This window comes from Pistacia vera, unplaced genomic scaffold (genome assembly GCF_008641045.1).
Source record: "Pistacia vera cultivar Batoury unplaced genomic scaffold, PisVer_v2 Contig193, whole genome shotgun sequence".
NCBI classification, from domain to species: domain Eukaryota; kingdom Viridiplantae; phylum Streptophyta; class Magnoliopsida; order Sapindales; family Anacardiaceae; genus Pistacia; species Pistacia vera.
In genome coordinates, this window is record NW_022195994.1 from 226,694 (window position 1) to 298,782 (window position 72,089).

A 72,089-nucleotide genomic window follows, 5' to 3' on the forward strand; every position below is an offset into this window, starting at 1 on the left:
AAGTGGCTATTGTGTTTACATGGGACCAAACTTGATCCAGTAGAGTTCTAAAAAACAAAAGGTTGTAGCTCTTTCTTCTACAGAGGCTGAGTATAGAGCTTTAGCCCATACAGCCACAGAAATTGCATGGCTTCAGAGTTTGTTCACTGAGTTGGGTTTACAAATTAATGGCACTCTTGTTATTTGGTGTGACAATGTGAGTGTTAGGGCCTTGGCAGCTAATCCGGTGTTTCATGCATGAACCAAACACATAGAGATTGATGCTCACTATATTAGAGAGCAAGTTCTTGCTAAAAAAATGCACATACAGTATGTCCCTTCCAAGCTTCAAATAGCTGACCTCTTAACAAAAGCACTATCAGTTGCTCAATTTACAAAACTCAGAAAAAGGTTGAATGTTGTAAGCCAAGAAAACATATAACTGAAACAAATTTTTTTTACAGATGCAATTTGTCTACTGTTTATGTTACTGCTACAGTTTATAGGGTGCAGCTTTTATGCTATAGCTTACAGTTTTCATGCTGAAGAATTTGGGTTGCAGCATTGTTAAAACTGAGCATTTGTTAAAATTTGCAGTTTTGTGAGATTGCAGGATTGTTTGTGTGAAATATAGTTTACAGATTTGTGTAGTTGGTGAAGTTTTGTGTGACAATTTATGTATTTGTGTTGAATGTAGTTGGTGAAGTTTGTGTTGAGTAGCTGTAGATTTATGAGTTTGCAGATTTGTGAAGCTTAGTTGGAAAAGTTTGTGTTGTGGTTGGATCAGTTTGTGTTGCTGGAAGAAATCTGATAAGAAAAATGCAGAAAAAATGCAGTTTGTGTTGCTGGAAGAAATCTGAAATCTGATAAGAAAAATGCAGAAAAAATGCAGTTTGTGGGTGTTTGGTTGATTTGTAGGTTTTGTCAACTTGAAAGGTTGAAGTTACAGATGCAGCAGTTGTTGTTTGGTTGAGTTGCAGATTCGTTATTGAAAGTTGCAGAATTAGTAGGAGAGAAAACCTAATGAAGAAAGAAGTCAGTTAAAGTTGTTGTTTACTGAGAAAGGCTGAAAATTGAAAATGATCAAAGTTAGAGGAGTTGTTTGAGTTCGTTGTTATTGTTTGCTTCATCAGCTCATTGCAGATTCGTTTTGTAATGGTTAAAAGCTGTTGTCCTGTTCGCTTCATCGTTTGCTGTTGTTGTTCGTTTCATCAGTTGTTGTTTGCTGCATCAGCTGTTGTTTGCTGCATCAGTGTTGTTCGCTGCATCAGCTCGTGGTAGATTCGTTTTGTAATGGCTAAAAGTTGTTGTCCTGTTCGCTTCATCAGTTCACTGTTGTTGTTCGTTTCATCAGTTGTTGTTCGTTGCATCAGTTGTTGTTCACTGCATCAGCTATTGTTCGCTTCATCAGCTCGTTGCAGATTCATTTTGAAATGTTTAAAGGCTGTTGTCCTGTTCACTTCATCAGTTCGCTATTGTTCGCTTCATCAGTTCGCTATTGTTGTTCGCTTAATTAGCTCGCTAACTTCATTAGCTGTTGTTTGCTTAATTAGCTCGCTAACTTCATCAGCTCGTTGCAGATTCGCTAACTTCAGTTGCAATTTCTGTTTGAAGCTAAATTGAAGGGAAGGAAGCACAGAAATATAACCCAATTTAAGAGGGAATGTCAATATACGGGCAAAACAAACTGGTAACATGCTCAAAGCACACTCAGTCCAACTCAAGAGGGAATGTTAGAATAAAAAGGACTAAAATGCCAACTATCAAAAGATGTGGGGTTTCTTTGTAATATTACTGAAACGATGTCGTTTCAGTAATCTTCAGTCTTTCTCTTCAACTGAATTGTGTTACTCCCTTTAGTCTTAAGTCTTCATCAGTTCTCTCTTCTCTTTGTAAACTCTCTCTTGTAAGCTCACTGTATAAAAAGGGGCTTTTGATTGTAACACAAATCAATCAATGAAATGCATAGATTCAGTTTTAATTAGTTTTTCTCTCGATTATTCTCTGAGTTTCACAAACAACAGTCATTTGAGAGAGTAAACAGTGAACTACATGTCGTCTTTATTATGTTTTGAAGGAGTAGGTAGTAGAAAATGACAGCCATGATTCTCTTACAAAATACAAAACAAAAAGTATCTAAAATAATAAACATGGAAACACAAAATATTAAAATAAAAAATAGATACTTCAAATTATGATAGCTACAGCCTAAATATATTTAAAAAAAAAAAGAAGTGATTCTATTCTCACCTCACCAGTTTTTTAACTAGCCCCTATTCCTTACTTGAGTGGGATAGAATTGTAATTTTATAGTATTATGGCTAATTAAAAGAATTTAACAACCTTAATCATTTTTTTTGGAAGAAAAATATAAATTAGACCACCAATTTCAAATCAAATAGGCTAGGCTAATGAACCATTAAAAGATTTTCATGTTAGACATGTCATTTTAAATATATTTCGGTCCTTCTCGTTTCAACATACTACCGTTTTAGTCCTTCAACTTAATAAAAGGCTAGTTAATTGTTAAATTTATGAAGAAATGACAAAATTACCCCTTTTAGAAGAAAATGAAAAATTATTTACATAAACAACACTAAATTAAATAAACACATTTCACATTACACACTACAATTTCAAATTAAATAAACACATTATAGACTACAAATTTATTACCTTTATATAATTTTGATTTTTAAATGTATAATGTGTAATTTTTGTTTTTAGTATGTGTGTACACGTGTGTATATATATACAGTAAAACTTCTCTATAGTGAAACTCTATATAGGAATAAACTCTACATAGTTATATAAAATTCAATTCCCAATTTGGAATAGTTATAAATAAGAATAAACTCTACATTGTAACAAGTTATAATATTTCTAATTCCCGTCTTAAGAAAAGTTGCCTCCACATAGTAATAATTATATGTATATTGCAAAAAAAAAAAAAAATGCTATGTTACATTAAAGATTTAAGATGAAATAAAATATTTATTTAAAGTTGTTTGAGATAATGATTTATGTTTTAGAGTTGTTACTACATCTTTTAACTTGCAGATAGATTACTCACTAGCATGAACATGAACATGAACATTTTTTTGTTAAAGCCATATATTTCTAGTTTTTCAAGTATGTTTAGGGCTTCTTGGTACAAACTTTTTGTATTTCTGTACTATCATCCTCATGATTATTTCCTTTATCTTCTTGTCTAATTGTAGTAATGATTTCTTCTTTAGTTAAAACATACATGACTTATTGCTCATTTGGATGATTGAGAAATACATTAATATCCATTCGATTAGTATAATGAAGTTTTCGAATCTGATCACTAAATTCTACAATGACTCTTTGATTCTCCTCATCCACTTCATTTGTAACTTGCAATTCATCGACATCAGGGTTCTAATTTGATAATGATTAAAATAATTGGCAATAGTATCTGGCTTCACATCAATTTGCTACATAATTTTGTAATGATTAAAACAATTGGCAATAATATGTGGCTTCACATCAATTTGCTACATAATTTGGTAATGATTAAAATAATTGGCAATAGTATGTGGCTTCACATCAATTTGCGACATAATTTTGTAATGATTAAAACAATTGGCAATAATATGTGGCTTCACATCAATTTGCTGCATAATTTTGTAATGATTAAAACAATTAGCAATAGTTTGTGACTTCACATCAATTTGACCATGTAGCAACTGCATTTACAATTCCATCAAAGACACTTATCTTTGCTAGTTTCAAGACACGATCTTCTATCCGTTTCAAAAGTAGGCAATTGAAGCGTTGAATTGAAATCTTAATAGTATTAAAACATTAATTGAAATCCTAATACTGTACTACTAAAACATGAGTTATAAAGAAATTTTTGTTACCACACCTCTATTAAATTATAACCTCCTCATAGTAATAAAATTAATTAATCCCATCATTATGACTATAGAGAGGTTTTACTGTATATATAATTTTATTATGCATTTGAAAAAAATGCATTTTTATATAAATGTTTAATAAAATTTTAATAACTTTAAAATAGGGTAGTTTTGTCATTTCAATGTAAATTTAATAGTCAGTTAACCTTTTATTGAGTCAAAGGAGTCATACAATAGTATTTTGAAACAATAAGGACCCAACTAGTAGTTGAAACGATTATCCTTAAATTAGTACAATGACACCACAGGACTAAAAAGAAATTAACTCTTATTATTACTAACATTTCAAATTTTGCCTAAGCATACTGGAACTGTTTAGGATTGTAAACGAGCCCGTTTACAACAGTGTCGAGCTCGAGCTTGAGCCTGGCGAGCCTCAGAATTGAGACTCGAACTCGAGCTCGGTCGAGTTTGAGTGGAGCTCGAGCCGGCTCGCGCCCTTAATCCCTAAATTTTAAAAAATGACAACCCCCCCCCCCCCCCCTCCCCCCCCGATTTTTTAATCCCTAAAACCAGTAAACCACAACACTTTCTCATTTGCTGTAACTCTTTGCCGTAATCCCCAAAATTTCATCAATCTCCACCATGGTTTGTCGGTAGCACCAACACACCTCCCAATCGCCGTCAACTCTTTGCCGTGAACCACGTCTTCTTCATCGGATTTGCATCGTAGATCTGTCGCCGTCAGACCCATTGAACTCTCGCCAACGCTTGGCCGCGATTCCTGGTTTATTTTATTCCCATGGCTTGAAGGCGTTTCAGGTTGATTGAAAGTTGTTGAATGATACTCTTCGTCTGATTTCGCAAACTCTAACAGTTAGACGATCCACTCATGACTCATCTCATGCTTGCTTTGTTTGTGATTTGGGATACAGGGCAAGTGGGATTGGGAACTGAAATTGATTTGGTATTTTAGTGTATCGTGTTGTAAGAATTTGTACTTTGGGGGGGAAACTGTCATTTTTTTAAACTTTTTTCGCTGGAAAATATCAGTTTAATATCTAATGGTTTAAAAAATCACCAAAGCATCCTATGTAAGTGTACAGTGTTTACGCGAGCCAGACCAGGCTCGCGAGCCCACGAGCCGAGCTTCATTGTGTTCGAACTTGACTCGGTTAACAAACCGAGTTCGAGTCGAGTCGACTCGATAATAACCGAGCCGAGCTCTAAACGAGCTTTTACGACTCGGCTCGGCTCGTTTACAGTCCTAGAATTGTTAGATGATTTTCTCTACATTTGCTGAATATTTACTTACCATACAACCTTAACTATTGAAGTATTTGATGAAATAGAAGATTTTGCTATGTTTAACTAAGGGATAATTTTTTATATACAAACTTACTTATATAAACTGATGTGTTTTAAGAAAATGAGATATTTTAAATTAAAAACAGATTATATAATTAAAAGAAATTAAGCGTCAAAAGATAGGATTACTATATCAGTTTGTAAGGAATAATTTGTATATAGAGTTTATATATGTAACATTACTCTTAATTTAGAAGTTACTTACATGCTAGCAGTAAACAGAGTAGTTGTAGTTTTCACATATGAGCATATGATCTTCTTCAAATAAACTTTTAGGCCACAAATTGTGTGGAAGTTTTGAATTTCTAGCACTGAGCTAATGTTACCAATGAGCATAATAATAGCTAAATAATAAAATAAGAACATTGTATAATTATGTGATCACAAACAGAGGATTTGTCTCCTCATTGTTGGTTGCCACATTTCCTTGCTTGAATTCCATATATATTCGTTAAATTTTGTAAATGACAATTCATTTGTAAGAGTAAAAAATGAACTGCATGTTGTCTTCCCTAAATAGTTATGTTAATATTTCCAATCTTTTTTCTTATGAGAATATCAATGACTCCGTATCAGGGTATGAATTTCAAATATTTCATAAAAAAATTTCATACAAGTTAAAATAAAAACTTATATCTTAAAATTAATTTTTTTTCACTCATTATATCCATGCAGGATCCTACCTAGATTCTCTTTTGTTCTTCGTTAATTATTGCTTCGTCCGTCATTCTCCATCTTTGGTTTCTTATCAATTGAGAAGTGTAACAAAAGTTTGAGGAAGTATTCACTGCTCATCGATTGCGAACTTTCATGTTGCGCTTGTGAGAAAAAGTAAATGAGAAGGGTTTATCGACTAGTATTACCTATTTCAATAAACCATAAACATGCTATTAAATGTTCAATTTTCAACGTATTAGCAATTATTTATTCAGTTTATCTTTATTTGTGAGATTAATAATGTTTTGGTGAGAGCATCTGATCTTAACGATAATTTGTTATTCTACGTGTGATGTGAAGAAAACCAAGTAAAAATGAAACAGAGGCAACAACAGGATAATCAAGAGCAAAAATTATTGAATCAAATAAGATGACTCGAGAAACTTAACAATGACAACATCATAAATTACTCTTGAATGTGATGACTGATGCGTGGGGCAGCATGTATGCATTGGCGGTTAATCAATTCGCAGACGCCATTCCAGCACCTGGGAAGTGGCGTCAATATGCTTCCCATGTTTTGGCAGCGTCCGCGCGGCAGAATCACCGGCGCATGACGGGTTGGGAAGGGGGCCAGAATTCGCAGACGACTACTCCTTTTGGAAAGTGAGGAAAGTAATTACTCTGGATGGGTGAGCATTTAATGAGAAGTCAGGGAAAAGTTATAAGTACTTGGGAGATGGTGACACCGATTAATTGAGAAGAGCACAAAAAATTAAGAAAATAAATTAATGTTTAAATGAATATATGTTAGAACTCGAGTCTAATTAATCAATTCGTCAACACAAACAAATCACAACCAAGGTTCAAGATTAAATTACACACACAATTAAGATAAGATTTATGATAGTTTGTTTATCTTTTTATGGATAAGTTACATCTACATTAAACTCAGGAACGATATGAGCTCGTTGCACTTTCTATTATCAAGATCAATCAAGATTACATAGAATCGACAATCACCAGATCTACACAAATGTAAACTGCAATCAACCTAATAAAATACCCACTAAGTATCCGTAACCCGAGAGAACAACACTCTCACCGGAATGATTAATCTCCCTAACCACTTGAACTGATTACACAAACAATCTGCAAATAACTCACAACCTTAACTCAGAAATCGCACAAAGAGAAAACCCTAACTCTGTGTTACACGATTCTGCGCAAAAAAGAAGTTTATATATGGTTGACTAAGAGATTGATTCTGACCGTTAGATCTAGAGTGCATTCTGCGGTCTAGATTCATTCTGGTTGCTTTGTCTAAAACAACGTCATACTTCTTTACCCAAAACGACGCTGTTTCAGGCTTCCATTTTAACAATATAGTATTTTATGTGTATTTCATTTAATTCCACAACTACCAATTAATTTGTCCTAACACAACTAAAATAATAACAACAAATGATTTATTTATATGTCAATAATTACTTATACGATATTTTTTTTTAGCTAACAAATTCGGTAACCGATTACAACCTCTCATAGTATGAAATGTCGTCAGGAATATAGTATTTATTTATTTTATATAAAATAGGTTTTATAATAATAATCCCTTTAAGATATAATTAAATAACAAAATTCATTTCTTGGTTATAGTATTATCAAAGATTTTCCTATGGTTAAGTTCTTTGTATTAAAATAAATAGTGGAGGGGCAGTATAATAAATATTTATTAATTTATCATGTTTTAAATTCTAATGACATACTAAAGGTAGAGGGATTTATGTTTTTTCTTAAATCTAAAGGGGAATTTTATTATTAGATTAAACCTCAAGAGAAAACCCTATAAAGTATGTTAAAATAGAAACAGTATTAGTATTTTCATTTTCTATAAGCAAGTATTTTAAAACGTTATATTAATTAGAATAAGTTAAATGGTACATACAATAAATTTAAAATTAAATTTATAAATTTGAGCTTGAAAATGTTCATAATTACACAATGTGGGTGGTGATTACTATCGAGAACCACAAAGCGGTCAAACCACAAACGGGCCCGATCGGCCCATATGGAAATTTGGACAAGGCATGGAGGCAGGCCCAAAATGTGGTTAATATAGGCCCAAAGGGTAATAGATCCAACTCGGAGCCATAAAAGAAGTCCAAAAAGGCCTAGAAAAGGGCCAATCACATAGTCACATAGGACCCTAAAAGGTGACCTCGCAAGCATAGGCCAAAATCATGGTTTGGCCGCCATGGGGAAGAGTGAGTGCCCAATGTCATTGCATGTGGTATGTTAAGGATAAAAGTATACTAAACCTTTATTAGACTTTAAACAAGGCATTAAATGATTAAATTGGGGATGACAAGCTAAGGTGCTGCATGCAAGGAGCATAACTGCATGAGTACCACATGACGTAGCCCAAGGTGAGCATAAATTAAAGGCTTTTAATGAATTTTAGACAAGAGACTACAAGGTGAACAAAACACAATACAAGAAAGAGTTCATTACATTAAAGAAGTACAAACATTCTTCTTGGTAAGAATTTAAGAAACTCATTATAGTTATTTATTCCCATGTTATCCCACTACTCAACTCTCCTGAAAACCCCCAACAACACCTTTGAAAAGTCTATCCTTGTACAGACGTATTCAATACATTCCAACAGTATTTGATAAACCAAATAGACCCACGTGTACAGGTCAGAATTATAGTTTTACTCCTCTGAAACTTGGTTGATCATAGGATCCTAAATGATGAGCTACTTGCGTTGTGAAAAATTAACTAAGTTGGTGAGAATGGTGAATGTGGTCAATGGTTTTGATTTATACTCTCAGCGATCAAAGGTTTGACCTCTTATATTTTATTTTAATTTAATCTCTTATATTTTATTTTAATTTAATTTTTAAATTTTTCTCAAATCCTTGAAAATCCTAGAACATCAATAAACTATCAAGAAAAAAGTCCTTTGGCAAGGAATGGGGATTTTGTAGTTATGTCTTACTAACCAATATCAATAGTTCAATACCACACGCACACAAAATTAATGACTGATATTTACAAATTCCCTTAGTAAGATAAAGAAAAAGAAATAGAAAAAAAAAAAAAAAAAAAAAAAAAAAAAAAAAAGCCCACAGAAATCTGGCTAGTTATGCCATGGAGAAATTTATTCAACATAAACTTATTACAAATCTCATTATGAAAGGAAAAATATGAGCAATGTTATACAAGTTCCCTCATTTATAATAACTCAAAACAGCATAAATAGCCTGAACGGCAGCTAAAGCAAGTGCTAGTATTGCAGCAAGAAAAGCAAGCCCAGTCCAAGGGTTTTGGAAATGTCTGTGATAGAAGTGAGATATCCACGTCATCCATTTATTGTTGTAACGTTTTTGGATATTCCTTTTAACATCTAAATATTTGTCAGGATCTGGCACTAACTTGGTTCCAATCTCATTGAATAGTTTAGCAACCTCATCATCACTACCAAGCGAATTAACAAGTATTTTCTTATCTCGTAATTGCTTGACATCTTGTGCACAATCAATGAGTTCATCAAGAAAAGCTATATAAGAGGACACCCCGAAATCATTAAAAAAATCTGGACACCTTTCATAGGCTATCAAGTTTAAGAACTTGGATCCTGTTGAGTCGTCCACAATAATAGGAGGAATCTTCAATGTTCCAAGACTAAAAGTAATGTCTGTCAAACAACCTTTATTACGAGGCCTCAATCTAATCCCTGCAGATTGAAGTTCCACGACATTACGAAAAAATTGGAGTCCGTGTGTTTGTTTATAAAGAAAATTCTCAACTGCCTTGCCCATGCACTCAATCCAATCTCTAAATTTGTCAACTGGCGCAGTTACGAATTCGAACAAATGCTGAATTATCCGTTGACTTATAGAGCCTGGCATTTGGTTTTCGCCAACAGATAGGAGCATCGTTGTTCGCAACAAGTCGAGAAGATGAGTGGGATGTTTCTCTTGGCGTTGCTGATGTTCCTCTCTTGGTGCCTTAATGCTATCAAAGATGAACTTATCGATTGATTTCCTCATCATCTCACTATTGTTACTGAAGCAGCTTATTAATATATGAAGGACTTGATAAGGAAGCTGGTTCTCTAGCAAGAACAAATCTTGACGTATTAATACTAAGCAATCGACTTTTATTCTCAAATCCTTGAACTTCTCATGAGCATTTTGCTGCGTAGTATAGTACATATATTGAAGTACTGTACAACCATCCACAAAAAATATCCAGGCAAGTTGGTCATCATTGAAGCATTTTATTTTCTCCTCCTCATAGCATTTTCTCAAATCTTTGATCTTTTTCTTAATTTCGCCAAATAAAAAATCTTTGCTCAAACGATGTTCTTTAATGAATGCACATGCTAATTTAAGTTTCAAACTTTCCATCAGCTTCAGATTTGCATTTTCATGGTGGTAAGGGCCTATTGAAATCACCCTTGGTTCATAGTATTTCTTAAAATTGTTGGTATCACGTAAGATGTAAGGAACCTTTTGTATCTTCGGTTGAGGTTCTTCTTGTCCTTGAAGGCCATCTAACGTGACTAAAACATCATCAAAGGATTTGGACATCTCCACATAGCTGCTCTTGGGGGAGTTCGATTCTTCTTCATCAATTGCATCATTCAAATTCTTGTTATCTTCTATGGCTGCATCATTAGCTGTGTTTGATAGAATTCTGCCTCCACACTATGATGAAGACTCTAAATTAGATTCAAATATTGAAGAGAAAGATGTGGACATAAAGTGTTTATTTATAAAACAAAGAATAAATATTAGCTTAAATATAAATGAGAAGTTGATCAGGGATGTAACTGAGAATTTGTTTTCAATTATGCTAAACTTTTCTCGGATAATAATACTCATATAATGGTATTATATAGAATATATCTCAATATATAAGAAATTTTATATTATTAACAGTAAAAAAAAAAGAATGGCAAATAAATACTCGTTTAATCAGTGGAGCAAACACATCAAGCCATGGGCTAGAAACAGATCCGGGTACAACATATAGATTTTTTAAAATAAAAAGTAAATACATTTTATACATTAACTAAATATGTGAGAATGTATATATTAAGATAGAAATTGAACTCTTAATTAAAAATAACTCAGTCTTAACTAAGACCACAAGTGCAAAACTGCAAACATAACGTGTCTTACAGGTGAGGGTTGATGAGATGCCGACGCAGGAGGAGCGGAAATGGGGTCTTCCTCATAGATTTCAATTACGTGAGAGGGGACATCCCCAGTAATTACTTCACAGCCATCACTTGTTCCATTGGAATTGGTGCAGGTTGTCACTTTGTCCATTACAATTAGCTGTTTGCGTTCATTTATTTTAAATATTGATTATAAACATTTAAATTCAATTTAAATAAAAGTTAAATATCATATGCATGGGATCCAATTTTTCCTAACACCTACTAGATATCAAAAGGATTTTCTACGTCCACGGGTCGTTAATTCCGTTTTTCGTTTTGACAAAATTCAATGTAAGAAATTAAAATTTCTATTTTCAATATTTGATAATGGATTAATTTGATATATCAGCTTAGAAACTATTTTATTTGGGCACACCCAAACTTTTTAGAAACAATCAACAATTCTTCATAGTCATAAAAAACGTACCTTGAAACTCCTGTCATAGGAGGTTTATAATAACCATTAATACAAAACATCCCAAAGGTGGTCTCAAATTTTTTAGCTCAAATGATGTATAATCCTATTGGGTGTTCAATGTAATGAAGTGGTGATTTGATGAATAATATAACAATGCCAAATAAATGACATATCATGTGAAATGCGAAAAAAAAATTCAAAAAATTTACAGAAAAATTAAGTTTAAAATACATTATAAAACATAAAAAAAAAATATTTTTATTTACAGTTTAAATTCAACAGAAAATTTAATAGGCATAATCATCCCTGAACCCATAATTGAGAATTATAAACAAAAAAAATGATAATATCTTTGGAGATTTATTCTAATAAACCTAATTCAATACATTGCCGAATTTTTTTATTTAATTAATTTAAATTTATTTCTAAGGGAATTTATGCATTTTAATTTTTAATTAATTTTAATAGTAACATTAACAGTTTTTTTTCAGTTTTTTTAATATATTTGGAAATGACGTGGCATTGTCATTTAATTAACAAATAGTTTATCCACAATCAATGAGTTGACCTTTTAAATTCACATTTATATTTATTTTTTATTGCATCGCTTTCTAATAATGTATTACTTATTTTGAAACTTGCTTACTTTTTAATAAATTTATGAAAAGAACTTTCCACAAATTGATAATACCCTTAAATTCCAGGTGTTTGCTATTGTTTTCTACAAGGAGAATTTCCTAAATTACAACTGCTAAATGTATTAACTGCTTATCTCAATACTCAACTACTCCACTGTTCTCAACTAAAGATAGAGGAGATGTATACGGTATACTAGTTTTTATACAGGGGGAGTCGTGGTGTGGTGCTTGCACTTCCCAATCATAGTGGTATTATCGTATTAGTAAATTTTTCCATATAAAAAATATTTCTGAAAAATAAAAGATTAATTAATTGAGAAAGCCAATGTATAAAACCAAACTTTAAACAAAATGAAAAAGAGACTTTCAGCATTAAACTAATTACGGCTGCAATTACCTGACAGTAAAAGTGACTTACAGATCTTCCAGATTGCGGAGGCCTCAATGCCAATGGTGGCTCGGTGCCTCTTCCCACATCTCTTGCTTGATGCAGATTCTTGGATTCTTAATCCACGCTCCGAGCTTTGCAACTTTGTTAATGCTTTAACTGTTTGATAGTTTAATATCCGAGTTACTAACTTATTTATACAGGAGAAGACAGACTATTCGAGTTTCGACAATATTAGGATGCGAAAGTAGGGTGGGTTGGAAAAATTTCCGAACACGTACACCTTCAACACGTATGTATATTAAAATAAAAACATGACAAATATAATTAGATGCCCCCACCAATTCTATGACAGACTACCACCCCATTGGACAATTACAAAGTGAATAAAAAGTCCTGCTGATATTTTTTTCCAAAACTTATCAATCATTTAGTTAAACGTGGATGATGACATAAGGTGATATATCCAACGTACGATAAACTTTTCCCATGGACTATTTCTAGAAAAAGAAATTTAGGTTTCATTTTTCGCCTCCTTATTTCTCCTTATTTTGACCCAGTCCAATTATTTTTTCTTACATCTAATTAGTACATATTACCTAAACTTTTATTTGGAAAACAAGACAAGACCCAAGTTGTAGATTGTAGTTTTCGTAGACCCAAGTAGTAGGTTGTAGTTTTCGTAGACTCAAAATTCTAACACATAAATTACTTTATACAAATTGACAGAATTAAATACAAACAACATTGCAGGGAGTCAAAGAAGATTGCCTCACTCACAAACTTTGTCTAATAAGCTTGCCGTTTCCATTGGGCAGTTTTTTATTTAAATGACGAAAATAGATGAATCTTTAAAGTTTTGTTAGTTAAGGATTCTGTTCGTTAACATTTTTCTTGCGCATAACTTCTTCCAAGTAAACCATAGTGAGTAAAACATTATAGGAGAAAAATGATGGAATATATGAGACATAGATGATGTGTTATGTGCATTTTGCCTAAAATTTTATTTGGAAAACAAGACAAGACCCGAGTTGTAGGTTGTAGTTTTCGTAGACCCAAAATTCTAACACATAATTTTCTTTACACAAATTGACAGAATTAATACAAATAGCATTGCGTGGAGTCAAAGAAGATTGCCTAACTCACAAACTTTGTCTAATAAGCTTGTCGTTTCCATCGGGCAATTTTTTATTTAAATGATGAAAATAAATGAATGTTTAAAGTTTTGGTAGTTAAGGATTCCGTTTGTTACCATTTTTCTTGCGCATAACTTCTTCCAAGTAAACCACAGTGAGTAATACGTTATAGGAGAAAAATGATGGAATATATGGGACATAAATGATGTGTTATGTGCACTTTACCTAAAATTTTATTTGGAAAACAGGACAAGACTCGAGTTGTAGGTTGTAGTTTTCGTAGACCCAAGTTGTAGGTTGTAGTTTTCATAGACCCGAGTTGTAGGTTGTAGTTTTTGTAGACCCAAAATTCTAACACATACATTTCTTTATACAAATTGATAGAATTAAATACAAATAGCATTGTGGGGAGTCAAAGAAGACTGCCTCACTCACAAACTTTGTCTAATAAGCTTACCGTTTCCATTGGGCAATTTTTTATTTAATTGACGAAAATAAATGAATGTTTAAAGTTTTGGTAGTTAAGGATTTCGTTTGTTACCATTTTTCTTGCGCATAACTTCTTCCAAGTAAAACACGGTGAGTAATACGTTATAGGAGAAAAATGATGGAATATGTGAGCCATAAACTATGTGTTATGTGCATTTTACTTAAAATTTTATTTGGAAAATAGGACAACACCTGAGTTATAGGTTGTAGTTTTCGTAGACCCGAGTTGTAGGTAGTTTTTGTAGACCAAAAATTCTAACACATAAATTTCTTTATACAAATTGAAAGAATTAAATACAAACAGCATTGCAGGGAGTGAAAGAAGACTATCTCACTCACGAACTTTGTCTAATAAGCTTGCCGTTTCCGTTGGGCAATTTTTTATTTAATTGATGAAAATTGTTGATGCGTGATTTTTACACCAACTAAACACATGTGTGTAATGCTGAGCTGGCCCAGAAGACATACGTGAATATTAAGGATAATGAGAGTAAATGCAAGGAGACAAGCATTTTAAAGTGGCTCGGATGCTAAGGAAGCAAGTTATACGTCCACTGTTGTATTATTAATGATAGAGGTCAGGTCGCATGAGCTGACTGACTGACTTACAATTGATGATACGAGAAGGAAAAGACTTTAATTACAAAGAAAACAGCTAATCAAGAGTAAAAATGCGTGAATCCCCTGAATGAGAGAGGAGCTCTTAATTTATAGTGGGATGGATTAAGGCAATCATCACTGAATCTGCGAGTTGGTGAGATTATCCGTGCAAATCCTTCTTTATGTCACATTGCCCACCTTCCATAGTGATTTGCGCGATTTGGAGCAGGGATTGGACACGTGGGATCACCACAGCTCCTAGCTGGCCTGGTGCGCACCCACTATTCTGACAGAAGTAGGCTGCGGGTGTACCCATGCTCTGACTTTTACAAGTTGGCTAGACCTTACGTCAGCCTTATTTTTTTTGGGCATAACAGAAGTCCCCTAGTTTTTAAGGTTTGAGGATCGAACCTTGGACACTACAAGTCATGCCATGGGTGGATGCTTTTGTGAAATCCTGGCGATCTCAACCTGTTTAGAAACAGATCAGAGTAGCACTGTTTTGCGAACACGACCTCGTAGGGTTATTGCTCGTTAAGGACGAGCGACCTGACTTTGTCAGGCTTTATCTGTTGTACTTTTAGTACAGGTGCATTTAATGAAGCAGTCCACGCTGGCAAGCATGTCCTGGGCAAGGTAAGTGCCAACCAGTCTCATTAAATGCGCTGCGTGCTGGCATGATTTCATTTTTCAGAACATTAAATGCGTGACATGCTGAAATGACAAACCATACCAGGGCATTAAATGCAAATTGGAGCACAATTAATGCTGTTAGTGTATATTAGTGTATGCCCTAGAAACCATTCGTGTTGTCGGTTTCAGAGCATTTTGTCTTGTATCTATATATATCATAAATAATAGAAGAAAGAGTTCTTCAATTCATATATGTAAATTGCTTCCTTTATTCAGTCATGCATTTAAAATAAAGTATGTATATGAATTGTCCAGATGATTCATTTAATAGGTAAATGAATTATCGAAAAGGGTTCCCTACGGAAGCAATATAAATTTGGGCAACTATATTGTACAGTAGGCATACCGGATGCTTCCGAAAGATATCATGAGTTGATATAAGTACGGATGACGATGATAGTCATGTCACTAGGGCATTGGTATGGATTAACGGTTGGTGAACTGTTTTTCGAACGTGACCGAATAACGACAAATCACTTGGAAAAGCATGTAGTCAATGATTTATCGTTTGGTTATATCAGTGCACGATGTAGTCCTTTGACCTGAGACATTGTAGTCGGATCCGATATGGATGCGTATGGTTCATACGGTGTATAAGTACGAGACTAATCATGTTTCGTACAATAAAGCCTATTTGGTCATGCGTTGTTCATATGCGGAAACGAACGATGGTCAAGAGGGGATCCATTGACTCGGAAATATAGGATCGGGAGTACCGCTGACTCCATCCGGATTCGAGTTCCTAGACGAACATCGATAAATGTCGGAAAACTGAATCTCTGGCCAGAGTCTATTATTAGTCATACAAAAGTAAGTTTGTGATGACAAGTTCCGGACATATTGATCGACAATTCGGTAGAAGATCGAGTTTAGGATTTTGACGTTCCATGAATCCATACTCGATTAGGATATCTCAATGGAGGGACTTTACCTGCATGGTACGTATGATCTGAAATGGGTTCGATGAAGTATTTCTTCATCGTGGTTTAGGGACTATGGCACATTGCTAGATGTTTACCATAGTCGTTGGGCCTCCGGACAGGTTTCCGGATTCATCCAGAACCGGCTCACGGCTAATCCACGGTGGACCTACATGGTCACACCAATAGCCTTGAGAAGTTAGAGAATGATGAGAGAGAGAAATGATTATCCGAAGAGGGCTAGCACCTTCCGAGGGTAATAACGGGATTTCTATAGTAATAGTTACATAGAAAACAATTTGTGACATTTTAAGGGTTAAAATGGTCAAGCAATAATTAATTATATTTAATTATTATATCTTAAAGTGTTAAGATTAATGAGATGAACAAAAATAACCTTTTAATAGTTAAAGGGTAAAAAGGGTAAATTTATGGGTTGTTAATGTAAACTAGTTTAGTTTACATGGGCCCTTGAATAATATTGATTATTCAAAGGGTAGCATATTAAATTCGTGGGGTCCCTTTATAAAATAAGATTTTATTGGGCTTGGAAGTGAAAAATAAATAATTGCAAAATAGCCCAAGTATATATAAGTGCAAAAGGTTGCATTTTTGTTCATTATTCACTTGTTCACTCAAACACAAACTAAAAGCTCTCTCTCCCTAGCCAAGGCCACTCTCTAATCCTCTCAAGGTGGTGTTAAAGTGTGGAGGTTTCATCCTTTTGAAGCTAATCTTCATCAATCCAAAGCAAAGGAGTAAGTATAATCTCATATCCAAGCTTTGTTTGAAAACCGGTTTTTTGAATCCAATTTTTTTTATGCTTTCTTCTCCATTTCCACCACTCTTCATGCATGCATGCTGTTCTTTCAAATGCTGTGAGGGAAAGAGTGCTGTCGCTTGAGCACAATCAAGATGAAGATTTGATTTTCTTCAATCGTGATGTTCACTCTTTCTTATCGATTTGTGACACGTGGTCGTGATCAACGGTGAGAAGTTTTACCTCCCAGACGTCGATTCGAATGCTATAAAAACTCATATCTCAGGCAATGTCACCACAGTCGCCTTTTTCGTTGAGAGAGATTTTCGCAAGCTTGGAGTTGTTGCTTTCCAAACCAGCGTTCTTTTGATATTCGAAGCAAAAGCCATCTTCGTGCTTCGAGAGGTATGAATCTTTCTCTGCTTTTGTTTTCTTATTTTTCATGGTTAAATGGCGTTAGTCTTCTGATAACCCTTTGGAGACGAGACGCCCAAGTCGGGTTCGAGTCATTCACGACTCGAACCATGTTGTTAGGGTTTTCTTTAGATTTTAGGGAGTTTTTTCTTTCACGTCATCGTACAGAGTAGCGTACGATGGCTAAATGACCCCTCTGCTTGTCGCTTTTGCAAACCAGCAAAATGGATCCCTCAACGACTAGATCCGAGGAAGGAACCGGTTCGCCCCTGCAGGATGCTCCGAGTATCACCCCCGAGGTCTACTCGGTACTTACCGTGGAAGAGCTCGAGAGGGTGATAAAACAGTATGGTATCGATGAGGACGTTTTCCTCGACGTGGCCCACTCGTCGCGATACCCATCTCGTGGGTTAGCCGCGATCTCCGAAGAGATCATCAAGGGTGGCGGGTTGATCCCGTTCCACCCTTTTGTCAGGTCGGTCTTGGACCACTTCAGGATTGCATCGATGCAGCTCACTTCGAACGTGTATGTTATTGCTGTTGCCATGTACATCATGTGTCACGAGAACAGGCTGGGTGAACTGACCGCGTTGGAGCTGGGCTACTCGTACTACTTGAAGAAGAGTAAAGACAAGGATTCCTATTACTTGTCCAGGCGACCTTCTATTACTGAGGGGATACACAGCTACCTTAGCAATGTGGGGGCCTACGAAACGAAGTTTTTCTTCTTTCGTTACGATGGCCATTGCCGCTTTCAAGAACTGAGTAGGCTCTTTTCCCTTGGTGAATTTGCTAAATTGAAATGCGTTTTCTTTCTAACGACTTGCTTTTTTCTTTTTTGGCAGTTAACAAGACGACCGATGTAAAGCTGCTCTCCGATCCGGATAGGATCATATCCTTCGGCTGCCTGCCCGAGGATAGCCGCGACGTGAAGAAGCTTATAACGACCATGAATTTGCGAAAGTACGATTTTTTCAATGCGAGCACCGAGTAAGTCTCGCTAACTGGCCTCTTTTTTTTTTTTTTTTTCTTTTTTGGTCGTAAACTGAATACTTTGGCTAACGATGCTTGCGTGCAGCGACAATGCCTCCGAAGGAACCAAAGCCGCTACGACAAAGACAATTCAACTTCTCGCGGTCAAAGACCGCCAAGACGACCGATGCGGCTCCTACCGATCGCCTAGTTGAAGGGGCCACATCGGGTGCCCTGGTGCGACCTACTGAAATTTTAGAGGACGCACCACTCCGAACCGCGAAGGCTTCCCAACCATCGACTACTCGCCCGAGGCATACGACAAGGGCTCAGCGAGCGGAGAAGAAAAGAAGGCAAATCCAGGTCGAAGAGTCAAAGACTGAATCCAAGGGCAATCAACCCGGGGGGTCGCAGCCAGACGTCGGGAGAAGGTCGGTAAGGAACTGACATGCGACATGACCTCGTCCGATAACGCAAAGAAAGGAACTCCAGTGTTGGACTCGTTGGGGAACCTATCGGAGTACCTGTAGATGATGGTCTACAGTTTACTGGAGTGCGGACTCTCGGAAGCATTTGAGCAGTCCGCAGGATTCAGCAACGTGGACCTAATGTCCACATCTGTCCAGCATTTAAGCAAGGTAAACAAATTGCCCTTGGAGAGGACTTCCCTTAGTTTCTTTTGATTAACTTGCTATTTTTCCTTGTTCGCAGGCCCTGCTTACCACGCAACTGTCCCTGGAGAAGGTTCGGTTGGGAGCCGCGAAGGGAGAGGTCGCATTGAAGGAAGAGAATGCGAACCTCAGGCGAAGCTTGGAAGCCGTCGAAGAGGAAAGGAACCTATCCTCTGAGTCGACGAACCGATACCTGAACGAAAGAGACACGGCTCTTCGCACGGTGGACTTCCAAAAAGCCGAGCTCAAGAAGCATGGAGAGGAAATAAAAGAGCTTCAAAGGTCCATAGCCAGGCTCTCCAGGGAGGTCGGAAAGAAAGACCAGGAGCTCAAAGCGGCCACTACACGGGCATGGCGAGCAAAACAAGAGAGGGACGCCCTAGAGACGCAAAAGCAAACTCTTGAAGCCGAACTCCAAGCAAGTCAAGGGAAGGTTGCTTCCCTAACTGAAGAGATGCAGAGGCAGGCAACAGAGGTGCAGGATAAGGATGCCGAATGGGCGATTGACTCTATCTATGCCTTGCGACCAAAGAATCCTACCCTTGATATGTCCGATCTCTCAGAGGACTGGCGAGACACTCTCTTGGCCATGACACGAGAGGATTATGTAGCGACGACTGTTCGAAAATCCAATCAGAAAGAGGATTTGGGACATGCCTCGAGGAAACCTCTAGCCGACCAACCCTAGGGTGATGAGGTCGGTCCCCGAGGAGTCAGATTAGGGCCAATAATCTTATCATTGCCTGTTGTACTCTTGTCATTAATAAAATACATTTTGCTTTTACAACTTCTGTTCACTTTATTATGCATGAGTACATTTTGATTGCTTACCATATTGGAATAAGTCTATGCGAACAAGATTATACACTTATACGAACAAGATTATATGCACTATTACAAGCGAACAGAATAACACTTTGCAATAAAATAACTTACAAAGATCAAAAAATTAATTTACAAGGAAAACCGAGTTCGGAATTACTGATAGTAAGGTCAAAGATGCTCAGCATTCCAAGCTCGGGGTACTTTGGAACCATTCAGCCTTTTGAGATGATAAGTCTCCGGTCTTATCACTTTGTCAATGCGGTATGGACCTTCCCAGTTCGGTCCCAACACTCCCGCACTTGGTTCCCTAGTACCGAGAAGAACTTCCTTTAATACGAGATCGTCGACCTGGAAGTCTCTTCGTCTGACCTTTGAATTAAAGAATCTCTTCGCGCGTTACTGATAGGCTACTATTCTAAGCAATGCCTTGCTGCGATGCTCTTCAACAAGGTCCAGACTTGCTCTCATAAGCGCTTCGTTGTTGGCTTCATTGTACAAGTCCCTCCGCAGCGAACCAGTTCCTACCTCTACAGGGATCATCGCTTCACAATCGTATGCTGACGAAAAAGGGGTTTCTGAGGCAGAAGTTCTCAGAGTTGTTCTGTACGCCCATAGGACTTCGGGGAGGTCGTCGGCCCAATTCCCTTTGGCTACGCCAAGTTTGGCTTTCAGGGTGTGCTTGATGGTTTTGTTGATAGCTTCAACTTGACCATTTGCTTGCGGTCTTGCGACTGAGGCGAATTTTTTATGGATGCCCAGCTCGTCGCAAAACTGCTTGAATTCCTCGTTGTCGAACTGTTTACCATTCTCTGAGATGAGGGTATGAGGAATTTTGTATCGACACACACAGTTCTTAAAAATGAAGTCTTTGTGCTTTTTGGTTGTGATCGCGGCTAGCGGTTCGGCTTCCACCCATTTGGTGAAGCAATTGACCGCAACCACGACATATTTGACTCCCTCTTTACTGATCGGCATGGGACCGATGAGATCGATTCCCCACATGGAAAATGGCCAGGAGCTAGTCATTGTTATCAGCTCTTGGGATGGAGCTCGCGGAATGTTCGCGAACCGTTGGCACTTGTCACATTTTTTGACAAAGTTATAGGCGTCATCTTGGATTCGAGGCCAATAATACCCTTGACAAACAACCTTGTTCACAAGAGATCGTGTGGCGGTATGATTTTCGCAGATCCCTTCATGTATTTCCCTTATGATATAATCTGCTTCGTCGCTGGTTACACATCAGAGGAGAGGGGCGCTAAACCCTCGCCTATACAACTGGTCCCCGATGAGAGTATAACGGGCAGATCTTGTTCGCAGAACCCTTGCCTTGACCTTGTCGTCAGGCAAGGTCCCATCCTTGAGGTATTAGAAAATGGGAGTCATCCAAGAATCTGATTCTGTTACATTCACGGCCTGCTCGATCGGGCTGATACTAGGGGTCTTAATGAATCGAACAGGAATGCTATCCAGTGTTTCTGAGTCCAAAGATGAGGCTATCTTTGCCAAGGCGTCTGCCACAGAATTGCTATCTTTGGGAATTTGGGTGATCGTGAAGTGCTTGAATGGCTCGAATGCGACCTTGCCTTCTTTTAAATAGCGGATCATATTTTCTTCCTTGGCTTGGTATTCTCCTAAGATCTGGTTAACGATCAGCATGGAGTCGCTGTGAATGCTGATTGTGGTTGCGCCCATTTCTTTGGCCAACCGCAATCCGGCGAGCAGAGCTTCATACTCGACCTCATTGTCAGTTGCCTTAAATCCGAATAGGAGGATACTGTGAACGCGAGCCCCTTTGGGGCTCAAAAGGAGAAGACCTGTGCCAGCCCTCTTTCTGTTCGATGACCCATCGACGTGGAGGCGCCAGGTCGATAGGTTCTGAGCAGTTCTCTAGATGGCTTCGCTAGGCTGTTGCTCTGACTCACTTGGGAGATAGGAGAATTCTGAGATGAAGTCAGCAACAGCTTGCCCTTTGATAGTCGATCTTGGCTTGTACTTTAGATCGAACTGACTTAATTCCATGGCCCATTTAAGCAATTTACCCGATGTCTCTGGACATGTACAGGAGAATGATCTCTTGTGGAAGAGGCTTGGACAGGAGAGGTGGCTTCCCGAGGTGTTCTTTTATACTTTGGAACGCTTGTTCGCACTCGAGAGTCCACTCGAACTTCTTATTGGCCTTCAGAACGTTGAAAAATGGCAAACAACGATCTGTTAACCTCGATATGAAGCGACTTAGTGCCGCTATTCGCCCATTAAAGCTTATGACCTGCTTTCTATTGGTGGGGTTTTCCATATCGAGGAGAGCTTGGATCTTTTCGGGATTGATCTCTATTCCTCGTTGGTTAACCATTTATCCTAGGAACTTGCCTGAGGATACGTCGAACGAACACTTGAGGGGATTCAGTTTCATTCTATACAGTCGGAGGATATCAAACATCTCAGCGAGATGCGCTATGTGATCTACAGCGACATGGGATTTGACCAGCATGTCATCTACATAGACCTCCATCGACTTACCGATCTGGTCGGAGAACATCCGGTTAACCAACCGCTGGTAGGTCACGCCAACGTTCTTGAGGCCGAAGGGCATAACTTTATAGCAGTATAGTCCTCGATCTGTAATAAAAGGTGTATGCTCTTCGTCCAACGCATACATCAAAATTTGATTATATCCCGAGTACGCGTCCATAAAACTTAGCAGCTCGTGCCCCGAGGTGGCATCCACGAGCTGGTCTATCCTGAGAAGGGGGAAGCTATCTTTTGGGCACGTTTTATTGAGGCCGCTGAAGTCGACACAAGTTCGCCACTTGCCATTGGGTTTCTTTATCAGAATCAGGTTGGCAACCCAGGTCCGGTAGAGTGCTTCTCGGATGGACCTGTTTCGGAGGAGGTTATCCACTTCTAGTTTTAAGGCGGTATACCGCTCCGAATCCATCGCTCTTCTTTTCTGGCAAACTGGTTTAGCTTCGCTGTCGATGTTCAACACATGGCAGATGATATCTGGGCTGATCCCGACCATATCTGCATGCGACCAAGCGAACACATTGATATTTTCTTTTAGGAAGCTGATCAGCTCGGAAGCAAGCTGGGGGTTGAGATTTCTCTCAATCCTTAATACTCGGCTTGGCTCCTTCTGGTCAACTGATACCTCGGACAGATCCTCAACTGGCTCGCTAGAAGGGCTTTCCTGAATTCGAGGGTCCATATTGTCCTCGGCTGGACCTGGCTGTGGCTTGATTCTACTGATTGCCATAGCCTATCAAGGAATGCTACACGAGATACCCTTGCCTTTACACGCCATCTGCACTGCTTTTATGTAGCAGTCGCGAGATGCGCTCTGCGATCCGCTGAATTCCCTTATCCCCGTCAGGGTGGGAAACTTCATCTTGAGATTGTATATGGAAGTGACTGCCTTGAAGCTTCTTAGTAGAGGTCGCCCCAGGATTCCATTGAAGGCAGATGGGCAATCCACGACCAGGAATTCAGTAACTTTCGTCACTTCGTCATAGTCACCCAGCGTGACTGGAAGTTGGATCGTTCCTTTGGGGATCAGGTGGTGCCCTGTAAAACTATATAAAGGGATCGAGGCGGGCTTCAGGTCGGCCTCGTCCAAGTTTATTCTTTTGAAAGCACTCTGGAACAGGATGTTCACAGTACTTCTGTTGTCCACTAGCATCCTATAGATGTTATGGCGCCCTATGAGGGGCGTGATCACAAGTGCGTCGTCGTGGGGATGATGCAGATGGGCTGTATCCTTTTTGGAGAAAGTAATCGGCTCCTCCTTGCGAACCTTTTGTGGTCGCAGTGACGTGTTCATCACACGGATTGGGTTGTGGTGGGCCTCGCGAGCATATCTTTCTTGGGTACCTCGCGTGTTTCCCGCGAGGTGCGGCCCCCCAAAGATCAGGTTGACACTACAATATCCTGTGCGATCACAACACTTCTTTCTCTGCTCCCCCTAACTTTTCTCTTGCGCAGGAGTATAATCGTCAATATACTCCTTGAAATGCCCTTTCTTGATGAGCTCTTCGATTGCCTGCTTGAGAGCCCGACATTCATCGGTGTGATGCCCGTTATCCCGATGCAAGCGACAGTACTTTTTACTATTTTTGGCTGTCGTGGGAGTTTTCATGGGCTCAAGCTCTCCGAGCAGGTTGGCTTCTTTGGATTTATCGAGAATAGTCGATATAAACGCATTCAGAGGCATATATTGGTCTCTATCGCGATCACGACGAGGGACAAGAGCATAGGATTTCTTAGGCTTGTAGAGAGGTTTCTTTCCTTTTTGCTGATTGTTAGTGGCCCTTCCACGATCAGCCCTTCTACTTTCCCCCCGACCAGACGTACTGCCTGAAGTGCCGGGGTCGCGATGGCGAAGTGTTGCCAATGAATTCTCAATCTGAAGGTACTTCTCCGCAAGGTTATAGAATCCGGTAAGGGAAACATCGTCCTCAGCCTGTAGTTCTTTCCACAGGTCAGTTTGTGGACGAACTTCGACTATGATGAGAGTCCGAACAGACTCTTCGGGAGTATGAGCTACCTTGTTGAGTTCCCTATGGAAGCGGTCGATGTAGGATTGGAGGGATTCATCCCTTTCTTGCCTTATATTGCTGAGGTAGCTTAGAGGCATTGAAAACTTTTGGTTTGCTTGGAAATGCCTTAGAAACGTGACGCTCATCTGAAGCCATGAACTGATCGATCCCGCTGGGAGCGACCTGAGCCACCGTTTGGCATGAGAGGTCAAAGTCATTGCCAAACAACGACATTTTGCTAGATACGAGACCTGGTGAAGCTCCATCAGGTCGTTGAATTCATATAGATGATCCTGCAGATCAACATTTCCATCGAACGCTCGCATGTCGGGCATTCTGAATCTTGGTGGGAGTGGAGCGACTAGCATTTCGGGAGAGAAGGAGGACGTGGATGCGACCTGCCCTTGCTCATTTTGCTGAGCTCTTAGTTGGTCTAAAGCTCACTGCAGCTCCTCAATTTGTGGCAATAAAGCCACTTAGGGATTACTTTCACTCATGCGAGTTCGACCCTTGCGATTACGGTTGAGGAAGGTCCGGAGGTCAGGTTCCTCTTCGCCTCGGCTGACGGTCCTGGCAACCCTCGACACACCCTGACTAGAGGTGTGTGATGGCGATGAACGGTACAGGGCATTTTCACGACCTTTGTGGTGGTAAAAACTGCCCTGCGAAGTGTGGGAACCTCCCGTGTGATGATGATCTGGATCGTTTCACTGGCGGTGGTGAAAATCACTCCGTCCAGCACTTTTACTGGGGTGCCCCTAAAAGGTGGCATGGGACAGCTCAGGCTGCGCCCTTTCACCGAGTCTTAATGAGACTGGTATTCTGCTTGGGACGCAGTCGGTGTTTCTTGGCCCTTTGGAGCCCTTAGGCCTTTTTTTGCCATTTGCTTACCCTTTCGTCTACACGCTGTAGTGCTTGTGGCACAGGCTATTTCCCTTTGCCACACTTTCACGTGACCTGCATGCGTTTTTGGTGGTTTCACTGCCCCGGCTGACTTGGATGGCACGCTCTGGTCCAAACGATCCAACTTTTGGTTGACTGTTTAGAGAGTACTGTCAAACCTCTCCAGGTAACTTCTAATGGCAGGGTCAAGTTGTGAACGTGATGGGATATCCCCTACAGCGCCTTGCGGAACTGAAGGTATTTTGGAAGAGGTACCCCCTGGACTTAGGGGGTTCCTTCAACACCCTGGTTGGTTTGCTCAGGTTCAAGTTGGCGGGCCATTTGCTGTTGTAGGACCAGTGGGTTAGAGATTCTCTTGATGAAGGATGAACACTAAATCAGGCCCTCATTCTAACACCAAACTGTTGATGTGTGATTTTTACACCAACTAAACACACGCGTGTAATGCTGAGCTGGCCTAGAAGACACACGTGAATATTAAGGATAATGAGAGTAAATGCAAGGAGACAAGCATTTTAAAGTGGTTCGGATGCTAAGGAAGCAAATCCTACATCCACTGTTGTATTATTAATGATAGAGGTCCAGTCGCATGAGCTGACTGACTGACTTACAATTGATGATACGAGAAGGAAAAGACTTTAATTACAAAGAAAACAGTTGATCAAGAGTAAAAATGCGTTAATCCCCTGAATGAGAGATGAGCTCTCAATTTATAGTGGGATGAATTAAGGCAATCATCACTGAATTTGCGAGTTGGTGGGATTTTCCGGGCAAATCCTTCTTTATGTCACATTGCCGACCTTCCATAGCGATTTGGAGCAGGGATTGGACACGTGGGATCAGCATAGCTCCTGGTTGGTCTGGCGCGCGCCCACTATTCTGACAGAAGCAGGCTACGGGTGTACCCATGCTCTGACTTTTACAGGTTGGTTGGAACTTACGTCAGCCCTATATTTTTCGGGCATAACAAAAATAAATGAATCTTTAAAGTTTTGTTAGCTAAGGATTCCATTCGTTACCATTTTTCTTACGCATAACTTCTTCCAAGAAATCCATAGTGAGTAATATGTTATAGGAGAAAAATGATGGAATATGTGATCCACAAACTATGTCATAGGTGCATTTTACCTAAAATTTTATTTGGAAAACAAGACAAGACCCAAGTTGAAGGTTGTAGTTTTCGTAAACCCAAAAGTCTAACATATAAATTTCTTTGTGTAAATTGATGGAATTAAATACAAACACCATTGTGGGGAGTCAAAGAAGACTGTCCCACTCATACTTATTGTCTAATAAGCTTGCCGTTTCCATTGGTTAGTTTTTTATTTAAATAAAGAAAATAAAGGAATCTTTTATGTTTTGTTTGTTAAAGATTTCGTTCGTTACCATTTTTCTTGCGCGTTATTTCTTCCAAGTATACCATAGTGAGTAATATGTTATAGAAGACAACTTTGATGGAATATGTGTGCCATAAATTATGTGTTATGTGCATTTTACCTAAAATTTTATTTGGAAAACAGGGCAAGACCTGAGTTGTAGTTTTCGTAGACCCATCTAACATATAAGTTTCTTTGTATAAATTGGCGGAATTAAATACCAACATAGTTGTGGGGTGTCAAAAAAGAGACTACTTCACTCACAATCTTTTTCAAATAACCTAACCGTTTCTATTGGACAATTTTTTATTTAAATGAAGAAAATAAAGGAATCTTTTTAAGTGTTGTTTACATCGACCATCAATATAGACCATCATAACTCAATTAAAATTAAACAAACCCAAACATAAAATAACAAAAAGTATACACATGCACTAACAAATTTAAACTACAACATCAAAAATCACCACAAAGCATACATTATTCACTGTTTTTGTTAAAATATGTCAACTTCAAATTGAAATTAACCTTACTTGATAGCTAATCAAACTGAAAGTTACAAAATTGCTTCTTTAAATCCCAACCCAATAATAATTGAAGTTATAGTTCACCAACCTTGTTGGGCTTGGGTTTCCCTCATGTGGAGGATGGCCCAAAATCCTAAAGCCCAAAAATAAAATAAAAGAAAAAAAGTTAGTAGCTTTATTTGTTTCTTTTGAGTGGATGAATACTGTGAAAAATAGGGCACTATTCATTGAAACAAAATCTGCAGAAGTGAGAAAGAGGCAGCCACACTAGATTATTTCGGTGACGATCCAATGGTAAATCTTGATCTGTTTTTGCTCAAACTTCTGAGCGTTGTTGTTGACAGCAATATCTTCACTTCCAAGGTCAGTTTCATGATATCCATCTTTTTTGTGGAGTTTTGCCTCTAAAAAGACAGCCAAGTCAAAAAGTTCAAGTTGTAGAATTTTCAGTCTGCCGGTCCTTGTTCAACTTGACGATCGAAAGGTCATCTCTTGTCTGATCAACCTGATTTTTGGTCAGAACACAGAGGACATTTGGCTCTTCAATATGGATGGTTGGTTTTTTATTTTAACAGCTGAGTTTGGAGTTATACAACCTGCATTTTAGGTGCTTGGTTGGTGATTTTACTCTTATCTTTTCATAACTCTTTTGTGTATTTCACTTTGTTAGAGTTGTGATAAAGCTCTAAATTTTGTGCGGAATATTATTGGTGATTCGTGGCTATTGTAAACATTTTTTTTATTATAGTGGATTTAAGTGGATCATTCGATCTTGTGGGTTTTTAATCTCTTCACATCGAAGAGGTTTTTCCACGTAAAATTGCTTGTGTCTCTTGTGAATTCGATTGTTGTTTCAGGCATATTTGCTCAAGGTTTTGCTCCTCATTGATTCATTCAAGTAGGAAATATTTTGTTAGTGCATTTTTCCTTTCAAAGTGGTGTTAAAGTGAGGTTGTAGATTGTTTGAATGATGGAGGCAAATTTAAGTAAAATGGTTTGTTTAAATGGAACAAATTATCATAAATGGAGAGGGAAAATGAAGGATCTTCATTTGTGAAAATGCTATACTTGCCGGTGTTTGCTTCGGAAAACTTGATTCTAAAAGTGACGAAGAATGGGAGTTTGAGCACGAACAAGTGTGTGGTTATATTAGGCAATGGGTAGAAGACAATGTTGTGAATCATATTCCTAATGAACTCATGCTAGGACTTTGTGGTACAAACTTGAGACCTTGTATGCATCAAAAATAGGAAATAACAAACTGTTCTTGCTTAAACATGCTATGAATTTGAGATACAAGGAAGGGAGTTCTATTTTGGATCACTTGAATGAATTCCAAGGCTGCTTTGATCAATTATCCAATATGGGTGTATAGTTTGATGAGGATATTCAAGGATTTTGGTTGCTTATTACTTTGCCTAACTCTTGAGAAAATTTCCATGTATCCTTGACAAATTCTACTCCTAATGGTATTGTGACCATAGAATATGTCAAGAGTGGTGTTTTAAATGGGGAGGTTAGACAGAAAACTCAAGGTTCTTCATCATCACATTTTGAGGTCCTAGTCATTGAAAACAGGGGAAGAAGCAAAAGTAAAGGTCAAGGGTAAAATGGTTGAGGTAAAAGTATAAGTAAATCAAGGTCAAAGTACAAGAATATTGCATGTCACTACTATGGCAAAACTGGGCATATAAAGAAATACTGCTATAAATGGAAAAAGAAGAAGAAACCCTAAAATAGCAAGCAAGAGAAAAATGACGATGGCAAGCATAATGATTAAGTTGCTTGTAACAACTGCTGAAAACTAGTACAATGCATGCATAATAACAATAGAAAATTGGGCCCAAAGTTTTCTTTTCATTATAATTCATATGTCTTGTATACACAAAAAGTGTTGTTTACAAAAGATTCATTTTTAAAAGACAAAACAGGGGAAACAGTGTAGCTATTGCTCCTCGCTTGTCGACGCCCCTCCGACTGCATCAACACCTAGATCCTGCATCCACAAAGGAAAATAACGGGGTGAGCACAAAATAATGCTCAGTAAGTAAAACCCTCTATCTGTCTGTCCCCGTATGTATAACTCTTAATTCTTTCCTTATACTATTTCTGTTTCTATTTCTGTTTCTACTAAACATCATGGCCTCATCTTACCGGAGGTACGGCCGGATGGCGTTCACACAGCACCATCTCACTCTCCATGACTATCGGGTGGAATTCACACAGTACCAACCCGTTCTTAGTGACTACCGAGTGGGGATCACAAAGCACCTACTCGGTTTTCCTAACTATCGGGTGGAGATCACCTAGCACCTACCCGTTCCTCATGAATTTTGGGTAACGATCACCAAGCATTAACCCGTCTCTAGTCACTATCGGGTGATGATCACAAAGCATCAACCCGCTTCTACTAGCCATTGGATGATGATCACAAAGCATCAACCTACATATCTCTTAACTAATCGGGTAGTGGTCACAAAGCATCTACCCATTCCTATTACTCATTGGGTGACGATCACTAAGCATCGACCCATCTCTCTAAGGCTATTCGGATGATGATCACAAAGCATCAATCCGATTCCCATAACGGTCGGGTGATGATCACAAAGCATCATCCCAACTATACTACTCTTCTAACTCATTCTATTGTAGCATTTTTCAATGCTCTCTACCCTTAGAGTAATTTTACCCACTAAGCTCTCTACTCATAGGGTATTTCTATACACAAAGTTTCCTACTCTTTCTTAGGTCACTTGTCAATGCATATAACAATGCACATGGATGATTCATCTCTACTAATGCACTTGTGAAATGCCAACATGCAATGTTGCAAGAATTAAGGTTCATTACTCACACTCAATTCTCTATTAGGCATTTCATCAAACAACTCATGTGCACTATAAAACTCTATCATAGCCATGAATCTAAAACTTTTCCTAACCATCCAAAATGGGGAAAAACCCCTTCACAAAGTCATAATAACCTGTCAAATAACACACTTCCAAAAAGGGTTCCATAACACCCCTTCAATTCCATCTCAACTACCTTGCCAATCCAACAACCCATTTCTCATATTTGCAAGGTATTAACATTCACAAAGCATAGAAATCTCCATTTAATACTCCATACATGGCATATTACATGCACATCAAATACATACATCATTTCTATCAAAACCCTAATCAAGAAATTTCATGAATCTCAACTTGGGTTGGGTTTTACTTACTTGCTATGGAGAGACTTCACCAAATCTTCTTTCCACTTGGTTTTCTTGACTATTCTCTCTACTCTTAACCAAAAGAATGAAAACCCTCAAAAACCAAAATGAACTAAAATCTACAAATCACACAACTTAAGGAGAAATCCTTACCTTAGGAAGCCTTAGGTTGCTTTCTATACCCCAAATCACTTCAAAATCCCTTGGAAATCCTTGATCAAAAGAAAAGAGAAGTTGAGAGGAGAAGAATGAAGAGTTGCGTTTTTGGAGAAGAAGAATGAGGGTTTCTTTGATTCTAATTCCTTTTAATGAAATATAAACACAATCATTCCCATTTTGCCCTTACTCTTCTTTGGGAATTCCATCTATATCCTTTGATTCATTACAAACTCACCCCCATATCAACACATTCTCCATGAAAAATCCTTACAATTAACTCCCCACTTTTCCTGCTAATTAGGGGTAGAAAGGTCAAATTGCCCTTAGGGAAGAAAATATCTAAAACTTAACAAACATTTTAATCGGCCTGTCGCCGCGGCGAAGAAACTTCTGTCGCCGCGGCGAAACTGTCCAGCAGCTTCCCCGTGGCTTCAACACCTCTTCGCCGCGGCGAAGATTCTTCTTCGCCCCGACGAAGACTGAAACACTAAACTTCTTCTATTTTCAAGCAATTTCAGGGCAAGCATTCAACACAACACTCAGTCAAACAATATTACCAAAACCAACTCAAATGAGAGCGAAAGAAAAACAATAACTACGTACCTCAGGTGGGGTGTTACATTGCTACTGTTACTTTTGAAGATTTCTTCATTCTCTATGATGATGATATTGTAAATGTTGCAAGCCAAGAGATCAATTGGGTAATTGACAGTGATGCTTCTGTTCACGCCACATCTAGAAAGGATCTTTTCACTTCCTATGTTGCGGGTGACTTTGGGACAGTAAAGATGGGCAATGATGGTCAGGCAAAGGTCATTGGTATTGGAGATGTGTATTTGGAAATGGATAATGGTAGTAGTCTACTGCTCAGAGATATTAAGCATATTCCTGACATTCATTTGAATTTGATTTCTATGGGCAAACTTGATAATGAGGGCTATTGCAACACTTTTAGTGATGGTCAGTGGAAGCTAACAAGGGGTGCCATGGTTGCGGCTCAAGGCAAGAAGCTTTCTACTTTATACATATTACAAGTAAGACTTTCCAAAAGCATTATTAATGCAATGGAGGATGACTTTACAATAGGCTTGTGGCATAAGAGACTTGCCCACATGAGTGAAAAAGGCCTGACAACATTGGCTAAGAAGAATCTTCTCTCTAGAATGAAAAGTGCAAATTTGAAAAGATGTACTCATTGTTTGGTAGGAAAACAGAATAGAGTTTCCTTTAAGAGCTTCTCTATTTCAAGAAAACAAGATATTCTTGATTTGGTTCATTTCGATGTTTGTGGACCTCTGAAGACGAAAACATTTGATAGAGCTTCTTATTTTGTAACCTTCATAGATGATCATTCAAGAAAGTCATGGGTTTATGCATTGAAAACAAAAGATCAAGTGTTGGATGTGTTTAAACAATTTCAGGCTTTGGTTGAGAGACAAATTGGGAAGAAAGTGAAGTGCATCAAAACAGATAACAGGGGAGAGTATTTGGGTCCATTCGATGAATATTGTAGACAACATGACATTCGACATCAAAAGACACCACCGAAGACTCCACAATTGAATGGGTTAGCTGAAAGGATGAACATAATACTAGTTGAGAGAGTGAGATGCTTGCTTTTATAGGCGTAATTGCCAGGATCCTTTTGGGGTGAAGCTTTGAATACAACTGTACATGTTCTTAATCTCACACCTTGTGTCCCTCTTCAGTCTGATGTACCAGAAAGAGTTTGGAGTGGCAAAGGACTTACATGTTTTTGGATGTATTTCATATTCCCAAAGATGAGAGGTCTAAGCTTGATATGAAGACTTGAAAGTGCATCTGTATAGGCTATGGTCTGGATGAATTTGGTATAGGTTGTGTGATCCAGTTGAGAAGAAACTTGTAAGAAGTCGCGATGTTGTGTTTATGGAAGATCAAACTATACAAGATGTTGGAAAAGCAGAGAAAGTAGTGTCTTAGTATAGTGATAGTTTGATTGACTTGGATCTAGTACCTTTCACAGATTTGCCAAAAAATGTTGAACATGATGTTTAGGATGACCGACAGGATTTAGATGATGTAGATGCTCCTATACAAGTTGAGATAGATTATCGGACCACTAATCAGCTTCCAGAACCAGAGATTCCACTCAGGAGGTCTATTAGAGACCGATGTCCTTCCACACAATATTCTGCAAATGAGAATGTATTATTGATTGATGAGGGAGACTCTCAATGTTATGTAGAAGCAATGGAAGACGAAAACAAGGCAACTTGGGTTGATGCTATGGAAGATGAGATGCAGTCATTGCATAACAATCACACATTTGAGTTGGTAAAGTTGGCTAAGGGCAAGAGAGCTTTGAAAAACAAGCAGGTCTATAAGGTAAAGCAAGAAGAACATACTTCACAGCCACGATACAAAGCCAGACTAGTTGTCAATGGATTTAATCAAAGAAAAGGCATTAACTTTGATGAGATTTTCTCTCTTGTTGTGAAATTATCTTCTATATATGTAGTTTTAGGATTAACAGCTAGCCTGGACTTAGAGGTTGAGTAGATAGATGTGAAAACCGACTTTCTTCGTGGTGATTTAGAGGAAGAGATTTACATGGAACAACCATAGGGTTTCCAAGTTAAAGGAAAAGAAGATTATGTCTGTTGTTTAAAGAAAAGCCTCTATGGTTTGAAGCAAGCACCTAGACAATGGTATAAGAAGTTCGAATCAGTTGTAGGGGAGCATAGTTACAAGAAGACTACTTCTTATCATTATGTATTTGTGCAACAATTCTCTGATGATGATTTTATTATCTTATTGCTCTATGTTGATGACATGTTGATAGTTGGCAAGAATTCTTCTAGGATTGATGATTTGAAGAAGCAGTTGAGTAAGTCATTTGCTATGAAGGATTTAGGGCTAGCAAAGCAAATTCTTGGCATTCGAATTTGTCGAGACAAAAAAGAGAAGAAATTGTATATGTCAGGAGCAGTATATTGAAAAAGTGCTTGAAAGGTTCAACATGGCTAAGGCCAAAGTGGTGAGTTCTCCTTTAGCTACTCATTTCAAGCTAAGTGCAGAGCAAAGTCCATCTATAGATATTCAGAAGGAGGAAATGGAAAGAGTCTTATATGCTTCAACTATAGGAAGCTTGATGTATATAATGGTGTGTACGAGACCAGATATAGTTTATGCAGTTGGGTATGTTAGCAAAATTTTGTCAAATCCAGGGAAAGAGTATTGGGATGCAGTGAAGTGGATTATAAGGTATCTACGAGGCACTTCCAAGTTAAAAAATTGTTTTGGAAGTGATAAACTAGCTTTGGTTGGCTCCACAAATGCTGACATTGCCAAAGACATGGATTCTCGTAAGTCTACTTCTGGTTATCTAATTACTTTTCCTGGTGGAGTTGTTTCTTGGTAGTCGAGATTGCAAAAGTGTGTTGCACTTTCTACGACAGAAGCATAATTTATTACTATAACAGAAGCTTGCAAGGAGTTGCTATGGATGAAAAAGTTCATGAGAGAGCTTGGTTTTAAACAACAACGGTATCTTTTGTTTTGTGACAACCAAAGTGCTATTCATCTTGTGAAGAATTCTACATTCCATTCGAGATCTAAATATATTGACGTAAGGTATCATTGGATAAAGGATACTCTTCCCGATGGCCTATTTGAACTTGAGAAGATCCATACAGATGACAATGGCTCGAATATGTTGACAAAGTCTTTGGCAAGGGAGAAGCTTGAAGTTTTTCGAGCTATTGTCGGTATGGTCCATCTCCCCACATAGTCGGGAAAGGGGGAGATTTGTTGGGCTTGGGTTTCCCTCATGTGGGGGATGGCCCAAAATCCTATAGCCCAAAAATAAAATTAAAAAAGAAAAAGAAAAAGAAAAAAAAAAAAAGGCAGCAACTTTATTTGTTTTTTTTAGTGGGTGAATAGTGTGAAAAATGGGGCACTGTTCATTGAAACAAAATCTGCTAAAGTCAGAAAGAGGCAACCACACTAGGTTATTCCAACAACGATGTTGTCGACGGTAAGATCTTCATATCCAATAGTCAGTTTTGTGATAGCCATCTTTTTTGTGGAGTTTTGCCTCTAGAAAGACAGCCAAATCAAATAATTGAGTTGTATAATTTTGAGTCCGTTGGTCCTTCTTCAACTTGACAATCGAAAGGTCATCTCTAGTGTGATCAACTTGATTTTTGGTCAAAACACAAAGGAAATCTGGCTCTTCAATCTAGATGGTTGGTTTTCAATTTTAGCAGTTGAGTTTGGAGTTATACAGCCTGCATTTCGGGTGCTTTGCTGGTGATTTTACTCTTATCTTTTCATAACTTTTTTGTGTATTTCACTTTGTTAGAGTTGTGATAAAGCTCTAAATTTTGTGTGGAATATTATTGGTGATTTGTGGCTATTGTAAATACTTTTTTATTATAATGGATTAAGCGGATCGTTTGATCCCGTGGTTTTTTAATCTCTTCACATTGAAGAGGTTTTTCTACGTAAAATTGCTTATGTCTCTTGTGAATTTGATTGATGTTTTAGGCATATTTGCTCAAGGTTTTGCTTCTCACAGATTCATTCAAGTAGGAAATATTTTGTTGGTTATTGAGCAGAGAATTAGCTAAAAGCACTAACTCATTACTGTTCTCACATTTGTAATATGTAGCGTTTTAGACTAAGTCTTAAAACACTGCGTTTTGTATTACTCTATTTTACGCAGCAACTATAAAAGCAGATCTATACAATTTTGTTTGTTTAATGAAAAATAGAACAAAATTCATTTACCCAGTCGCGTATCCTATCTTCTTTCTTTTTTATTCTTCTTTAATTTTTCTTCAACTACACAAATCCCTTTGGTATCAGAGCCCTAGACACGCGTCTATGGTGAATCCAAACTCTGATTTAGCTAATTCATCCTCAGTTTTAGGAACAATGGACTCCGTTTTTACGAGTTGTACAGCTACAACTGCTACTCCTACTTTACTTTCAATCTCAATCAAACTGTTGGAGAGGAATTATACATTCTGGAGGTTGCAAATTTTGCTAGCTTTAACCTCTCATGGATTGGACAACTTTGTTACAGGGGAGAAAGTTTGTCCTTCAATGTCTTTGATAGAGAAGTTAGATGAATCAGGGGAGACGGTAAAGAAACCAAACCCTAACTACTTTGCTTGGAAGAAATTTGATCAATTCCTTGTTGGTTGGTTATTTTCCACTATCTCTGAATTAATGTTTAGACACGTAGCTAAATGCAACATTGCTTATGAAATTTGGAACATTTTGGAATTGCACTTTCAATCAGTTTCTAAAGCTAGGACGCTATATTTAAGAAACTTACTACAAACCACTAAGAAAGATTCATGTAGTATTAGTGAATATGTATTGAAGATGAAAGAATTGGGGGATGAATTGGTTGCAAGTAGAGTAAATATAAATGATGAGGAGCTGTTATTGTACATTCTTGACGGGTTAGGACCAGAATATGATGCTGTGGTTGCTAACCTTACTTCCAATAGTAGTAGCACTACATTACAAGAGGCTTAGTTTCTACTTCATAAGCATGAGATGGGACTTGAGAGACAACATAATGCCTACAATTGTATTCATGATCAGCTTGGTTCAGCCTTTGTAGTTTCTAAACAAGGATTCAGTCAAGGAAGCAATGATGTGTCCTTGGAATCTCAAAACAAAAATATACAACCTATATCAGGTATGAATGAAGGTGTGAATTTGCCAAATCAAACTTTCATGCCGTCTAATGTACCATTGTCTTCTAACATGTCGATGCACTCCTTTGCACCAATGGTTTCTAATGTGTCTAATAGGCCTTAACTTGTTGGAAATCCCATGCGTCAAGGAAGTCCCAAACCTGAATTTTCTTTACTTTACTAATCTTAGTTTATACCAGCAAATAACTCATTTAGTAACTTTGACTCTAGCATGTTTCTGTATAATTCATATATGATGAGAAATAGGGGTCGAGGCAGAGGCTATTTTAGGCCTAAACTAATCTACCAAGTTTGTGGTAAAGGAGGACATTCTGCGGTATAGTACTATCATGGGTTCGATCAAGGATTTCAAGGTTTTCCTATACCTGTTGCTAGTCCCTTAATAGTCAGAATCCTGGACAACCAAGTGAATCAGCTCAAGCCATTTTTACAGCAAAGAATCTACCTAGACAGTCAATGCAACAATTAACCTCCATTTACTCGAATCCTTCAGGTTTTCAAGAGAGTTTTCCATACTGTCAATGTTTTCAAGAGAGTTCTCCATACTGTCAAGGTTTTCAAAGCCTTCAGGGCTCTAGTTTAACAAACTTTCAGAATGGTTGTTCAAGTCTTACAGGATCTAATCATGACTATGCAGGCATCCCCTAACAAAATCATTTCTTTCAGTCTCCTAGTTCTTCAATCAAAGTTCCTAGCATGACTTCGATACCAGAGAGTATTCTTTCAAGTGTTTCAGGACAGCTTAATCAATTGTCCATAGCTACTCCACAAATTGTTAATGACCAAACCTGGTATGTGGATTTAGGAGCCACAAATCACATGACTGCCGATGCCATTAATCTGCTTCTTAAAAACAATTATCAAGGTGGCTCCACAGTCCAAGTTGGGAATGGCCAATCTGTCCCTGTTACATACACAGGTGAGTCCTTTTTACTTTCTAAGTCATCTTCAAGGTTATTGCATCTTAGAAACATGTTATGTGTTCCACATATATCCAAGAATTTGCTGAGTATATCTCAAATAACCAAAGATAACGGTGTAATTGTTGAGTTTTATTCTGACCAATGCCTTGTTAAGGATAAACTCTCCAAAGAAGTACTACTCCAAGGCTCTCTGAAGAAGAGTTTATATCAGCTTTAACTCTCACTTCCCAGTATGGCTTCCCTTTCATCTGGTACTAGCACTAAGGCATGTGATGCACACTACCATGTTGCTGTTTCTGCCAACTCTGATATGCCCTCTAGTAATAATAGTAGTCTACATGTTGAGAATCACAATAGTGGTTATAATTGCATGAATAAAGATCGTTTGGATGTTGCTGTTAGTCTTCTAGCTCTGTGGCATGCTCGGTTAGGGCATCCACAAGAGAAAACTTTAAAGTTGATATTGAATAAAGTTCATGTATGTGATTCTAATAAGAATAAAAGCTTGAATTTTTGTGAAGCCTGCCAATTTGGCAAAATGCATCAGATTTCTTTTCCTGCCTTTAACCTTCAAACCAATGGTCCACTTGAATTGGTGTATTCTGACTTATGGGGACCTACACCAGTTTATTCTTCAAAGGGGTTTCAATACTATATGTTGTTTATAGACAATTATAGTAGGCACATGTGGATTTATCCGTTGAAACTAAAATCTGAAGCTTTCAAAGTCTTTACTCAGTTTTATTGCTTTGATGAAAATCAATTGAATGCCTAAATGAAGTGTTTACAAACTGACTGGGGATGTGAGTTTAGACCTTTTTCCGGTTATCTTCAACAACATGGTATCCATTTTAGGCGTCCTTGTCCATACTTACACCAGCAAAATGAAAGAATAGAGAGGAGACATAGGATTATCACTGAATTTGGGTTGACTTTGCTAGCACATACTGGCACGCCTCTTTGTCTCTGGTGGTAGGCCTGTAACACATCAACCTATCTTGTCAATAGGTTGCCTTCAGCTCCACTTGCAAACTTGTCTCCTTTTCAGAAGTTGTTCAAGCAAGAACCAATTTATATTGATCTTAAGGTTTTCGGATGCTATTGTTATCCTTTTATCAGACCATACCAGCGACATAAACTATCATATCACACTGAAAGATGTGTGTTTATAAGTTACAACAGTGCTTATAAAGGATATAAGTGCCTTTCAGCTTCAGGGAAAGGTTTATATTGTTTGACAGTGTAAATTTAATGAAACAACATTTCCTTTTAAAGATGGATTTAACGGTTTTCTTTTCAAAGATTCTAATATTGCAGGCTCAAGTTCAAGTTTAGAGTCTAATGTAACATGATATGTTTCATCATGGAACTTTAATCACTGCATCGGCTCAAGCTCTAGTCCAGATTCTCCTCCTAATGATTCAGCGGAAATTTGTAGAGAAACCATCAATACCTCTACTAACACCATGCCTTCTTCATCAGCACCTCACCTCACTTCTCATGCAATTCCCACTGGAAGCAAACCTGTAGCAATAACAACTATTGATATGGCAACTTCCACTCACTTAAGTGTGCCTCCTGACTTATGTTCACTTAGAATACAACTGGAAGTGGTGCTGCCTTTTACAAAAGAAAATTTGCCTGCTACTAATCACACTATCATTCCATCTTCAGTGCCTCATTCTACTTTTGATGCAGTTCCAACCACTACTATGATGTCTACAACTGTCTCAAATGGTTCTCCAGATCCTTGTTCTCCTAGATTACAACTAGAAGTGGTGCTGCCCTTTCTAAAGGAAACCACAACTGCTAATCATCATCCTATGATGACTAGGTCCAAAACTTCAAAGGCTTCAACAAGCCACACTATAGGTAAGGCTTATCTAACCACTCAGACTATTCTTCTTGAACCAAAAACAATTGCTGAGGCCTTCACCATTCCATAATGGAAAACAACAATGGAAGACGAATTTCAAGCTCTTCTTCGCAATAACACTTGGGAGCTAGTTCTTTCTACTTCAGGAATGAACTTAGTAGGCTACAAATGGGTCTTTAAAACCAAGTTAAAACCTGATGGCACACTTTAAAAGTACAAGGCTCGATTGGTAGCCAAGGGGTTTCAACAAACCCCAAGCCTTGACTAATTTGATACATTTTCTTCAGTAATTAAACCAGCCACAATCAGGATCATTCTATCACTAGCTATCCACAATCAATGGGAAATTCAACAGTTAGACATTAACAATGCCTTCTTGAATGGTGAACTAATAGAATCTATTTTCATGATACAGCTTGAAGGCTTTACTGATTTGCAGTTCCCTCATCATGTTTGCAAGCTCAACAAAGCCTTGTATGGACTCAAGCAAGTCCCCAGAGCATGGTTAGACAAGCTGAAGAATTCTCTGACTGAGTGGGGTTTCATCAGCTCTATTTCAGACACAAGTCTATTTTACTTCAAACAAGGTAATCAAATTATCTACTTGCTTGTATACATGGATGATATACTCATCACAGGTACTGATCCCTCCATGATTGCTCAAATTATGGAAGATCTCAACAAGAAGTTTGCTTTGAAAGCTTGAGGTGCATTGAATTATTTCCTTAGGTTTGAGGTTGATAGAAATAATTCAGCGTTACTACTCACTCAGTCTAAGTATGCTTAGGATCTACTTCTAAAGGCTGGAATGGCAGATTGCAAACCTTGCAATACTCCCATGGCAACAGGGATTAAATTAGGCAAAAAAGATAGTGATCCTTTTGATCAGCCATCGGTTTATAGAAGCATTGCAGGGGGTTTACAATACTTAACTCTCTCATGGCCTAACTTAGCTTTTGCCGTAAACAGACTAAGCCAATTCTTACAATACCCCACGGTTGCTCACTGGATAGCTTGTAAATGAGTTCTCAGGTACATTAAGGGCACTATTTAGCATGGTTTAATCTTTACAAGAAACCATAATATTATCTTAGAAGGGTTTACAGATGCTGACTGGGCAAGTGACATGACTGACAGACGATCAACTACTGGCTACAACATCTATCTTGGCTGAAATTTGGTTCAATGGTCCTCTCGCAAGTAGAAGGTTTTTTCCTTGTCTTCAACAGAGGTAGAGTATAAAGCCTTAAGTCAGGCAGCCACAGAATTGGTATGGATTCAGAATCTCTTCAGAGAACTTGGAATTCTTATAAATAAAACTCCTGTACTATGGTGTGACAACATGAGTGCAGGAGCTCTCTCTTCAAATCCCTTTTTTCACGCCATGACAAAACATGTTGAAATAGATGTTCATTATGTGTGGGAGTTGGTTGTTGAAAAGAAATTGTGTGTTCAATATGTAGCTTCAGAGTATCAAATTGCTGATGCTCTTACCAAAGCTTTGCCTGGACAAAGGTTCAATATTCTTAGAGAAAAGTTGAATCTATCTGATTCTCTAGAAAGGACAAGTTAATTCCTTTGCAGGTTAAAAGCATGTTGTATGGTGCTCCTTTGATTTACTTTCGGGATTGATTATAGTAGATAAGGAAGGCTATAAATGAGATGAAGAGAAGTCTGTTTTGAGGGAAGATATTGAGCAAAGAATGAGATGAAGAGAAGTCTGTTTTGAGGGAAGATATTGAGCAAAGAATGAGATGAAAAGAAGTCTATTTTGAGGGAAGATATTGAGCAGAGAATTAGCTAAAAGCACTAACTTGTTACTGTTCTCATGTTTGTAATATGCAACGTTTTAGACAAAGTCTTAAAACACTGAGTTTTGTATTACTCTGTTTTACGCAGCAACTATAAAAGGAGATCTGTACAGTTTTGTTTGTTTAATGAAAAACAGAACAAAATTCATTTACACAGTTGCATATCCTATCTTCTTTCTTCTTGATTCTTCTTTAATTTTTCTTCAAATACACAACTCCCTTCATGCAATATTTCCTTTCAAACCTAACATAAGTCAAAAAAAAAAAAAAAAAAAAAAAAAAAAAAAAAAAAAAAAAAAAAAAACTAACTCTTAACTATTTACAACAACATAATTATGAAATAAATTTAAAAATAAAAAATCATAACCGTAACAAAGCTTGGATTTCTCAAATTTTACCTTTCGAATTTGAGGGCTTTTGTGATTCAGGCATTCTAGTACAAGGAATTACACAAAATAAATTATTGATATTTACAAAATCCCTTAGTAAGATAAATAATAATAATAATAATAATAAAACCACAGCAATCTGGCTAGTCATGCCACGGAGAATTTTATTCAACATAAAGTTATTACAAATCTCTTGATGAAAGGAAAAATATAAGCAATGCTATACAAGTTCCCTCATTTATAATAACTCAAAACAATGTAAATAGCCTAAACTGCAGTTAAAGCAAATGCTAGTATTGTAGTAAGAAAAGCAAGCCCACTCCAAGGGTTTTGGAAATGTTTGCAATAGAATTGAGCTATCCATGATATCCATTTGTTGTTTGTAACGTTTTTGGATATTCCTTTTAACATCTCAATATCTGTGAGGATCTAGCACTAACTTGGTTCCAATCTCATTGAATGGTTTAGCAACCTCATCATCACTACCAAGCGAATTAACTAGTATTTTCTTATCTCGTAATTGTTTAACATCTTGTGAACAATCATTGAGTGCATCAAGAAAAGCTATATTATAGGCTATCAAGTTCAAGAACTTGGATCCTGTTGAGTCACCCACAATAATAGGAGGAAGCTTCAATGTTCCAATACTAAAAGTAATGTCTGTCAAACAACCTTTATTACGAGGCCTCAATCTAATCCCTGCTGATTGAAGTTCCTCGACATTATGAAAAAATTGTAGTCCGTGTGTTTGTTTATAAAGAAAATTCTCAACTGCCTTGCCCATGCACTCGATCCAATCTCTAAATTTGTCAACTGGCACAGTTATGAATTCGACCAAATACTGAATTATCCGTTGACTTATAGAGCCTGATATTTGGTTTTCGTCAACATATAGGAGCTTTGCTGTTCGCAACAAGTCGAGAAGATGAGTGGGATCTTTCTTTTGGCGTAGCTGATGTTCCAATAGTACATGCTCCTCTCTTGGTGCCTTAATGCTGTCAAAGATGAACTTTTCAATTGATTTCCTCATCATCTCACTATTGTTACTCAAGCAGCTTATTAATATATGAAGGACTTGATAAGGAAGCTGGTTCTCTAGCTAGAGCAAATCTTGACGTATTAATATTAAGCAATCGACTTTTATTCTCAAATCCTTGAACTTCTTATGAGCATATTGCTGCGTAATATAGTACATATACTGATACTATACAACCATCCACAAAAAAATATCCAAGCAAGGTGATCATCATTGAAGTACTCTATTTCAATGTTTTGAAAACCAGACCGGACCGTCTAGTCTGACCGGTTCGATCGGGAGTTGGCGGTATTTCCGGTCTGGTATCTCATAAAAACTGGCATTTCCCATTAAACTGGATTGAGTCGCGGTTGGACCGTTGGAATACTGTCGAGTCGTCGTCCAATCGCCGTTCAATCCTGCCGGATTCTGACATCGTTCGACGGAGAAAACACTACCATTCGACGTGACGACATCTCTACGACGAAACCCATCCATTTTCAGTGGCCTTCATAGCTCGCCGTCCACCTAAAGTTTACGCGACCGTCGGATTTCTTTTGTTGATTCCGGCAAGTTCTGGCGTCGATGGAACTCCCTAGCACCACCATCAGATTCGTCGGCACTTATACATCAAAAGCCCCATGATTTCAACTTCGATTGGCTGTTGATCGTCGCTACCACCACCACTCATCAGTCTCTTCACACGATAGGGGTGTTTTAGACAGATTTCAAACCTTAGGGGAGTATGAAGGTGTGTTTTTCATGAATTTCAAACCTTTAGGGACTAAAAATAATTTTATAGAATACAGTCCAACCGACCAATCCAACCGGTCAAACCAGAAACCGGACCCTTGAACGAGTCATTGTCCAGTCTGGTTTTCGGAACATTGCTCTATTTTCTCCTCCTCATAGCATTTTCTCAAATTTTTTATCTCTCTCCTAATTTCGCCAAATAACAAATCTTAGCTCAAACCATGTTCTTTAATGAATGCACATGCTAATTTAAGTTTCAAACTTTCGATCACATTCAGATTTGCATTTTCATGGTGGCAAGGGCCTACTAAAATCACCCTTGGTTCATAGTATTTCTTAAAATTGTTGGTATGACGTAAGATGTAAGGAACCTTTTGTATCTTTGGTTGAGGTTCCTCGACTAAGACTAGAAGGTCATCTAACGTGACTAAGACATCATCCAAGGATTTCAATTTCTCCTTCACAGAGTTGCTTTTGAGGCAGTTCAATTCTTCCTCATTAATTGCACCGTTCAAATTCTTTCTCTCTTCTACGTGGAGTACTACACCATTACTTGTTTGTATTTAACCTTCCATTCCAACATGATGGCCTTGTGCAAACGAACTGAGCTTTTCACGAACAGTTGATGTTCGTTTGATAACTGTTCGACTCGACTCGATAAAAGACTGTTCGCAAACAGTTTGATGTTCGTTCGATAATATGTTTAATTCGAGTTCGAACATAGGATGTTCGTTCGATTATGTTCGCGAACATAATACGTTCGACTGACTGATCCATCCGTTCGTGAACAATTTTTTTTATTATTCGTTCGTTTATGTTTGAAAAGCATAGTATACATTATTATATATATTTATATTTTTTCTTTTTTATATTATGCTTGGTTTAGTTTGGATGAATTTTTTTTTAATAGTAAACAATAATAAAATATTATGATGCTTTTGTTTTTCTTATATATATAATATGATTGAATTTTTTTTTTCAAATGTCATCAATAATTAAATATATAACTATATAGCATTTTAATTAAAAAATAATAAATTATTATGATACATAGCATGACAAATTTTTTAACATAATAGATTATATAATCAAGTGATAAATAATATAATAAGTCTAATAACATAGTAGCTTCATATTTTTTCAAATGTAATCAATAATTAAATATTATGAGATAGCATTTTAATTAATAAATGATAAATATAGTATGGTAAATTGATGAACATAACATATTATATAATCAAGTGATCATGCCAAATTTAATAACATAATAGCTTAATTAAATATAATATGGTAAATTGATGAATATAACATATTGTATAATCAAGTGATATACAGCATGACAATTTTAATAGTATAATAGCTTAATTAAATATAATATGACAAATTTATGAACATAACATATTGTATAATCAAGTGATATATAGCATGACAAATTTAATAACATAATAGTTTAATTAAACCTAAATTAATCACACATTTATATTAATCATATATTACAATAGACTCTCATACCACTATGAATTTATGGGTGTTGACATAAAATATATATGTAGATAGTAATGATAATATATATATGATAACCTATAATTTTGACAATTTAATAACATATTAAACATATTTAATCTATAATTAATATACGCATGATAATAATTTTGTATATACACAATTACACATTATATATATATATAACAAATTAATTACATATATGTATTGATTATATATTACAATAGACCCTCATTTCATTATGAATTTATCAGTGTTGATACAAAATATATATGTAGACATTTAAAATATTTATGATAATTTATGTAATGACAATATATATATGATAACCTATAATTTTGGAAATTTAATAATATATTAAACATATTTAATCTATGATTAATATATGTATAATAATAATTTTGTATATATACAATTATATATATATTCACATTTTTCCTTACCCAACCCAAATTTTAAAACAAAAATCCCAACCAATTCCTGTCAAACCGGTCGTCATGGCCACAAAATTAAACTTAAATACCGTAGTTAGCGGTAAGTAGGGTCGAATCCATAGAGAGCAAGACTAATGACCTAATGTCCATTTGAGTAAACGAAAGAGAAATTTGCAAATTGATTGATTAAAACTAAGGAAACTAATTAATTGCAGGAAATTAAAAGCATCAAATAAATTGCTAACCAAAACACAATATTAAAAGCGTTGCCACTACGGATTCGGTTTGACTCAAGACCAACTCTCACAATTCCTCTCCTCGCTCTTCAATTTCCTAAACCTACAAGGCTAGGCAAATCAATAAAAACATCTCCCGCCAATCTAGGTATAATCTATCATGTCTTGCCGTCATCTTAGTTACAGATCGATTGGTTAAAGACTATCATCGACTAACCGAAAAATGCTAAACCCTTAAACACTACTAGTTGATACAACGTTACAAGTACAACCTATCAACTTGTATCATCCAATCAACTAATTACACAACAAATGCATTGCAAGTAGAAATGATGTTAAACGCTAATACAACTTGATTGCAATCAATACCGAAGCAATTTAAAGTCATAATCAACATTCAATAATCTCAAACTAACATTATGCGAAAAGTTATATGTCAACAAACATTCTCAATGGACATTATCAATTCAGCACATCGAGTATCAAAATAATATTAAAGCATCGCAAACAAACTGAAACGAAAACAAATATAATCTGAATACAAGAAACTTAACCAAATGTCCAATATTCAAGCTCATCCAACTAGTCGAGAACTGCCAAGAAGATTCATGAGTGTCGATCTTGACCTCACCTACACCGTAATAGGCAACTAAGAGCTCAGCTGCTCATAGTAGTTCCGACGAAGGCTGGAACGTCGGAAATGGAGCTGGTCATGGCGAAGAGGATATAACCGATGACGAGATGATGCAAAGAAGGGATGAAAATGACCAAGGGAACTTCTAGAAGATGAACAAACGCAACTCGCTGGAATACGTTAGTTTTTCGATGGGTCTTCCAGCAAATGGTGGCGAAAATGGGATTCGAAGGTACCGGTGGAAAGCTTAGGTGATGAGGAGTTCGGATCAGGTCGTGGGAGATGAAAGGTCACCGAAAAGTGAACGAAATCGCATCGGGAAGTCGAAGAGTCATCGGATCAAGGTGATGGATCTCGCCCGAAAAAGGGGAGATCGGTGGCAGAAATGTGGGGGGAAGTTAATGGGGTGATGGCCAGCATAAAAGAAGCTCAATTGGCATCAAAAACAGTGCAAACTCTAGTTGAAGGTGAAGAGTCACAACGTGGAAATGTGGTATGTCGCCGACGTGGGTGAATGACGGTGGAGAGTGACTGGTCTACGTGAGAAGGTGAAGAGTCGCTAGCCTGGAAGATGAAAGGTCGCCGGCTGGCAACCAAAGTTCGGTGATGGGTGAAGGTCCTTGGCAGCTACCCCCTGTTTACGACCTTTCACTTCATTTTTATACAAAATGTAGTCAATTTCCATTTGGTCCCTACATATATGATTGAAAAGTGACAAAATAAACCTCTTGAAACATGACATTTTACCCCCTGAACAACATAAATGAGACAAAATCACCCCTAATCCATAAACCACAACCTAATATCAACTCACACCATTTCAAATTCATTCCAAATATTCTAAATTCATAGGAAAACTTTAGGATGCGATTTTTCGTGAATAAATTCATAAATTTCTTAATTGCCTTAATATGATTTCATTTTAATCACATATAGGGTCTTTTTATCACCAAAATAAAGTCACTTTCATGACTCTAACAATTCCACATTTTCCCTTACCCACCTAGCCCAAATTTAAAACCAATCCCACCTTTTCCCTTAACCGGCCCATAATCCAAATCCAATATTCCAATTCCACATTATCACTTTTGCAAATTGCGACAGCCTGCCCTCATTTTTTCTGCAATTTTCAACTTGATCAATGCCTCAACGCGACAATGCCAGTGTCTCAGCATTCAACATAGTAGTTAGCTTTAGCCCCCATCAAATTTAGAAGGCCAAAAGAAGGGTGTCTCTGGAAGGTATTGAATTTTATTTCAAAATCATTTTCCAATTCTTGGATTATCATCAGCTTACAATGAAAATGAAATCAATTTTTGCATAAACGAATTGATGACAGGAAGTGAGAGGTCACGACTATTTTTATTAACGTCCATGCTAAAAGAAAGAGAGGCAAACAATCCTGGCCACAACACAAGTTGAACTTTTTGCTTATAAAAATGTTTGTTTCTAAAATTTGTTTAAGATTTATGCTGATGTTTGGTAGCGCCCGTGAATTTGTGTTTGTGTTTAAATGTGATTCTGCGAATATATATTCTTAATGTTTTTGCATCTGCACTATCACTTTTTGCTTATAAAAATGTTTGTTTCTAAAATTTGTTTAAGATTTATGCTGATGTTTGGTAGCGCCCGTGAATTTATGTTTGTGTCTAAAACTCTGAATGTGATTATGTGAATATATATTCGTAATGTTTTTGCATCTATGCTATACATTATTCACATTGTGGGCAAAGATTAGATTAGATTGTGTCCTGTTTATAAATCATTTCAATTTGTGAATTCTTTCTCTCATGATATAAATATCAGTGAAATAATGGAAGGCTCCACCGAAACCCCAACCACAAGGGATTCAAATACAATTAATTCTAACTCGGTTACTCAAGAAATAAATCAAGAACAAGAAGAGGCCTAAGAGGGTGATGTTAACACATTTGAAGGAAGAAAAGAGCAAAGACATCGGTAGTGTGGAATGATTTCAAAGAGGTGTTACAACAACCTGACCGAAAGGTAAAGACACAGTGCATTCATTGTAAGGTAATCTATGTGCTACCGAAAACAGGGCCCACTACTCAACTTAAACGACATTCATAGGGATGTCTTAGGAAAAGGCTTAACGAAAGGCAAGTTAATGGTGGACAACAATTTTTCCAGCCAAGCTCAAGTAGTGGTGACTCACAACCCTCTTTGGGATGGCAAATTTGATATGGCGAGGATGAGGGAAAGAGCTACGCAGTGGGTCATGATGCATGAGCATCCTTTTACCATTGTGGAAGAAGAACGTTTCAATCTAATGCAAAAAATTGGGATGCCTGAGTGGGAAAAATAATGTGCACAACAAATAAAAAAGATTGTGTGGCTGTGTATGAGATTGAGAAGAAAAAGTTAATGAATGTTTTGAAGAATGTCAACAAGATAAGCTTGATGATGGATTTATGGAAGTCAGGTAATTAGAATATAGAATATATGGTTCTAATTGGACGTTTTATTGATGGTAATTGGAGGTTATAGAAAAGGGTATTGAGCTTTGTACATATTGATCCTCTTCACACGGGTGTTCAAATTGCTAATTCAATGTACAAATGTTTAAAGGAATGGGGTATTGAAAACAAGGTGTTCACTATCTCTGTCGATAACGCTTCCAGTAATGATGTAGCAATCAAAACATTGAGAGAGAATTTTTTAGTAACAAGGCGGCTCGTTTGTGGTGGGAAGCTATTCCATGTGCGGTGTTGTGTACATATCTTGAATATTTTGGTTCAAGATGGCCTTTCTAAAATTAAGGATATCGTTAAAAAATCTATGATAGTGTGTCGTACATCAACCAATCGGAGAGTAGGATCAAATTTTTCTCACAGATTGTGCAACAACTACAGTTGCCTAGTCGAAAGTTGATTTTAGATTGTAAAACAAGATGGAATTCAACGTATGAGATGATGGTAACTGCACTACAATTTAAAAATGTGTTTCCGAGATTCAAAGATAGAGACTCTAGGTTTACTTATTCTCCTAATGATGAGGATTGGGAGAAAGGTCAGAAGATATGTGATATTTTGGGAGTTTTTAGTACAGTGACCAATTTAATATTTGGGAGTGATTACCCTACTTCTAATATATTTTTGAATGAGGTTTTCCGGATAAAAACAATGCTTGATAAAAAGGCAACATTCGAAATGAATTCATTCTAGTTATGGTGAAAAGATGAAAGAGAAGTTAAATAAATATTGGGGTGAATGTAATTTGTTGATGTCAATTGCCATTGTCCGAGATATAAAATGAAGGCGATTGAAGTTTCTTTCCCTAGAATGTATCCCGAGTCTGAAGCATGAGCAAATATCGGCAAAGTATAGGATGTATTGTATGAGTTGTACAGGGAATATGTGGAGGAATTCCAATCTTCCAACAATGAAGAAAATGTTGGAATGAACATGTCTACTCAGATGAATGTAGGAACCGGAGCTCCTACTTATGGGGAATTTGATTTAGAACATTATCTTATTGATGATGAAGATATTCATTCAGAAAAGTCAAAGTTAGATTGTTATTTGGAGGAGCCACGTTATGTTTGTCAACCAGGTCCAAACACATTTGATGCACTAGTGTGGTGGAAGGGGAACAACATGAAGCATAAGATTTTATCTAGGATGGCTTGTGATATGCTAGCCATTCCTCTAACCATGGTGGCTTGGGAGGCGACTTTTAGTGCTGATGGTAGAGTTAGTGACCCTTATCAATCATCATTGTCTCCGACAACTGTAGAAAGGCTACTTTGTGGTGGAGATTGGTGTCACAATCTCAATGGAGTAAAGAAAAAAAAGCAAAGTAAGATCCATGTTTTTAAGTTATATAAGTATTTAATTATTTTAATGGTTTGGTGTTTATTCTAACTTAATTTTTTTCCCTTTGTGTATTTTAGACTGAGGAGCAATTGGAGATTCATCTTCCCGATTGAATCAAGTATATTGATATACGATTACTTTTTTTTAGTGTAGTCATATTTAAAATCAGTCTATTATTACTAATGATTTTCAATTTTTTTTCTTCTTTTGTAGGTTCACACTATAGTGGCATGTTCACTCTTGTTGGAAACTTGGAATCCTTTTGGTTGTGCTATAATGTCTATGCAAAAAGCAAATTCCTTTTGTTTGTGTCATGTTTGATATGGAACCAATTTTTTTTTGAACCATTTATTGTTCTGTTCAATTTATTTTAAAGTTTTATTATTTATGATGGCTATTTATTTTAATTTACTGAGTTTTTATTGATTTATTTAAAATATAAAATATTAAATTATAGCTTCTTGTGTTGTACTGAAGTATGATAGAATGGTCTACTGGTGCATTACTGTTGGTAAATGCATTTTTTTTTTTTTTTTTTTTTGTCTTTTTTGGCAATCTGATAGTTTGATGTATGCCGATATGAGTTTGGTATCTGCTGATGTGGTTTAATTGGTCTGTTATTGATACATGCAGTTTTGGGAGATGAAGTTGTGATAAATGCAGTTGTATGGAGTTTTGTTGGTTTGCATTTTTTGTTGCTGGTTTGCATTTTTTGTTGCTGGTTTGCAATTTTGTTGCTGGTAAATGCATTAGCTGCGGCTGCTCAATGCTGGTTTGAGGAGTTTTGTTTGTTTGTAGTTGTTGCTGCTGCTCAATGCATCTGCTGTTGGTAAATGGAAGTTTGTGCAGTCTTTTGATTGGCTTGAGGAGTTGATAAACAGCTTATAGCCTTTTTTAGTTGAAGAAACAAAAGGTGGTCAGGTCTAGTCAACAAGGTTTTATAGTATTCTGGTTTAAGAGGGAATATTGAGTATAAGGTTTGGTTGAGTAAGCAAGGTTATGTAGTACTTTGGTTTAAGGGGGAATATTGAGTATAAGATTTAGTATGCAAGGTTGTATATGTAAAGATTACAAGATATGCTAGGTAGGGTGTATTTTGTATAGTTTAAAAGTAGTGACTAAACTGTGAGTTTTGTATTTTTCTATAAAAGAACAGTTTGTTTTGTTTTTATACATTCATTCATTCAATACAGAAAAATTCAGTTTTAGTTATCTTCAGCTCAAGCTACATTTTCCTCAAATGCTGAATTAAATGAGTGTATATATTTTTTTTTTTTCAGAGCATGAATTGGAAAGTTGGTGTATTTTTTATTCGAACAGGTATTCGAACGAGTTATTCGAACATGTATTTACGAGTTATTCAAACAGGTATTTACGAGTTAATCGAACGATCATGAACAAATCGTTTTGCTAATCGAACGAACTCGAACATCCATTATGTGTTTGTTCGAGTTCGAACACGATTTCGAAACCCCCTTAGTGCTTATCGAACGAGTTTCAAAGGGGGGTGTTCGTTCGTGTTCGGTTCGTTTGCAGGTCCATACTATGATGAAGACTCCATATTAGAATTCAATATTGAAGAGAAACTTCTAGAAATAAAATTTTGTTTAATATAAAATAAAAATAAATAAATATTAGATAAATAAGAAGGTTTTATATAAAAGAAAAATCTAGCTATATAATCAAATGACTTATCAGTCATATCTTTAATGAAACAACAACTGATGTATTTTTTAACATATAATGCTACACTATTTTAGACAATACTAGACTCAATAGTCTAACATTTAACAATATAATTTAATTAAAATATTGTTGATCATGCTAGACTTAGTAGTCTAGTACATTTAGTCTATTTTTGCTTTGACAATTTCATTAAGGACAATTTGCTCACATGATTTTATGGTTATTTTTTGCCTTTTAAATAAAACCTTTACATTTTGGAAATTAGAATGAGTGATATAACTATATAGGAAATTCCTTTAACCTTTAAACCTTTGAAATCCATTATGGATTATCTTCAAATTTTAGTATCTAACAAGATTTTATAACAAGTTTAATCCAATAATCAGTTGTCAAAGGAGAGATATACAAGTGGAAACAAGTTAGTTGGTAAAGAGTGATGCTATTATTTCAAAGATACTAATTTTTATATCCGTTCTATAAATTTTTTTTTTTTCTAATTCCAGTTTTATCCTCAGAAAAATTATTGAATGTGACAAACTAAAAATAATAACTACCTCTAAGATATACTATTATTTCAAAGATTCTAATTTATTTTTTCTAAATTATGAAACTTTATTATAATTTTTTTTTAATAATGCATCTTTTATCAAATTTGGTTCAACTTGCTCTCTCTCTCTCTCTCTCTCTCTCTTTTAACTAGAACAGAATAAATGTGGTAATGTTTTTTACACATAAGAAATTAATTCATACACCCAATAGTAGTATTTGTTGATTAATAACTTAAAGCATTTTGTGCATCTCAATTATGTTAAAAAATTTCAAAATTACTTATAGAGTTAAATGAAAAAAAAAAAAGTATTTGATTAGCCAAAAGAAAAAAAAAAGGGACATTCATCAATATTTCATTTTGTAATCAAATTATTCACATACCTTCAATAGTTTAATGGTTGTACCATATAAGTTGAATTTGATTTAGTCTCAAAACTAGATTTTGTAAAACAAAATATAATTGGTTGCTTTTTAAATCCACAAAAAAATAATGAGTAAACTTGTCGCAAAAACTTGTTGGATACTTCATTTTGAAGAGAAGGTTATTAGTTATTATTTTTGAATTTACTGGCTCAAAAATGTCTTTTAAGTAATTTTCTTGTATAAAAGGAAATGAGAGTTATCCTAGTGTAATTGAGAATTAGTTTTCAGTTAGGCTAAAGCTTAGTTTGTGATTGTCGTAGATTTTGCTATAATCACTTATGAACCAACTTTTAAAATAATCAACTTTTGATAAAATTTATTTAGGTGTTTGTTTTTGTTAATTTTAAAAGAGTAAATTTTAGATGTGTAAAATGACTAAAATAGGACATTTTCATTAAGTTATTTGGATTTTCCAATAAATTAATAATATTATTTTAATTTTTTTTATTTGAAAAAAAAAACTAGAAAAACTAGTTGCTAGACAGCAACCGATGACAACACTTGAAATCTATCATTGACAGTGAGTGGGTGCACATCGCTGACACCATTGAGATCATCCGCCGATGATCTAAGCAATGGTGTCAGCGGTTTGTTGAAATCCTACAGTTTTAAGTCACAAAACCTGGAAAAGTTTGACCCAACTTTTTCGGCTTTTGGGGGCTTAATGCCACCAAATTTTGACAAACCTCCACCACCATTGCATAGATCGCCAACTTGGGACTCCAATGGTTTCAAAGTGCAATCTCACTTACCGAAATAATATTTTCCGATGACAATGGTTGGCCATCGTCGTTGGAAGCTGACCAATAACTTCGCCGGCAAGTTTATATATTTTATTTTCTCAATATTTTTTTTCGAATGATGTATTATTGAATTATATAATGTATGCTATTTATAGAATATCCATATTATAAGAAATTTTACAATAGAGTGATGCTATTGGCCTCCATTTTTTTATTTTATTAAACTCAATAACTATTTTTTCCTTGGATATGCTTTTATCCTTTATGTGAATTACTAAAAGAACATAAAAAAGATAATTAGATGTTAATTAATTAAAAAATGTTTATCTTCTTCACATTTTAGTATACAATCATTTTTGTTTCTAATTTTTACGGTTGATATCACTTGATATTTTTTAATATAAGCTAATGTTTACAATTATAACGTAGTCATTATTGTTTTTAAATGTTTGGTAAGAGAAAAGAACTTATTGATTATTTTTTTTAATTACATGACACCGTTTAAATTTATAATTAAATGATACCATTTTAGAGGAAGAGTTGAAAAGTAGCACTTTTCATCATACTTTCACCAAAAAAAAAAAAAAAGTAAATAGATTATTTCTTGCCCCCTCTAACAATTAAATTTCCATCCCTGATTTGACTAATTTAATAAGTCTTAATATGATGGAAATTCTAACATAGTGTTCTATTTTGTCTTATTTAAAGATGTGTTTTCATTAAAAATACATTTGTAAACATACATAAATCTTTATGTCTAGTTTTATATTAATATTATTATTTAAAGATCATTTGGGATATAAGAGCATAAGAGTCTCAATGAATAGCATTTGCATGCATGTGCTGTGTAATAAATTAAAATGAACTTATAGTCCCATGAATATCCAAATTAATTTCAATTCACTCATAGTACCAAGCCACTTAAATGATATGACTCTAATAACAGTTTTTGACATTTTTGGTTGAGAAAAAATAGTTTAAACCCTTGAGGTGTGGCTAAATACTATAAACCCCCTGTGTTATCACTCTCAACCGTTGCCGTCAACCCCCTAAGGTTTCTTCAGTTTTTTTTTGACACAATCAAGGCTAAAAGAGTAAAATGCAGCTAAATTTTTATAATTATAAAGGGTTAATATTTTGCACCACCTAAAACTTCTCGAAACTACCACGTAGACTTTGACAAACATGGGAGTTGTTGAATTTGACCCAATAAACTTACGAATTACATTTTGAACTTGTCTAATTACCCTAAAATTTATTAACAACTCATTTTTAAATAAAAAAGGTAAAATAACTAATAAAATTTTAAAAAATTCTTAAATAAAACCAAACCGTTGACCTAAAATTACAAATACTAAAGGTCAAATTATTAAAAAAAAAATTAAGATTTTGAAAACTTAAGAATATTTAAAAACAATACTAAAAAAACCTAAAAATAAAAGAAGCTGAAAACTAAACAATATTTGTTGAGTTCAATTTTTTATTTTTTTATTTTTTTTTTATTTGTAGTAAATCTTTATGTTTTTATAAAGTAATTTTTTTTCAATTTTTTCAATTTTTTTAATATTTTAATATATTTCCTATTCTAGATCTTTTGTCCAATTTTTTGGACCTTTTTTTTTTTTTTCGGATTTTTACTTATTAGTTTCTTTTCCATTTTTAATAAAAAATTATAATATTTCATATAATTTAAATTTTTTTTAAGCCTAACATTAGTGTTGATACAAAAATCTGCACCAATCAGAGAATTCTGATCGACCTTGATGGGACCAAAATAGATGTGCACGTGATTACGGATAATTAGCAATAGATAAATATTAAGTGCAATAAGATAAATGACAATGAGAATTTTCAAAGTGGTTCGGCGAGGTAAACTCTTGAGCCTACGTCCACTGTTTTTTGTATTTGTTGTGAGAACTTACAATGAGAATTCTGTGTCAAAGTCGTAATCCCTTTTTCATCATTTGTGGGGGTTTATATACAAGGTTTGTACAAAGGAAAGAGCGAAAATAAAGGGATTACAATTGACCTGAATTGCAATTCTAATATTCTCGCGATTGGGCGCTGTGATTGCGTAGAGATTGATGTTGATTTGGCCATTCCCGCAATATCTAGGATCTGAAGATATTTAGGAATTGATTGAATGATCATTTGGGTTGTTCGCGACTAGCTTATGCTGGGTCGAGCTATGTGTTGACAAGCTTGTGTTAGGCCGGGCAACCAGTGGAGTCTGACAGGTCCTGGGTCGAGCTATATTCTCGCTGTAGCCTGAGCTTGGTGGAAAAATCACACACAACATCTGCCCCCTAGTGTTCGATGCTCGTTTCGAGCTTCGAAAACTATCACTCGATTTGATGCCAAGCTTGACATTACCAACAGGTCTCCAAATACATGTTCGGTCGAGCTCCCAAGGTCGACCTTATGTCCAGTTGACATGCTTCACACTTGTTTACTTCCTGAGGTACCTGCCAAACTCAGAACATGAAAAGTTAGGGCAAATAAGTAATTTCCAAGCGATCATGTTGCATTAAATGTGGTAGCCTTTGTCAGTCACGTTTCGTCGAGCGTGGGTGACTACAGTTGTCCACGCACGAAGTCGAGGCGATGTGGGGCGACGGTTGTCAGTGTAACAGTCCAACAGTTCATTGTCCTTCGCGGATGGATGTTGCGTGGCCACGTCTAAGGGCTGAGATTGCTCGATGAATGAAGGGTCGAGATTCACTATAGATTAATGGCTGTGATTAAACCTTGCCCTTTCTTCTTCCATGCAAACTGCTATAAAAGGTGGTGAAGTCGTCAGAAAGCTCATTCAGTCCATGAAAGTTCTCTGACGTCTTTGTCCACTTTGCTGCTATTTCGTCATCGTCACGGTGCTTCTTCAATGAGTTTTTGCACTTCTTTCATTCTGGTAAGGTTCTTTTCCCCTCCTTTACTCGTTTTTCCCATTTTCACGTCAAAGGGTGGCTATTGTCATGGCCACATTGGATGTTCTAGGGCTTTAGTAGGGGAATACGTCTCCGGCGGTCTTGGGTTTAAGGAGGGTTTAACCTGATGGCCGCCAGAACCCGGTGTAGGTCACGTGCATTCATTATGTGGCACGAGCTATCTTGGGTGCCTGAACTGAAAGCAAGTGTGAAATGGTTGAGCTTTGACACATGTTCGTGTTAGTGTATGCCCTAGGAACCAATCATGTCATCGGTTCCGAGGCATTATGTTTTGTATATATATGTGAATGTGTATAGTTTGTATATACATTTTATCTTATCAATAGAAGAAAGTGTTCTTATTTCACATGTGGTTTATTGCTTCATTTATATATATGTATTACATGTGAAATGTCCGGATGATACAAATCTTTAGAAGATCAAAATCATCAAAGTATTCCCTACATAGGTAATATTAATTGGGCAATAATATTACATAGTAGGCATGCTGAATGCCTCCGTAGAATATCATGTGATGGTATTGGTGTGGGTGATTATAAAAGTTATATCACTAGGGCATTAGCATGGATACGCGGTTAGTGAACTGTTTATCGAATATGGCCATTTATGATGAATCACATGGACATTTAAAATGTAGTCAATGATTTATCATAAGATCGTACTAGGGTATTTTTAATCCTTAGACCTGAGATATCACGGTTGGATTCTGCATAAACGCATATGGTTCATATGGTGTATAAACATGAGGCTAATCATGCCATGTGTTAATAAGCCGATTTGGCCATGTGTTGTTTATGTGTGAGGACAAGTGATAGTCAAGATGGGATCCGTTGACTTGGTATAGATTGATATCAAGTTCCTAGACAAATGTCAAGATACATTGGAAAAGGGAAATCTCCGGCCGGGGTATATAAAATGTTACATGAAAGGTTGTTTCATGGTGACACGTTCCATATGTATTGAATTAAAATTAAGATAAGGATTTTGACATACCATGAATCCATTCTTAATTGGGATTAGACAACGGAAGGATTTGATTATACAACATGTATGATTGTAAAAGGTTCGTTGGAGTATATCTTCATTGTGACTTAGGGGTTATGGAGCATTGCTAGATGCCTACCATAATCAGTGGGAGTTTTGTTCATAAAGAGTTATGACAAAACATATCGAAATAGTCTGTGATATTGGGCCCACGGCTAGGCCACAGTGAACCTAAGAGGTCACACATAAAAACTAAGGAGAATGAAGAAATAGCCAAAGAGAGTTGATTATCCAAGGTTGGCTAGCACCTACCAAAGGTAATAAAGTTATTTATATTAATCATTTTCTTTATATTAAATTGGATTTTACAAGGGGTTGTAATTGTAAACAATTTAAGGGTTAAATTGTTATGTAAACAATTTAAGAGTTAAATTGTTAATTGTGATTAAATGTTAATCCAATGTTATCATTTAAAGAAGTTTAACAACTTCATAACAATTATGGAATTGTTTAAGGAAGTCCAAAACAATTATTGAATTGTTTACAAGGATTCCTATATAAAGAAAATGATATATGAATTTTTGTGTAGAGAAAAATCTCTAAGAACCCTAAATCTCCGTCTTGGTCAAATCTCTTCTTCCCTTGGTGTGGATACTCTTTTGCTTAATTTCTCTTGAAATTAAGAGTCTCCAAGGTTGCTAAGGACTTAAGGTAACATGTTCTACCTTACTTATTTCAATTTGATTGAAATTTATTTTATAAATATGACTATACTTGTTATAACATGATATGCTTGATTCTCCATGCATCCATCTTTCAGTTCGCTTCTATTTCAGGTACCCAGAAGCGAGTTATAACCATGTCTTCCTCCAGCAGTCACACAATGAACCGCATGTTCGATTCGCCTGTAGGCTCGGTAGTCCTTGGAGATTCAGCTCCCGAGGTTTCAAAGGAAATCGTCGCACGAAGATTGAACCCCGACGCGGCGGGCTCTTCCGATCGTGCCTCGATACAATTGGCTTAACCTAGGCGGTCTCCAGTCCATCGGCTGCGAAGAGAGCCGCAATCCTTGATTATTGTCAGGGATCTAGAACACATAAGAGGGGTATATGTGCCTTAGTTTAATTTGATGGCCCTAGGGGACATTTCTCGAAAGAATCCCTTGCCTGGATGGGTGGAAACCTCTGAGACCCTTTTGAGATGTGGGGTATCCATCCCCCCTCATTGTTTTATTGACAACGTGCTGAAGCAGTTCGACATCGTCCCTCTCTAGCTTTCCGCAAATTCTTATGTAATTATTATTACTCTATACATAGCATACATGATCGCTGAGTTGGGTGAGCTATCCATCGAGGAGCTTGTCCATCTATATAGGCTCAAAAAAGGGCAAGACTAGATGTTCTACCTTTCTAAAGCAAGGAAGGTATGTTTCAAAGGGCTGGTTGATGTCCTGAAAAAGGTTCTGCACTAGGACTCATAGTTTTTCTTCTATGAAGCTTGGGAGACTGGTGCCTTCGCCTCAAAAGCAAGTAAGATTTCGACTTACCGTATGTGGGAGGATTGCTTTCGAGCTTTGTGTTATAGCTAACCGAGTTACTTTGTTTTGCAGTTAACGTCAAACAAAACTATCTTCCTGTCACGAGCTTGCAGAGGCTTCAGCGTTTCAGCGACCTTCCCAATGGACAGTGTAACATTAATGAAATCGTTACGTTGTCCCACCTATGAGCATACGGCTTCTGTCGGGACAACGCAAGATTTCCTATGATCTTGGAAAAAGGTTAAGTTATCATTTGCTCGCACTTTTTCCCATGCAGATAAGTCACTTATCGTTTGTTACTTTCTTGCAGAGATGTGGGCCGAGAAACCCAAAGGCCTTAAGAAGAAAATGGTAGCTCCGACGGCTGCCAAGAAGACACCAGTTGTTTGGCGATGAAGCAGCCTGCTTATACCACCAACGCGAAACGCGCTGGTGGCAAGCTTGGGGAGGGCCCAAGAGCGAAAAAGCCTGCAACTACTCCAAAGGCAATGGGTAGAAAGAGTGTCTTCGAGCCCCAAAAGGGGTCGACGAAGAAAACTCCCGAGCTTACTGGAGGCTCGGGGAAATTGAAGGCACTTGAGCAGCATGATAGCTCGGGTAAGAAGAAAGCAGCCGAGCCTCTGGGATGCTCGGGCAAACAAAAGGTGGCCGATCCATAAGGTGGCTTGGGCAAAGAGGTTGTCGTGCAGGCTAGCGGCCTAAAGAAAACAGCAGCTAAGGACTTGGCCAAGAAGAAGTTCGCTCCTACGGATGAGGCTTGCACTACCGAGGGGAGTAAATCCAGTTTGTCCCCGTCAAAGAGTAAGAAGATGGATGAAGTGGCCTAAGGTACAGTCGACACTCTAATCGACCAACTCCTTAACCATATTAGCGTTAGGGCCATAGTGGCCAAGGATGAGACCACTTTGCGAATCTTCGCGGCCATCAGAGATGTTGCTCCAACCGATATGATGGCCTTGGTGTGCAGTTACACGGCGAAGGTACCGATAGTTCGCTCCTCTTTTGTTTTATTATTGCATGCTATCTTCGCTTCTTGTTAACTTTTCATCTTGCCCCCATTTTCTCCCTTTTTTGTTAGGTTGCCATGATAAGCAGACTTCTTTATGATAAATTCTATGCCACTTTGGAAGGCACTAACAGGGTGTGGTAATTGGCGGAGACGGTGAAAGAGAACGCTCTGGCTAGAGCCGAGGTTGTAGAGAAAGATAGGGCGGCTAAGCAGGCTAAGCTCGAACGGCTCAAAGGGGAAATGACGACCTTTGGGGTCAGGGAAAGGGAGTTCCTTGACAAGCTCAACACGAGCGAGGCTGCTTGAGCGAAGGCTGAAGCTAAAGCAGTGGAGGCTGAGAAGAATTTGGCATAATAGCGAGGTGCTAATAACAAGTTAAACTCCAAGCTTTCCTTGGCTCAAAAGGCCGCCTTAGATTGGGAGGCCAAATCTAAGTAGTCATCGCTCGACCTTGCCTAGGAGGCAGAAGGTTGATGGAAAGCCAAAGCGAAGCTGAAGCTGGGCAACTCAGGCTTCAAATTAAGGAGCTGAACAAGGCCATCACTACTTGGGCCTAGCAGATGTCATTCTTCCTCGTGTAGAAGCTGTAGGAAGCCCACCCCTCGATCAACTTCTCTTTCCTTCCGCGAGCTTACTAGAAGGAAGTCAAGAGGATAAAGGTTGAAGCCCAAAGAATGGCCTACGTGTACTCGAAAGGCTCCGAGGATGATGGTGAAGGCCAGGAAGAGGTCGAGGGGGGCGAAGAGGAGATCGTGCTTAAGTTGGAAGTCCATGATCTGGCTCCCTTGTCTACACTTCCCCCGAGTAAGGCTCCCAACCTTGGAGAAACTACTGCCATCCCTCCTATTGAAGAACCGTCTCTTCCTGTCAATACCAAGCTCCCTAGACTGGCAGAGGATGATCCCCTTGCTTCTCCAACTGTCTAAAGCATCATACTTTTTTTTCTTTTCTTTTCTTGTTGTTGTTTTTTTCTTTTTTTCTTTTTTTAGAATGTAATAGAAGTTTATTAATGAAAAAGAAATTTCTCAATATACCCTTGTTGAGCAACGATTACTATATTTCTATAGAGTCATTTTATTTGTCCTAGTTGGACTTGTAATAGAAGATCTGAATTCGCTCTAAGTTATGCGTAGCTTGCTTCTTGAAGAGCTTTATGGATATGTGCGAGGAAATCTTTTGCGACAAGCAACTCCGATTCCGGACCAGTTGTCCGCTTTGAGTTTTAGTCGCCAGCTTAAGGCCGATTTCCTTCAACGTGTTTTTTTTTTCTTGAATTTTTTTTTCAAGTGTAACTTCGTCGATTTAGGATGTTCCATCCTTAAAGAGTTGAATTTTGGCATGGCTTTTTGGGATAAGCTACATTTTCCGGACTCTTGACTTCGAGTTCTCTTTTTGGAATACCATCGCATTGGTTGCGACCTTTGAGGCGACAAATAAATGCTAAAAAACGTTAACAAAGAGAAATCATGAATAATACCTCTTTTATTGATCAAGTGCTTTGGCTGTGAGCGGCCTGTTGGGATTCATGCATTTTGGACATGGAAAAGGTGTAGAAATGATGGACAAGATGATGGATGCAAGGTAGAACAAAAACATAACACATAAGCCCAAAAAAATTCAAGGTAAGGATGGAATATTACCTACTCCTTTGCTATTCAACACTTGAATCTTCTTTCTTGGAGCCTTAGTTCTTCAAGTGAACTTGAAGAACCTCAAAATGTGATCCACACAAGTCAAGCAAAAGAGAGCTGAGAGAGTGAGAGAGAAAATGAGAGAGTGATTTTTGTTTCAATTCTTTGAAAATGGTATAACACTTGATTTATATACCATGGGCACAAAGTGTAGTTTTAAATTGTCTTGGGAAGTCCTCAAACAATTTAAAATTAATCTTGGAAAAGAGCATTTATGTCAAGTCCTTGGTTTTATAGTTAATTTATAATTAGCCCAAATTTTAATCCCATTAAATATTCTAACTCTTTAGAATAAAACCAATGCACTTTTGTCCCCATTATTGAATCCTATTCAATAGTAATATTTAATAAATCTTTATTACCCTTGGTTAATGCGAGCTATCCATGAATAATTATTTCTCACCAATACATTAATTCGGATGCAACTGTTTACGTCCGAACATCATTAATCTGATTAATGATATGTATTATGATGGGAATGCAAAATGTCATATTTAACCCCCTTAATGTTTAGTCTTTTATACGTATTTGTTGCCTAATTGTACTCATTATTACTTTATTTTGGTTTAGGAAGCAAATGGAGGTGTTAATTAAAAAACGGAATTAATTAGGTGAATTCGGACAGTTTCGCCACTGCTTCGTAATCTGGGCATAATTCTCTCATCCGAACTCTGATTGAGATGATTCAAAATTCTGTGGAACGCTAAGAAAGATATCTAAAACTTTTATGTTTTGAGTTTGGAGAGATACTTGCTGAATCAAGGTTTTAATTGAGCTTGAAGTTGACGCATCTGCACTGGATGTTCTGGCACATTCTGCCTTGTCATGCAATTCAAATAGACAGATTTTTATTGGAAGATTTGAAGACCTATTGCACGAAAATTACAGCTGGAAACACCACTTTCCTAGTTTATTAGGACTCTATTTTATTTTATTTCCAATTAATCAGATTAGGATAAGTGTTATTTTAGGATATTAGAATTTGTTTAGGAGATTGAGAGGTTTTTTCCAGATTTGAATTGGATTTTAAAAGGGAGATCAGATTAGGTTTTAAGACACACCACGCCTCTCTCTCTTTTCTTTCTAGAATTTTCTTTCTCTTGAGTTTTTGTGATGGCCATGAGCGGCTAGAACTTTTGTAACTTGGTCGAAGGAAACGAAAGCCTCGGAATCATTAAACTGTGAGATCTAATATATTTTTCTTAGTGTTCAATTTTCATGTTTGAGTATTGGATGTTTTTCTATGCCTAATTTTATGATTGTTTCGTTTAATTACTAGGGAGGCCTACTAGTTTATTAATTGTTGCAATCTACTTCTAAGTTAGATATCAAATCCGTAATTGTTTGATCCCTCTAACTTGTGAAGCAATTAGGGTTAATAATTCGCTGCGTTAGGAATTAGTAATCTTAAGAAGAACATTCAACTAAATTAAATACAACCGCTTGTGCTTGTGTTGTTTAGCTTCATCGATTTCTCTAATTCTTAAGGCTGCCACTAGATTAAATCTTGAGCGCTTGTCTAGGGTTGTTTAGTGGTAAGATTAATTAAGATCCTTGTTTTCTAATTAATTACAATTAAGGAGAGATAGGAAAATAGTTCCAACGGTGAATATTCAAAGCAAGAATTGATTTATTTTTGCATCAATGATCAGTTGGAAGATTCCGATGGTGGATGTTGACAGAGACCAAGTTTCGTTATATTAATTGATTTCGATTCAAATTGTTTTTGTTTTTGTTTTTGTTAAGATTGTTTTCTGTTTTACTCAAACCCCCCCCAGCCTTATTCACATCATCGAAAATTTGGCTAGACACTCTTCGTGGGATCGACCCTTGCTTACCCTATTTACAGTTCAGCAGTTAGGTTAGGAAGGTTTTTAATCTTGGTTGCCTACGACAGCACACCATATTACTCTCTCTCCTTGAGCTTGGTTTTATGTGTGACCATTTTGGTTCACTATGATCTAGCTGTGGGCCCAATATCGGATTTTGATATGTTTAGTTATAACTCTTTATAATCGAAACTCCCGCTGATTATGGTAGATGTCTAGCAATGTTCCATAACCCTTAAACCACAATGAAGTGTAAACTCCAATGAATGTATTCTGATTATACATACCTGTAGTAAAATCCCTCTGTTATCTAATCCTGATTAAGAATGGTTCATGGTATGTCAAAACCCTTAAATTAATCTTTAATCGAATTGTCAATTGATACAATGAAACTCGTCAACATGAAACTACTTTTCATCTGACATTCATTATACTCTGGCTAAAGATTTTCCTTTTCCGATGTTTATTGACATTCGTCTGAGAACTCGAGATTGGACTATTTTGAGTTAACGAATCTCATCTTTACATCACTTGTCCTCACACATGAATAACATATGACCAAACTGGCTTATTACACAAGACATGACTAGTCTCGTGCTTATACACCATATGAACCATATGCATCCTATGTTGATTCTAGCTATGATGTCTCAAGTCTAAGGATCAGCGGTACACTAGCACGATCCTACGATGCATCATTGACCATATCCATATGATTCATTGTACTCAGTCGTATTCGATAAACAGCTCACTAAGCGTTTATCTATGCTAATGCCTTAGTGACATACCTCTTATAATCACCCACACTAATACCATCACATGATATTCAATGGAGACAATCAGCATGCCTACTATGCAATGTTTGTAACGCCCCACTTGAGGTACGTAGTTATTGTTTCTTCTTTTGCTCTTATTTGAGTTGGGTTCTTGGTAATATAGGTTGGTTGACCTTTGATTGAGTGTTATGTTGAGTACTTGCCCTGAAATTGGTTGAAAATAGAAGAAGTTTAGTGTTTCAGTCTTCGCCGGGGCGAAGAGGTGTTGTAGCCACGGGGGAAGCTGCTGGACGGTTTTGCCGCGGCGACAGAGGATTCCTCGCCGCGGCGACGTGCCAATCAAAATGTTTGTTAAGTTTTAGATATTTTCTTCCCTAAGGGCAATTTGACCATTCTACCCCTAATTAGCAGGAAAAGTGGGGAGTGAATTGAAAGGATTTTTCATGGAGAATATGTTGCTATGGGGGTGTGTTTGTAATGAATCAAAGGATATAGATAGAATTCCCAAAGAAGAGTAAGGGCAAAATGGGAAGGCTTGTGTATAAATTTCATTAAAAGGAATTAAGACATTGCAAACCCCTCATTCTTCTTCTCCAACGCCACTTTCTTCTCTTGCTTCCTCTCAATTTCTCTTTCTTGTGATCAAGGAGTTTCTAGGGCTTTTGGAGTGATTAAGGGTAGAAAATCAACCTAAGGCATCCTAAGGTAAGGATTCTTGCTTTGGTTGTGAAGTCTTGTGAGTCTTTGTATATATTTGAGTTTGAGAGTTTTTGTTCATTTGTTGAAGAGTAGAGAGAAAGTCAAGTAAACCAAGTGAAAGGAAGAGTTGGTGAAGTCTCTCCATAACAAGGTAAGTAAATCCCAACCCAAGTTGAGATTTGAGAATTTTCTTGATTAGGGTTTTGATAGCAATGATGTATGTATGTGATATACATGTTATATGCCATGTTATTGAGGCTTAAATAGAGATTTCTAGTGCTTTGTGATTGTTTATACATTTCAAATATAAGAAGTGAGTTGTGGGTTGGAAAGGTAGTTTGAGATGGAATTGAAGGGGTATTGTGGAACCCTTTTGGAAGTGTCTTTCTTTGGCAGGTTATGTGGCTATGTGAGGGGGTTTCTCCCCATTTTGGATGGTTAGAGAAAGATTTAGAATCATTGCTATAGTAGAGTTTTATGATGCACTTGAGTTGTTTGATGAAATGCCTAATAGAGGTTTGAGTATGAGTAGTGAACCTTAATTCTTGCAACATTGCATGTTGGCATTTCATAAGTGCATTAGTGGAGATGAACCATCCATAGGCACTAATTGTGCATTGAAAAGTGACCTAAGAAAGTGTAGGAAACTTGTGTATGCAATTACCCTATGAGTAGAGAGCTTGGTGGATGCAACTACTCTAAGGGTAGAGAGAATGAAAAATGCTAGAATAGAGTGAATTAGAAGAGTAGTAGAGATGGGTTGATGCTTTGTGATCATCACCCGATAGTTATGGGAATCGGGTTGATGCTTTGTGATCACCACCCGAATAGCCCTTAGAGATGGGTCGATGCTTTGTGATCGTCACCCGATGAGTAGTAGAAATGGGTAGATGCTTTGTGACCACTACCCGGTTAGTTGTTAGATAAGTGGGTTGATGCTTTGTGACCATCATCCAACATTTAGTAGAAGCGGGTTGATGCTTTGTGATCATCACCCGACAGTGACTAGAGACGGGTTAATGCTTGGTGATCGTTACCCAAAAGTCATGAGAAACGGGTAGGTGCTAGGTGATCTCCACCCGATAGTTAGGAAAACCGAGTAGGTGCTTTGTGATCCCCACTCGGTAGTCACTAAGAACGGGTTGGTACTGTGTGAATTCCACCCGATAGTCATGGAGAGTGAGATGGTGCTGTGTGAACGCCAACCGGCCGTACCTCCGGTAAGATGAGGCCATGACGTTTAGTAGGAAACAACAGAAAGTGTGAGGAAAGAATTAAGAATAATACATACGGGGATAGACAGATAAAGGGTTTTACTTACTGAGCATTATTTTGTGCTCACCCCGTTATTTTCCTTTGTGGATGTAGGATCTAGGTGATGATGCAGTCGGAGGGGCGTCGGCAAGCGAGGAGCAATAGCTACACTGTTTCCCCTGTTCTGTCTTTTAAAATGGCATTTTTGTAAATGACGTTCTTTGTGTATAAAAGACATATGACTTATAATGAAAAGAAAGTTTTTTGGGCCCAATTTTCTATTGTTATTATGCATGTATTGTATTAGTTTACAGTAGTTGTTACAATGTTATTACCCAATTAACCTTACTTGCATAGGGAATTCTTCGATGATTTGATCTTCTGAAGATCCGTGTCATCCGGACATTTCACATGCAATATTAAATATAATGTAATATAAATGAAGCAGTAAATCAACATATGAATAAGAACACTTTCTTTTATTCATAATACATTTACAAGATATAATGTCCTGAAACCGACAACACGATTGGTTCCTAGGGCATCCACTAACAAAACTCCCACTTCCAGTAGAGTCAATCGCTATGGTATCTAATACCCATCTTCTTAAGATGATAGTCCAACTGCTTCTGTGTCATCGCTTTAGTGAGTGGGTTAGCTACATTCTTTGCTGAAAGTGTTTTCTGCACCAAAATTTCTCCAGCTCCAACGAATTCTTTGAAAATGTGATTTTACGTTGAATATGTTTTGACTTCTGGTGTGCCATTGGCTCTTTTGCCTATGCAATAGTACAAGTATTGTCACAATACAAGGTTATCAGATAAACCATGTTTGGAACCACACCAAGTTCAATCATGAACTTGCGTATCCAGACAACTTCCTTTGCTGCTTCTGAAGAGACAATGTATTCAACTTCTATAGTGGAATCGACAGTAGTCGACTGTTTTGAACTTCTCCAACTGATTGCACTTCCATTGCATGCGAAAATGAACTCAGATGTAGACTTTCTATCATCCATATCTGATTGAAAATCAGAATTAGAGTATCTATCAATTTTCAACTCTGAACCTTTATAACTTAGTATTAGATCCTTAGTTCTTTTTAAGTACTTAAGGATCATCTTAACTGCTGACCAGTGTTTTTCCCCTGGGTTGGACTGATATTTGCTTGTAACACTCACAGCATATGCAATAGCAGGCCTAGTACATAACATAGTGTACATGAGACTACCTACAGCTGAAGCATAGGGTATCCCACGCATCCGCACATGCTTTTGATTAGTCTTTGGACTCATATCTTTTGAAAGATGGATTCTGTGACTGCAAGGCAAAATTCCCTTTTTGGAGTCTTGAATGCCGAACCGTTTTAGCATCTTTTCTATGTACATCCTTTGGGATAAGCCTATTAATCCTTTCGTTCTATCTCTATAGATATGAATTCTTAGGATGTAGGTTGCTTCTCCTAAGTCTTTTATGGAGAAAGTTCTAGATAATCACAACTTAACTTTAGTCATCATCCCAATGTCATTTCCCATTAATAGTATGTCATCTACATACAGTATGAGATATAATTTCATAATCATTTGTCCATTTATAAACACAAGGTTCATCCATATTCTTTATAGAACCAAACGTTTTGATTGTTTCATTAAACCAGATGTTCCAACTTCTTCAAGCTTGTTTTAACCCATAAATGGATTTATGTAGCTTACACACTTTATTTCTTTCAGATCTAGATACAAAACCTACAGGTTGTTGCATGTAGATATTTTTCCTAAATAAATCCATTGAGGAATGTTGTTTTGACATCCATCTACCATATCTCATAATCATAGTGTGCAGCTATGGCTAGCATAATTCTGATTGATTTAAGCATAGCGATTAGTGAGAAAGTTTCCTCATAATCCAACCTTTGTTTCTGAGTATAACCTTTCGCAACCAGCCTTACTTTGTAGGTCTCTACCTTTCCATCCTCGCCAATCTTTCTCTTGAAGATCCATTTACATCCAATAGGAACTATTCCTTCTAGAGGATCAATGAGAGTCCATACTTGATTAGCATGCATGGATTCAATCTCATAATTCATAGCTTCTAGCCATTTTCCATAATCGATATCTAATATCACTTCTTCATAACTTCTAAGATTATCTCCATGACTGACGTCTTCAATCATGAAAGATTCAAAAATCTCTTCATGAAGTAATTCATATCTTTTCAGAGGTCGAGATACTCTAGATGATTTACGAACCGAAACCATTTCAGGTATTAAGGTTTCTTGAGAGGGACCAGCCATATGAGTATTTTTGGTCTGAGGCTCCCCGGACTCTTCCTGGAGCACAATTTTTCTTCTGCACCACCCTCTTCTAAGAACTCTTTCTCAAGAAAGTGTGTTTTCTTGCTGATCGAAATTCGTTGATCAATGTGGAAGTAAAAATAATATCCCAAACTATTTTTGGGATACCCTATAAACTGACATTTTTCAAATCTAATTTCCAACTTATTTGTCTTGACAATCTTAACATAAGCTGGACAACCCCAAATTCTCATATATTTGAGACTAGGAGGTTTACCATACCACATCTCATATGGTGTCTTCTCGATAGATTTAGATGGTGCCCTATTCAGAATATTCGTAACAGTTTCAAGGGCAAATCCCTATAGTGACATTGGTAAGTCCGTGAAACTTACCATTGACCGTACCATATCCAATAAAGTATGGTTCCTCCTTTCAGACACACCATTATGTTGCAGCGTATACAGAGGAGTCAATTGGAATATTATACCATTATCCTTTAGAAAATCTCAAAACTTTGTACTTAAGTATTCACCACCACAATCTGATCGCAGAGTCTTAATACTCTTTATGGTCTGTTTCTTTACTTCAGTCTTAAACTCTTTGAACTTTTCAAAGGATTTAGATTTGTATTTCATTAAGTACAAATACCCGTACCTAGAATAATCGTCAGTAAAGGTAATGAAGTATTGAAAACATCCTTGAGCCATTTCATTAAATGGTCCGCATACATCTAAATGTACAACATCTAATAATTCTTTGGGTCTTTCCCATTTACCTTTAAAGGGCGATTTGGTCATTTTTCCTTGAAGACAGGATTCACAAGTTGGATAGGGTTCTGAACCCAATGGGCTTAAAATCTCATTTGCTTCTAACCTAATTATCCTTTTATCTTCTATATGACCTAATCGATAATGCCAAAGTAATTTTGGATTAATTTTATTTCGAGATCTCTTATCTGTAATGGTATTAATTATGTCATAATCATTCATTACCAAAACATACAAACCATTTGTATTAATTGCTTTGCCAACTAATTCATTTCCAAAATAAATTAGACATTCATTTCCATTAAACTGTATTTTGTAACTAGATTTACATAAAACAGAAATAGAAATGAGATTTCTAGTTGCTTTGGCAAAATACAAAGTTTTGTACAAATACAAAATGTGTCTCGATGGCAATGATAAGTGGCAAGTCCCTATTGCCTCAGCCGTAACTTTTGCTCCATTTGCCATCCTCTGAATCATTTCATTCTTTGACAATGCAGAACTATTCTACAATGCCTGTAACGAAACACATATGTGAGATGTAGCAGCTGAATCTAACATCCAGGAATGATCATTTGAACTAACATTTAATTCAAATTTTATAATATAAGAATGGAACATACCTGCTCGAGCTTTCTTAAAGCTCTCCAGATAAAAAGGAAAATTCCTCTTCCAATGTCCATCTTTCTTATAATGGAAACACTTTCCTTTATCATTGACCTTTTCTTTGCCCTTCTCGGTCTTAGAAGCATCATTCTTAAAAGGTTTTTTATGTGGTCCAACTTTTGGACCTTTCTTTTGCTTCCATTGCTTCTTCTTAGTCTTACTAGAAGAAGTTGCAAAAACATTCTCTTGCCCCTTCTCAAAAACTTCCTTTTCCTGTAGTGTGGCATCAGGAGGCAAAGAAAGTGGAACTGGTGCTTCCAAGACATACCTGACCTTTTTGGAATTTAGAACAATTCTCAAATTCCTTAACCAATTATTAAAATTCGGTTCGATCAACTTGTTATCATCGAGAATCCTCAAAAGCAGGTTATTGCTCATTTTCATTAAATAAATATCACAAAAATACCGAAAGGGACTACAAGAAAAAATATAAGTTTTATTAGTTTCTTGTCAATTTGAACCTTTTAATACTCCCCTAAATGACGATTTGGAAATTTTGTTGTAATAAATTTCTAGTGGGGAATTAAATTCTTATTAAATTTAATTAAACCTCACATAATAGAAATCTTGGTCAATTAAATTTAACAAGTAGGGAACTATTCCCTTTTATATCACTATATAAGGAATGATTCATTCCTTGCCTCTAGTTTTGGATACCTCACATAATAGAAATCTTGGTATCCTAGACTAGTTAAATCCAACCCATTATGCTTTCTTAAAATAGAATTCCCATTATACCCTCACATAATAGAAATCTTGGGTATTATGAAAATTTCTATCCAAGGACTAAGATAATTAATTCCATGTCATAAAATTAGCATCCCTCACATAATAGAAATCTTGGGATCTCTAATTTTATGCCAAAGAATTAATTGGCCCATAATGGAAGGCTTGGATCTAATATTTTTCGTTAGGGAGATTATTAGGTTTAGCCTTTGATTAAAAAATGTTTTACATTTATCACATACAATAATTCAAATGCAGCCATATAAATATAAAACATGGTGGGATGATCATGGGGGTTTTTGAAAATACATCCTAATTAGGTAAACTATTCGCCTAATTCTATCACTCCTTGTGGACCTTCATTCGGTGATTGTTCAGATCTCCATCCTCCGTCCGATCGTACGATTACATAAACCAATTTAGGACATATAGGCCCGGATAACAAACTAATAATAAAATTAATTATTATTACAAGCCATTGAAAGAATATTACATGCCCAAATATCAACATTTTTTGGGAAAAGTAAATATACACCCATGATCATCCCCTAATTAATACTCATCCATCACTTTAATAAATATTAATTCAATCAAGGACATATAAATAAATAGTTATGCAAGTTGCAATATTTATAAATAAATGATTTCATGTGATAAATACATAAAAATATGCCATCAGTGAATCAAGGTATATGCATAATTTTACTACCCTTAAAAATATAATATCATTATATTATGCATCACATGAATATAAAATATCTTATATTATCCATCATATAATAAATACTCTCTCACATAATGTCTTATCAAATTAAGAGCCATATGACAAAACACATCAACTATGCATTATAAAATCCATTAATGATACACGCATATTTACAAATTCATCAAATTAACCTGCCATTCACTTAACCTTCATCCATACACCATTTGATCATTATCAAAACATGAACAATTCAAGCACCATTCAATCTATGATATGGCCGAATGTGATAACAATTTTAATCAATCATACATTCAATTCTCACATAATTTTTTCAAGCAAAATTCATAAAGAAAACACATATTAATCACCATTAAAACATGCCTCCTTCACATATTCAATTTATGCATGGAAGAAGCTTAAATACTTATCTTAATCAACATGCAAACATTTGCATTCAAAATGCAGATTTTTAACATATTAAATAATGGCCAAAATGTTCATAAATCCACCATCAAAATTGTATTCACAATACAATTCAAGCCAAATGCATTTATACTCCATTAAATCACATATAACACTCTCAAACATGCATTCAAAATACAATATGCATCCAAATAATGTTTGGCCGAATTCTTCCCTTTTTAAATTCATCAAACTTGCATCAAATATGCTTATATTACACATGCATGTATCATATGAATGTGATATATTCATATTTAGTCAAAAAGGCATCAAGATGCATAAAAAACAACATGCATGTTACATATGACTTTAAGAACAAGAAATTTTGTATTCAAAATATCAAAATTTCATACAAGCATGTCAATAAGCATGAATATCATATATCCATCATCAAATGTATTCCAAATACACAAGCTCAACATGCACTCAAAACCGAGAGACACC

The 72,089-nt window shown here is 36.7% G+C and overlaps 1 protein-coding gene across 1 annotated transcript; it reads right to left on the reverse strand.

The window, feature by feature from the left end:
- Positions 1 to 9,130: 9,130 nt before the first annotated feature.
- On the reverse strand, positions 9,131 to 11,239 carry LOC116127666 (UPF0481 protein At3g47200-like). Its single transcript, XM_031413299.1, has 2 exons — positions 11,090 to 11,239; positions 9,131 to 10,612 (listed from the first exon to the last, which is right to left on the reverse strand). Exons 1-2 carry the CDS (start codon positions 11,237 to 11,239, stop codon positions 9,131 to 9,133), a joined length of 1,632 nt encoding a protein of 543 aa, XP_031269159.1.
- Positions 11,240 to 72,089: the final 60,850 nt, after the last annotated feature.

Coding starts and splice junctions, on each gene's coding strand:
- LOC116127666 (XM_031413299.1), bottom strand. CDS start 11,239: ATGGACAAAGTGACAACCTGCACCAATTCCAATGGAACAAGTGATGGC. Junction 10,613..11,089: donor CATCTCATCAACCCTCACCT/GTAAGACACGTT, acceptor TCTTCATCATAG/TGTGGAGGCAGAATTCTATC.